Source organism: Zea mays, chromosome 10 (assembly GCF_902167145.1).
Source record: "Zea mays cultivar B73 chromosome 10, Zm-B73-REFERENCE-NAM-5.0, whole genome shotgun sequence".
In the NCBI taxonomy this organism is placed as follows: Eukaryota; Viridiplantae; Streptophyta; class Magnoliopsida; order Poales; family Poaceae; genus Zea; species Zea mays.
Window position 1 is genome coordinate 127,598,163 of NC_050105.1, and position 69,495 is coordinate 127,667,657.

At 47.2% G+C, this 69,495-nt stretch overlaps 5 protein-coding genes across 13 annotated transcripts; all 5 read left to right on the forward strand.

The window, feature by feature from the left end:
- The first annotated feature begins 520 nt into the window (after positions 1-520).
- Positions 521-5,849, forward strand: LOC111589230 (uncharacterized). Of its 3 annotated transcripts, none has more exons than XM_035963491.1 (10): positions 521-915; positions 1,217-1,389; positions 1,470-2,271; positions 2,438-2,560; positions 2,743-2,805; positions 2,878-2,957; positions 3,291-3,535; positions 3,615-3,932; positions 4,028-4,091; positions 5,697-5,849. In XM_035963491.1, the coding sequence occupies exons 2-10, from the start codon at positions 1,312-1,314 to the stop codon at positions 5,778-5,780; spliced, it is 1,857 nt and encodes a 618-aa protein (XP_035819384.1). In that variant the 5' UTR covers positions 521-915; positions 1,217-1,311; the 3' UTR covers positions 5,781-5,849. The 3 variants fall into 3 exon arrangements, with proteins under 3 accessions (XP_035819384.1, XP_008663312.1, XP_020400777.1); XM_008665090.4 differs by lacking the exon at positions 5,697-5,849 and adding an exon at positions 4,294-4,653; XM_020545188.3 differs by lacking the exons at positions 2,438-2,560; positions 5,697-5,849 and adding an exon at positions 4,294-4,653.
- LOC100383612 (uncharacterized) lies at positions 4,970-7,530 on the forward strand. The gene is made up of 3 exons (NM_001176260.1): positions 4,970-5,345; positions 5,697-6,474; positions 7,128-7,530. Exons 2-3 carry the CDS (start codon positions 6,286-6,288, stop codon positions 7,305-7,307), a joined length of 369 nt encoding a protein of 122 aa, NP_001169731.1. The 5' UTR covers positions 4,970-5,345; positions 5,697-6,285; the 3' UTR covers positions 7,308-7,530.
- Positions 7,531-8,781: 1,251 nt separating this feature from the next.
- LOC100193675 (uncharacterized) lies at positions 8,782-22,196 on the forward strand. 2 transcript variants are annotated; one of them, NM_001138768.1, is made up of 8 exons: positions 8,782-8,948; positions 9,255-9,377; positions 9,472-9,609; positions 9,708-9,806; positions 10,170-10,473; positions 21,120-21,340; positions 21,420-21,506; positions 21,729-22,195. In NM_001138768.1, exons 1-8 carry the CDS (start codon positions 8,865-8,867, stop codon positions 21,933-21,935), a joined length of 1,263 nt encoding a protein of 420 aa, NP_001132240.1. In that variant the 5' UTR covers positions 8,782-8,864; the 3' UTR covers positions 21,936-22,195. The 2 variants fall into 2 exon arrangements, with proteins under 2 accessions (NP_001132240.1, XP_008661429.1); XM_008663207.2 differs by lacking the exon at positions 8,782-8,948 and having other exon boundaries at positions 9,147-9,377; positions 21,729-22,196.
- Positions 22,197-23,127: 931 nt separating this feature from the next.
- On the forward strand, positions 23,128-26,366 carry LOC100283123 (uncharacterized). The gene is made up of 3 exons (NM_001156025.2): positions 23,128-24,021; positions 25,277-25,443; positions 25,515-26,366. Exons 1-3 carry the CDS (start codon positions 23,323-23,325, stop codon positions 26,155-26,157), a joined length of 1,509 nt encoding a protein of 502 aa, NP_001149497.2. The 5' UTR covers positions 23,128-23,322; the 3' UTR covers positions 26,158-26,366.
- A 3,698-nt stretch (positions 26,367-30,064) lies between these two features.
- On the forward strand, positions 30,065-32,508 carry LOC103641764 (serine/arginine-rich splicing factor RS2Z33). 6 transcript variants are annotated; one of them, XM_020545781.3, is made up of 7 exons: positions 30,065-30,168; positions 30,392-30,439; positions 30,530-30,580; positions 30,712-30,889; positions 31,237-31,427; positions 31,514-31,675; positions 32,088-32,508. In XM_020545781.3, exons 4-7 carry the CDS (start codon positions 30,788-30,790, stop codon positions 32,245-32,247), a joined length of 615 nt encoding a protein of 204 aa, XP_020401370.1. In that variant the 5' UTR covers positions 30,065-30,168; positions 30,392-30,439; positions 30,530-30,580; positions 30,712-30,787; the 3' UTR covers positions 32,248-32,508. The 6 variants fall into 6 exon arrangements, with proteins under 6 accessions (XP_020401370.1, XP_008663314.1, XP_020401371.1 ...); XM_008665092.4 differs by having other exon boundaries at positions 30,325-30,439; positions 30,546-30,580; positions 32,088-32,500; XM_020545782.2 differs by having other exon boundaries at positions 30,546-30,580; positions 32,088-32,463.
- Positions 32,509-69,495: the final 36,987 nt, after the last annotated feature.

Genomic DNA, 69,495 nt, shown 5'->3' on the forward strand with positions numbered 1-69,495 from the left:
TGCATATATGCTCCTGGGTGTGCATTATGAGCAATGGATGTAAACTGTAGCTCTCCCAACGGACTGCACATGTGGTCTCGCATTTTGGGAGAGGTGCCTACACAATGCGCAAAGCTATGACTTTTCTCTCCTCTTAGCATCGATGCGTCTCTCGACGTGCAAGCTGCTGGTACTGTCAAATTTACGATGCGCCCCATGATGCGTAAAAAGTCTCATTTCCGCATCCGCATCCGAATAATGCTGGACATAGCCTTAGATAGCTCTAGAACCTAAAGCTCTAACATGCTCAAAAGCTAGAGTGAATTTTGAACATAACTGGAATTTCAATCTTCTAACTACATAACTCGGGGAAATGAGAATGGGGACTTTTTCGATACTCTATCAGATTGCGAAACTACTCGATCATATCTAGAATTGTTTAACAACTGTAAGACTATTTTCAGCAACATTACTTATACAGATATACCTGCTCTAATTTCAAACTTCAACATTTAAAGAGTGTGCATTATACTATCTGGCCATATCCTAAAGCCCCTCTGCCTCTCTCTCTCTCACCTCCTGTCCCCTCTCCTCTCCGTGTCCGGTGGAGCTTCTCCACCTCCGGCCAAGATCTGGAACCAGCGAGGGTGCCCGGCGGTTCTCATCCCGGACCCCGACTCTTTCCTCATCTCTGCAACCTCTGGATCCTCCATCTGCCCCCCTGCAGGATCTGGAAGCTGCACCCGTCGGGGGGAGAAGCAAGCAGCACATCCAGCCCGCTCGAGCTCGCTCATCTGACCTCACCACTGAGCTTCCGCAGGATCTTCACATCCCCATTCCATTGACAACGTGAAAGAGAACATGTGACGGGGCTGCCAAGCTACATGACAACGACGCCGATTGCCGAATGCCGAGACACCGCGCACGCTCTTGCAGGCATGTAGTCCTATGCTATTCATCCTCCTCTCTCTCTCTCTCTCTCTCTCTCTCTCTCTCTCTCTCTCTCTCTCTCTGGTTTCTACGCCCGTCGTATAAGAGGCGCACACATACATGGATGAGGTAGGACAGGAAGGAATTTGGTGGTATTTTTGTAATCGCCAAAAAAATCATTTCCTGCAAGAAAACAATTTGGGTTATGTTCTTTGAGCGGAATTTCTAGTGACCCTAGACTCGTCCCCGGTTCTTGAACTATCTGTGATGAGTGAATGTTTACTAAATTCGAGTTAGTTTTGTACAGATAAAGATGATCGGTTGATCGACGTGGTATTTGTACCACTTTGCTGTCCGTGAAAGCCCGCTATATAGGTGGTGACATCAAGTGATCAAGATTTTATGGTGCGCAAGAGGTTGGGTTATAGTTCCCGTGGCCATCGAATTCCAACTATGCCACGTGTTCCAAACTCAGCTCGGGTACATGTTCTTTTGATTAGGTGTTTTTCTTTAATCACAATATGGCCATTGAATCCATGTAACAATCAACTGTAATGCAGGGGAAACGTTCTACCAGAAGAAAGAAAGATGAGAATGATGATATGTGTGCAATGGATTTGCTCGCAACTGTGGCAGGAAAGTTACTAGCAGATCAGGACAATTCATCTAGCGTTCCTAATACCAGTGCAGCGAAAGCTAAAAAAAGGAAATCAGTTAAGGAAGAACACTTTGATGAAATTCCGCCTCTAAAAAATGTGGCTATGGAGAAAGATGTGGGTTCTGGTAGCGTTAGTGCCTTCCCTAGGCAAGCTAAAAACTGCCTGGCAGAAAACTCATCGACAAGAAATGGAGCTGATACAGTATTAGAGTCACTAACAGTGAAATCAAATATGCTAGCAAAAATTCCTGAGTGTGGATCTTATGGAATACACCATGCAGGCTCCTCAAGTTCAGCAGAGCCTGAACAAGTGCATCAAGCTGAACCTAAAGTGAGCAGAAGACAAGCAGATGGACATCCTGTGGCTTATGGTATATTTAACTCCGTGGATGTGGATGGCAAACCTCCGGCTTTGGTTAGTTCTGACAGTAGCTCGTGTGTTCCTCTGAGCAGCCATGACAAGGAACATCAAACCTCTTCCTTGTATCGGGGTGTAGTGCAGTATACTGCAGATAGAGAAGATGATGAAAATTCTTCTGGGTGCACGCATCCAAGCACCATAGAAAGTAAGGGTTGCAAACCACAATATCTAGGTAACCATAGGATAAGGAAATTGCTTGCCTCGAAGGTAAGGAAGGCAGCACGTAATAAGATTTGTGGAGGGATTCCATCAAAAAAGATCTGTGGAGGGTTGTCAAAAAAAGGTATGACAATCCCCCAAATTTAATGTTTGTTTTATCTATACTACTAAATGATCCATTGTTGCCATAAAGACAGCCATGTTTCCATTTGCATCTCTCTAGTTTCATAGCAACTAGCCAATGCAGGAATTGTACTAATCAAGGGCTACTGATTGTCTTAATCAACTAGGTAGCAAGCTAAACTTATGTGGGAAAAAGATGTCCACCACACACCAAAAGGTGCAAAGAATGATTTTCAAAAAGAAAAAGCTAACGCACCGTACATCTTTTGCTAAGGAGATGCTAACTGAAGGTATTTTGTACTGTCAAATCACATTACCTGGTAATTTGAAGTCTTTAGTTTTTTTTTAAGATTATGCAGACACAAAGTTCTTTGCACTGAGTCAGTCAAACCCAATCTTCCACATGGCATTAATGGCCTCAGTCATTGTTTTAATTCTCTTACTAAAAGAAAACTGTTGCTTGCCATTTCAGCTAGTGGGACATCATTTGCTATGGAAGGTCAAAATAAATCATGTGAAGCTGAGAATTACCATGGTATTCGTGGATACTGTAGTGTTGTTTTTGTTGCTGTTGAATCCATTACTCATCATTTCCCCCTGTTTTCAGTTAAGCTAAGAATCAAGTCATTCAACATCCCAGAATTGTTCATTAAGGTCCCAGAAAATGCAACCATTGGATCACTGAAGGTAAACACTAGATGGGCATACAGAAGTTATTGCTAAGCAATTGTGCATTCCTTTGGCATCCCAATATTCTTTTTGGTGATGCTGTTATTAATTTACTATACAGTGTAATTGATGAAATCTGCAAGGTTGCAAGAGCGCACTTGAGTTCATAGATTTATCTTTTTCATTCCACAGTTGGTACGCTGGATTCAGTTGACTGTCATGTTAGATTTCTGCATTTGAGGTTTATTGCAATGTGGAATAATGAGTCTTCACAATAGTTTTACTGGTACCCTATACAGAGCAAATAAATAATTTGTTTAGTAACAGTTTGTAGTTCGTCTATGCCTACAGAGAGCTGTTATGGATGTTGTCAATAGTATAATGGAAGGTGGCCTACGCGTTGGTGTTCTTCTTCAAGGAAAAGATATCCAAGACGACAACAAGACACTTTGTCAGGCTGGGATATGCCACGATAAAAAGCTAAATAACATAGACTTCACGCTGGAGTGCGAGCGTGAGCGCGAGCCTCCCTCTGGAGTCATTATACAAGAACAGATGGATTTCCTCACCACAGATATGGTGGAGCCATTAGCTAGGTAGGTGACTTACACAGTACAGCTCTCTTAGGTGTAATGATTGGAGGATGCAGCAGCTTAAACTCTCCATGGTTTCCAGGATGAAGTGTGAGGAACCTTTTCCTGAAGCCGACGTCGGAGATGACAGCCAGCAGCCTAGAGCGCCTTATCGAAGCCGCTCTCTCTCTGACCTGTACTCTGTCCATTGTCCTGTTCAGATGGCTTCACAGGACACGACGGCGAGCTCCCAGGCCATCGTCCCTGTTTCGCCTGCGCCTTCAGACGTGGGCGCTCTAGCCATTGTGCCCCTTTGTAAGTCCAAGGGGTCTGAAGTCGGGCAGAGGCGCATGAGGAGGCCCTTCACTGTCGGCGAGGTTGAGGCGCTGGTGGGAGCGGTCGAGCAGCTTGGGACTGGAAGGTCTGTGTCCGGTGAATCTGTTTCGGTTGATGCGCAGGTTTATTTCGGATCACGCGTTGGGCTCATGTGTTCCTCCTGATGCTGTTTTGGTTCAGGTGGAGAGCTGTTAAAACGCTTGCATTCGACAGTATAGATCACCGGACCTACGTCGACCTCAAGGTGATTTTCTCTTAAAAATAAAGTCACATTTTTTTTAGATATTAGTTTTGAGTTTCCAGTTAAAAGACCTACAAAAGCAGCCAGTTCTGGTCGATTTCAATGCTGTGCTGGTGCTCTGCCATAGCCACCACCGGTACATTTCTCTGTTCGGTATCTTGTGGCGTTCGAACACGCTTTGAAATGCTGCTGATGGATGAACCAGGACAAGTGGAAGACCCTGGTTCACACTGCGAGCATATCCCCGCAGCAACGAAGAGGGCAGCCGGTTCCACAAGAACTTCTAGACCGTGTCCTCCTAGCGCAGGCCTACTGGTCCCAGCAGCAGCAGCAGGCGAGGCTCTAGGACAAGCCCCGCGGCAAGGCTCCTCTCCTCTTCCTGAGATCTGTTTTCCAAGGGAAAGCTTGTACTTGTCCTAGATTGGCAACCTATATTGTTTATTTTACCCTATATTGTTTATTTTACCAAACAAAGATGCTAACATATAGATTGGCAACCTACAACACCTATAGAAAATGGCTGCAGGCTGCTATGACAAATTAGTCACTGTCAGTGACTGACATCCGTATAAGTGGAAAAACAGTGACATGACATGCTCCGGTCCTGCGGCTTCCAGCCAAACAACAACGAACCCGCCTCCTCCCCTGGCCCGACGCGGGCTCTCCCGTCTCCTCTGATGGACGGGAACCAAACCTGGCCGCCCCCTACCCCCTCGCCGCCGCCCTTCTCCTCCCGGCCCCGCGCGTCGCCGTCCCCGGCGACGCACCGCCGGCGCCGCCGGCACTCCAAAAAACATAAGCCCCGGCCCGCGCCGGCGCCGACGCCGCAGGGCGCGGACTTCTCCGCGCTCCCGCCGGATCTCGTCCACCGGGCCCTCGCGGCCGCGTGCGCCTCCGACGTCGCGGCGGCCAGCCGAGCGTGCCGCGCGTGGTGGGACGCGCTGCGGCCGTTGCGCGAGGCCGCGGCGCTGCACGCGTATGGCCGACGCGTCAAGCACGACCCCGTGACAGGAGCCAGAGCCGTAGCCGCAGCCGCTGCCTCGCGCGGGGGAGGCGAACGTGTGGAGACGGAGAGGCAGCGCGCTCTGGGGCTGTTCCGGCGGGCGGCGAGGCTGGGCTCCGCGGCGGCGATGGTGGACGCCGGGCTGATGTGCTGGGAGGACGGGCGCCGGGAGGAAGCCGTCGGTTACTACCGGAGCGCTGCGGACCTGGGACATCCCATTGGGATGTGCAACCTTGGGGTCTCCTACCTCGAAGGTATGGTGGATTTGGGTTAACATTCGGGATTCAGGACGGATTAGACTTCTATCCGTTCATCATATATTCGATGCGCACTAATTTTATCTGCAGGACTTTTGAACCTTCCTAATATTTTTGGGGGAAAAAACTTTTGCTGTGCTCTGTCACTGTCTCTTGCGGTTGCGATTCGTGCAGTATACTTTGGGTTGTTTATGTCCAATCCTAAACTTTGCATAGTACTCTGTAATAAAGAATCCACTGATAATTGATCAGTGTAGTCAAGCATGTTATTTATTAGTTCGTTACTGATAAATTGTCTTGTTAATCTCAAGGCATTGCATCTGATATTGCTGCTAAATGTTTCCGCAGCTGATCCACCCAAGGCCGAGGAAGCTATTAGATGGTTTTATCCATCAGCATCTGCAGGCAATGCTCGTGCTCAATACAACCTAGGCCTTTGCTTGCAGAACGGGAAGGGTGTCAAGCGGAATCAGAAGGAAGCTGTAAGATGTGATACCTCTGCTATGTCGGTGTCACACACCACTTAAAATTTTCCTTACAGTAGAAGTATTTCTGTTTTCTATACGCATTCAGTGGTTGAAAAAAAACTAGGATAATTGGTACACTATCCTATTCATACAATCTATGCATTTACCACACCTCTTACTAGATATATTAGGAATAGACAACTGATGTTCAGTTGACGAACTACTCGTTACCCTCTGATCTGATGATGCTATTGAGTACCAGACTCTTTTGAAGCTCTTTAACTCAGCTAAGAGAAAGTAGCTTTTAATTTGAAAAAAAGTAATCTTGGTTGGGTTTCCTCTATCAATGTAATTATGATCATGTCACCTGGACCAATCAAAATACACTAACCAGCAGATACTGGACTACCAGCAAGTTCCCATACTCTTTTTAGTACTTGAGTTGTGCTGAATATGAAAGAGACTTATTAATGCAGGCAAAATGGTATTTGCGAGCTGCAGAGGGAGGGAATGTACGGGCCATGTATAACATTTCCCTGTGTTACAGCTACGGTGAAGGGCTTGCACAGGATCCAGTGCGTGCTAAGAGGTGGCTTCAACTAGCTGCTGATTGTGGTCACAAGAAAGCTCTTTATGAGTGTGGTATTAAGCTTTGTGCGGTATGTCTCATCTCTTTCTCATAGGAGTGCCAGATTTGCTTTTCTGGATTTGTTTTTTTTTTCAAAATGTTTGGCATAGCAGTGCACTTTTGTTTCGGAACTGTTTTTCAGGAGCTTGTCCTGTGTTGCATACCGTTATGCATTTCAGTTTGTAAATAATGCGCACATACGATTAGGACATAATGCTTGATTTCTTCGAGAAAATGGAAATCGTCCTAGGAGTAGTTCCCACATAATCAGATCTCCTACTAAACTATACAGTGTTGGCATTGACTTTCCATGTCTTCATTGCAAACGAGTGCTGTGCGCGGGTGAAACTTAAAGTAACATTGCAGCTGGTCTAATTCCTTTGTAAAAGTGGTTTGGATTAGAGTGGATGTGCGGGTAACATAGGCAAGGTAAATTTCTTAAACACAAGATTGGCAGTACCTACAGGTCAAATTGACATTTCAAGGTGATGATAATTTCCACGGCATGCTATTAACTAGACCAACCCTTAGTCCCTTGTATCGAAGTATTATAAGTTACTCATAACACGAACCCATGCCAGGTTCCCGTACTGTGATTGCTTCCTCAATTTTAAGAAATTCACGCGTTTACCTGTAACTCAGTTGGCGAGTGGCGTGACGTTGTCTCTCTCGTTTTATACACAGGCAGGAGACAAGGTCAAGTGTCTCATGTATCTAGAGCTGGCGACACGGCGTGGAGAAGCTGCTGCTGCTCACATGAGGGATGTAATACTTGAATCGCTCTCGGTTGTGAATGCGCAGCGTGCCATGTCGGATGCTGATAAATGGAAGCCTAGGACACTCCATCCTAGACCTAGAAGGTGAGGAAATGACGACGCCAAAGTGCAGAAGAACCATATCATCAAGATGTCCACACCCTAGTCATCTGTGGCCAGAATTGAAGCACAGAAGGTCGAAGCAAACATGTATGCTTCCTCGGCACCCACAGCCACAGGAATGTCAGTAGCCATCCTGTGGCTCTCTGTATAAAGCCATCCATTGGCAGATGTAATACCAGGAGAACTTGTAGTACAGAAAGTTCTGTAGCAAATACTACTTCCTCCCTTCCAAATTGCTACCTTAATTCTCGAATATTTGTCACCACTAGTTCATTTTTGAACTAAAATGTGACAAATAGAAATAACGGAGCGAGTATAAAATACTTTGGCTTTTCTAGATATGTATTTTTTATACACTTAAATACAAAGTAAAAGGAATGTATCTATAAATGCATTTACGAAGGCCTCCTTTGGTAAAATGTGGGAATATGAAAAACGTAGGAATAGAGTTGCATGACAACTACAATCTTAAAGGAATTAAAAATACAAGAAAACATCAAATAAAGTATTTGGATGAAGCATATAAAGAACACATGAATTAGAGGAGAGATAGACACAAAGGAAAGTTTTCAAGAGGTTGGACCTGTTGTTAGCAATTCTCCAGAATCTTGCTACAATGAACAATACTATAGGAAATTTATAGGAACTCAATCCTTTGCTCTAAAGGGATATATAGGAAAATTTCCTATATGATTTTAATCCTCCAAAAATTCCTCTATTTTTCCTTTGTTCCAAAGGGGGCCTACATTAGTGGGTTGCTGGTTTCATCAGTTTATATCCGAAGCCTGCAGGCCTGACATTTGTGTCCTTGTTATATCAGAAATGTTTGTCCATTGAAAGAAAAAGTAGAAATGTCTGGACATGGGCATAGAGCCATAGACATAGTGGCTAAAATGTCTATGGCTGTTGCAACCAAGACCAATGATGAACTCCGACGAGGTCTCGGTTGCCATGATTGATAGGATGTCTGAAGATGATGCCTAAACTAGCATGTAAACTGAAGATGACAACTCCATGCGCGCGCTGCTGTCAACGTCATGGCTAGGCCGGGCCACCGTGCTCGACCCCAAAGAAGCTCCAGCTTGGAGGGGACGAAGAAGCCAACGATGCTGTCTGCTCGGCTCCGGAGATGTTTGCCGTGCTCGCCGCTACGAAGGCCGCAGCACCGGGGAGGCCAGCCGCCGAGTGGCTGGACTCACCGTCTCACCCTCGATGATGACCTCGCCACCCTTTGGACTGCGATGACCTGTAAATTAACTTTTGAAGTGGTTGAATCTAAATGGAGTATGTATAAGTAAATAGATTTATGGTACATTAATTGTTAAAAACTACATTAGTTTTTTTTTTTGGCTGGAGCCAAAGTAGCAGGGGCTATATGCTTTAAAAAAAAAGGAGAGAGTGTCAGTATCAGTATATAGCTGTCGGCAAACCACTCGCTCTCACAGTGAGACGGCTGTACTGTACTGATCACTCCTGGCCTCTGCGAAGGAAAGAAGAGGTGGGGGAGGCTGGTTTGGTGGCCTGTACCGATTTGCAGCAGCTGATGGCGGCGCCTCTGCTCCCCTCTTCCGTCTCCGTGCTCCTCTCGCTCCACATCGCGCTGCTGCTGGTCCTCTGCTCCAGCCAGGTACCTGCCCCTCTTTTCCTCCGATCATAATTAGCCCGCTCGCGGTCCGGTTCTTGCTTGCTACGGTGTTCGACGCTTCCTGGATGTATACCTGAATTTTTGTCTGGATCCGGCATCAGTCCTTGCTACGGTTCTGTTGATTCTAAAGTTGCCTTCCGACTAGTTAATCTGGCTGCATAACTCGTGGTTTCGGAACCCGTGTTCGCTTCAACGATGGGTGTCAATGAACTAACTAATGGTTCGGTTGGTTATCGTCTGCTGGGTGTTAATCAACGAATGATTTGGTTGGTTATCCCCCGTTTGCAGGTAGGAGATTCCTGCTCCTCAGTGCGGGACTGCGGCACGGGCCTCTACTGCGGCAACTGCCCCGCCGCAGGCAGGACCAAGCTCTCCTGCATCAGGGACCTAGCCATCCAGCCCACCTCCATTGTAGTGCCACTGCCCTCTTGTATTTTTCCCCTTCTTTCTGTGTAACCACTTTGTCGTTGATCTATACTCTACGGGCGTTCGCTTCTTGCTCCAGGTGAAGGGGCTACCTTTCAACAGGTACTCATGGCTCGTCACCCACAATTCCTTTTCCATCCTCGGGGAGCCGTCGCGCACTGGGGTTGAGAGGGTCACGTTCTACAACCAGGAGGACTCCGTCACCAACCAATTGAGGGTAGGTTCTGGACTCATGACCAAATTATTCCTCGGGCCTCTGTTTATTTCAGATGTGTGTGTGTGTCATCAAGCAATTCGTAATGGTGTTGTTCGCAGAATGGTGTCAGGGGATTGATGCTTGATATGTATGACTTCAACGATGATGTATGGCTCTGCCACTCCCTGCAAGGGCAATGCTATAACTTCACTGCTTTCGTAAGTTTATTCTTTGCAGATACTTACCAGTTTATTGCCAATCCTAGAATTTGGTAGGCTATCTTGAATGCAATCTAGGTACATTATTCTGTAATTATATGTTCAAGTTTGAAGCTCCCAGTTTTCACCCCCTCCAGACCTCAACTGGTATGAATAAATGTAGTAAACCATAGTTTATTTCTTGGTTCCTAAATTTATCCGAAACTTCAAGACATGTTGCATTCAAGATAGCCTACCAAATTCTAGAATTGGAAGAAAAAAAAATATTATTCACATCAGTTTATCCGAAGCTTCCAAGACATGTTGCATTCAAGATATCCAAAACGCTCCAAACTAAGATGTTCAAGTTAAATACAATGTTAGGTACCAGCAGTTGACACACTAAAAGAGGTGGAAGCATTTCTCTCCGAGAATCCCACAGAGATCATAACAATATTTATTGAGGATTATGTTCATTCACCGATGGGACTGAGCAAGGTCTTTACTGCTGCTGACTTGATGAAGTATTGGTATCCAATCTCGGAAATGCCAACTAGTGGCAAGGACTGGCCAAGTGTCACAGATATGGTTGCAAAAAACCGCAGGTTGCTGGTGTTTACTTCTGATGCTTCAAAGGAGGCTAGTGAAGGAATAGCTTACCAATGGAGCTACTTGCTAGAGAATGAACGTAAGTACAACTGTCGTTGCTCTCTAATAACATCTAAAACCATTTCCCCCGAGATATTGGTACTCCCACCAGTCATAAAAACAAAAATGTCATTTAGGACAAGATTTTATTAAGCATCAATAACTTTGTTATTTAGTTTTGGAACATGTAAGATATATGTCTAGATCTGTATCAGAAAATAGTTGTAATATCTCATGAACTTAAAGGTTTTAAGAATATATTCTACAATATAGTATTGGTCAAATCTATGCATTGAAGAATTTGTAGTGTCAAAATGTTGAGTATTTTTTACCAATGGAGTAGGAAATAGTGATGACCAAACCTGAAATATTTCAGTTGCAATATGTACTAGTCCTTTAAAATTGTAAGTCGTTTTGTCTTTTCTAGGTATATAGCTTTTGTTATGTATCTACACATAGAATATGTCTACATGCATAGCAAACACTATGTACTAGAAAATCTAAAGCGAATCTAGAACATAGGGGGTACTATATTGTCAGGGCCCACTACAGTGACGTCGGTATTGTAGCAGCATGCCCCTCAGGTAGGTTAGATAAAGATAATGCTAGTTTGGGATAAGATTAGAATTAGAGATAATATTAGATCTAGTCCTTAGAGGTCAAGTAACCCTCTCTATATAAGGAGAAGGATTGTATCAATTGAAGGTACGCAAGAGATTAGAAGGAAATCTCTTCTCTCTTGTCGCCCGTGGGCAAAGCTCCGCGGCCGGCCTCCCCAACGCCCCTTACCCTAGTCGTCGCCCTCTAACCCTAGCCATCGCCCTCTAACCCTCGCATCCCCATCCAGCGAACAGTACTCGCGATCCTAGGAACCACATAACATCGGCCCCAAACCCTAACCTCTGACCATAACAATCTAGTATCGGAGATGTCCAACGATCCTCCATCTTCCACCCACCCGCCACATCCATCGGCCTCCACCAATCTTGTGCCACCCACCACCATGACGCTAACACCACCATCCTCTTCTACACCCCCTCACACTTGGAACCATAGCCGCCACAGTCCAGGACCTGGCCCGATCCATGGCGACCATGCAGGCCTTCCTGACGGCACCCAGATTCCCACAGCCACCACCGACCACAACCGTGCCACCACCGCCCTCTCCACCTCCGCCACTTTACAGCCTTCCATCCACCACCACGCCAGGCGTGCCCCTTCATCTCTTGCCAATGCCAGCGTCACCATCCCCAATCCCATTATATGTGTTGGCCCCAATAGGAACAACACAATATACAATAACGACATCACCATCGCCATTAGAATCAGCATCTACATCTCCGGAACATCACCCACCTCAGGGAGGCGGTACATGGCGGCCATGTTGCCTGAGCCCATGTCGACCCCACAGGGACTAGCTCCCCAGCCTTCTGTTCCTCCGGCGACGAGCTCCATCCCGGTGACCTCCGAGGCAGCAGCCGCCACCAGCACGTCGCCAACTGCGCCCTTGTCGCAGGACTCCTTCATGGCATTCCAGTGCAGGACTCCCAGACGTTGATCATCAACCACCTGTCAGTGTTGACCGCCTGATTAGGGGCGATCGATGCTATTAAATTTGCTCTCAAGTCATTTACCAAACCATTTTGAACCCATGCATATTTAAATTCGCTCTCATGGTGAATCGAATTCAACAAAGTGCTAATATGGCTCCTTTGACCACTAGGCTATAGACCTATTCGCGGACCATGAGATCCTTATATAATCATTGGTTTAATCTGGGCACATACAACTTCGAACGAAAACTGTGAGTGTTGAGTGACTTTATTGACTTATTGTTTCCCCTAAAGGCCATTTGCTTGACATTGGCAAAAAAATGATTTCTATAATAATGTTAAAAATTGGTTTTGGTACATGCATGTACAAGTTTTCCTGTTTTTAACTATATTTGACTAATTCTAATTTATTTATTAGGATGAGTTGAAGATGTGTGTGCTATAAGATAATACATCTAAAAAATGACATTGTCCATTGATGCCTAATCACCTAAAATTTGCCTTAGAACATGTGGTACTCCCAATGTTTTGAATTGCATGCTAATACATTTAGCGGTGGCCTCCTTTAAAAGCTATAAAAAGTTGTAGAATGATATAGTGGAACTATTAAGCATTTAACTTATTAAAATATGAACACAGATATCTATACTATACTTAAAGCACCAGTTTCAACGGTCGTCACGTGTCATTTTTTTACAAATAACCTCTCACAACTATTTCAAATTAATCCGTTGCACGCATATAGATGGCCAAACGGCGGTACGGTATGGGCCAGACATCCGCGGGCCACAACTCTGATCTAGGCACGTCATGCCGAATCCATGCCCTGATGGAAGAAGGGTGGGAGACACTGGGTGAAGCTGTCTAACCAATAGAACATCATGCTCAGATATTTTTAATATTAAATATGAATTATATATATATATATATATATATATATATGTATATACGTTTTTTTGTAAAATAAAAAATATAAACGTGTCGGGCCGGGCCAGCACTATGGCCCGAGGCTACAACCCAAGCACGGGACGACGTTATTGGCTCTTGCAAGCATTAGGTCGTTTCGGAGACCATATTGACGCAATGGACTCCATGGTGTTTGAGGTTGCTGAATTGGATGGAGCAACAATGATTGTCACATTAACAGTAAAATGAAAGTTATTTGTTGGTTTTAAACGTTAGTAATTGCTACGAAGTAGCATAATTTATATGCAGCGCATCTAGTTTTTATTGATGTCTGACTTTAGCAATCACTCCATATTTTGATGTATCTTTTTTATAAGTTTGACTTCATGTGACTTATTTTAGAAACTTGAGCTCAGAAACTTTCTCTTATTTAGTCTCTACATGGTGGAATTATGTCATTTTATAATCTCTATCCGTTCAGTCAGTCGTTGTTAACTCTCATCTAATCGCTCACTTCATTGACCGTATTGTACCAAGACATATTGCATGGAGTAAACAATAACATCAGTTAGCCAAATAAAAAAAAATATTATACAGAGAGCGGAGACAATTAATAAAAAATCTTGAAATTTTTTTGATGGATAGTTTACGTGGGTAGTGTTGTAAGCCGTCGCAACGCACGGGCAACCGACTAGTCAAAATTAATGTACAAGATCTGGGAGAACATGCCTCCACATCCATTGCTTGACATTTACCATGTGAATCAACTTACTGTTGCAATCAACATCCATAACGATTCAATATTCAATTATCAACAACCCAACAATTGTTTGTTGGTCTATTATATTATTTATTAAGTAAAGAACCTAATGAGAAGGGTAGCACTGGTGAGAGTTTTCTCATTGAGTCACCAGGTTGCGAGTTCCTGCATTTACGCTTGCTTCGGTTTATCCCTTTTCCAGACTTATTCATGTGGGAGCCTCTGGCACTGTGTCGGTCTTTTTTTAAGTAAAGAACCTAATGAAGAGGTATAGATTTTATAGTATTTTATAGCAAGGAATGAAAGTCCGCCTTGTACAGGATTAATGGTGCTAAATATATTTTGTGGCTATGATAAATAGTGGTGTTTTGATGACCTAAAGCAACATTAGTGGCAATAGTGGAACAATTGACAATATCATTGCGATATACTCTATGAAAAAGCTATAGCGTGGTATTTAAAACCCTGGTTACCCTATGGTTCGACTTTTGAACTTGTATTATCATTTTGTTCATAATTGTTAGACTACCCGTCTAGGGTTTGTGCTATTCCCTGTGTAATGACCATTATACCCCTGTGTAATGGGCCTTGGCCCAGTTACTCTCCCTATTTAATACCACTCCCAACCCCTGATTAGGGTATGGGTTCCTATTCTAACATGGTATCAGCTAGGTTTAGTCTTTTTTTCCTCTCCCCGAGCAGCCACAGCCGCCAGGGGACTTTCCCTCCACTGTAGCCGCCGCCGGCCTCCACACAGCCAGCGCCGCCGGCTCCAGCCGCCGCCCTCCCCTGACCCACCTCCGGCCGCCGGCCTCCCTCCCCTCTCCCCGGCGCGCCGCCCGCCGCCCCTGCGCGGCCGCCTCCCTCCCGGTGCGCGACCGCCGCTCACAGGGCCGCCGCCCCTGCGCGGCCGCCTCCCTCCCGGTGCCGCGCCTCCGAGGCCGCGCCTCCCTCTGCCGCGACCACCGCTCCAGGCCGCGCGCGGGCAGCCGCCCCGGCTCCGCGACCTCCTCTGTTTCTGGACGCAGCAGGGAGCAGCCGCTCACCTCCACTGCTCCCTCCGGTGTTGTTCTTCAGGCAGGCTTCCCTACCTCGCTCCCTCCCCGACCCGGCTTCGTTCCTTGCTGTGACTTCCTCCAGCCGTCGCTGCCATGGACGACACCACCTCTGCCGCCACCGTCCCCATCACCCCCGCTGCGATCAGCAGCGCGCCCACCCATGAAGGGGCCCCCTACATCACCGGCCTTGCGCCGCTTCCTGCCGTCTCCCCGCTGACCCTGCGCCGCGGATCTCCGCCGGGGTTTCCCACCCTCGCTTCACCCACCTGGAGCCACGCCGTCACGCCCTCCGCACTTCCCACCGTCGCCTCCCCGCTCGTCGACACCCTCGCGGAGATCCAGGCCGCTGTGACGGCCTCGCGGGAGCGCGAGCGCGCCGCCTCCCTCGCTCTGGAGCGAGAGCGTGCTCTGGGTGCCGCTCTGACCACCCAGATGGCCACTACGCAGCGCCTCCTCGGTCGCCCGCCGGTCGCCCCTGTGGAACCCCCGGAGGACCCCCGCGACTCCGACCTCGACGCCGACCTCATCGCTGCTCTTCACGCTCAGGCCGCTGGTCTGCACAACATCCGGGCCCTCGTGTCCGTGGTGTTGGATCCGGCGTCTTCCCACTACCCCCGCTGGCGAGGACAGGTCCTCCTCACGCTGCGGCGGTTCGTCCTCGACGATCACGTCCTCGTCGATCACGACGCCCCACCGCCTCGCTCCTGGTGCCTCATGGACAGCGTTGTCCTCTCGTGGCTCCACGGCACCATCACCGTTGAGCTGCAGGACATCATCCGCGATCAGGCGGACACTGCTCGCCAGGCGTGGCTCGCTCTCGAGGACCAGTTCCTCGGGAATCGGGATGCGCGGGCGCTCCACCTCGACGCCCAGTTCCACCTGTTCTCTCAGGGAGACCTCTCCGTGGGAGAATACTGCCGCCAGATGAAGGGTCTGGCTGACTCTCTCCGCGATCTCGGCGAGCCAGTTGCCGATCGTACCCTGGTGCTGAACCTCCTGCGTGGCCTCAGCCCCCGCTACGGCCACCTGAAGGCTCTCATCAAGAGGAGCGTGTCCTTCCCCACCTTCCACGCCGTGCGGAACGAGCTTCTCCTCGAGGAGCTCACCATGGCGAATGAGGCACCCACTCCTGCCTCGGCCCTCTACAGCGCTCCCACCAGTGGTCAGCCGCCTTCAGGGGGCCAGGCCACCCGTCCTCCGTCGACCGGGGCTCCCACCCGCCCCCCTCCTGCCGTCCCGGCGGCCCCTCGTCCGACTTCTACGACCGACGGGGGTCGTCGCTCCCGCAAGGGCGGCCGTGGGAGCGGCGGCTCCTCTCGTGGTGGTCCCTCCGACCGGGGTGGCGGCCACGCGTGGCCGTCCTTCTACAACCCCTGGACCGGGACCATCGCCATGTGGCCGGGCCAGGCACCGAGTGCACCCCGTCCTCCGGCGCCCGCCCTCCTGACTACACCTCACTACGGCGCACCTCCTTATGGTGTTCCCGTCGTGCCCCAGGCTCCGCCCGCGCTCCTGCCCCCGGGGACCCACACCTCGACGCCTTGGTCCCCGCCGGCTGGTGGTTGGGACAGCACCTCCCTCGCTGCTGCCTTCAGCACCATGGCGATGACCCCACCCCCCTCCGACTGGGTGATCGACTCCGGTGCCTCGTACCACACCACCCCCACGGCAGGCACGCTCTCTCGCTCCCATCCCCCACTCCCCTCTCACCCATCCTCGATCGTCGTTGGAAACGGTTCCACTCTGCCAGTCACCTCAGTAGGTGCCTCGGTTCTCCCTGGGCCGTTTTACCTCAACGATGTTCTCGTAGCTCCCCACATCACCCACAATCTTCTTTCTGTTCGTCGATTCACTACTGACAACTCCTGTTCCATTGAGTTTGACCCCTCTGGTTTTTCTGTGAAGGATCTGGCCACCAGGACCCTTCTCGCCCGCTGTGACAGCTCGGGGCCTCTCTACACGCTCCAGCCCTCCACCGCCGGCGTGTCTCCACCTCCTGCCTTGGTCTCCACCACCTCCTCCACCACATGGCATCGACGTCTCGGCCATCCTGGACCCGACGTCATGACCAAGATTACCAGTAGTCTCGATCTTTCATGTAGTAGGGGACATTTTGAGGGTCTCTGTCATGCTTGTCAGTTAGGCCGACATACTCGTCTCCCATTTACTACTTCTTCTTCTCGGGCTGAGCAGGCTTTTGATCTGGTTCATTGTGACCTTTGGACCTCCCCTGTACTCAGTCTTTCTGGTTATAAATATTACCTGGTGATTTTGGATGATTTTTCCCATTTTCTCTGGACCTTCCCGCTTCGGTTGAAGTCGGACACATTCACCACCCTCACACACTTCTTCACCTGGGTATCCACTCAGTTTCGTCGCCCGGTCCGTGCTCTGCAGTGTGACAATGGCCGCGAGTTCGATAACAACGCCTCTCGCTCCTTCTTCCTCACTCATGGCGTCCAGTTGCGTCTCTCGTGCCCCTACACTTCTGCCCAGAACGGCCGAGCCGAACGCATGATCCGCACCACCACTAACATGCTCCGCTGTCTCCTCTTCCAGGTGTCTCTCCCTGCCAGCTACTGGGCAGAGGCCCTGCATACTGCCACCCACCTCCTCAACCGTCTTCCCTCGAAGGCGGTACGCCACCCTACCCCCCACTTCGCCCTTTACGGCACAGCCCCTTCCTATGACCACCTTCGCGTGTTCGGCTGTGCCTGCTACCCTAACACTTCCGCTACCGCTCCACATAAGCTTTCTCCTCGCTCCACCCGCTGTCTATTCCTTGGCTACTCCCCTGACCACAAGGGGTACCGGTGTCTGGACCTCACCTCCCACCGCATCATCATCTCTCGTCATGTCGTCTTTGACGAAGATGTATTTCCCCTTGCTGGCTCCACCCCACCCACCGATCTTGACTCCCTCCTCGAGTCCGATCCGCTTCCTCCCCCACCTTCGGCTCCCCGTCTTGCGCCGTTACCTGCTCCTCGTGCGGCCCCCACGACCTCTTCCGCGCCACGCGCGGCCCCGTCGACCCCGCCTGCGCCACGCGCGGCCCCGTCGACCCCGCCTGCGCCACGCGCGGCCCCGTCGACCTCGCCTGCGCCACGCGCGGCCCCGTCGACCCCGCCTGCGCCACGCGCGGCCCCGTCGGTCCTGCCTGCACCACGCACGGCCCCGGCGATCCCGCCTGCGCCCACGCGCGGCCCCGTCGACCCCGCCTGCGCCACGCGCGGCCCCGTCGACTCCGGCTCGATTCGCCAACCCCGCCCTCGTCTACCATCGCCGCGGCCACGCCACTACCTCGGCACCCCCCGACGCGTCCCCATCGACGAGCGCGGCCCGCTTCGCCGACCCCGCCGTCGTCTATCACCGCCGTGAGCCGGCCCCTCCTGCCGCTCTCGACGTTCCGGTGGCTCACTCCGAGTCATCCGTATACCACCCGGTCGCCATCCATCGCGACCCTGGGCACGTCCACCCGATGGTGACTCGACGCGCTGCTGGCGTTCTCCGCCCCGTCGACCGGCTCATCCTGGCAGCCGCTACGACCAGCACTCCACCCGACGCTTCACCGGTACCCTCCTCCGTTCGCACTGCCCTCGCCGACCCACACTGGCGTCGCGCTATGGAGGAGGAGTACGCGGCCCTCTTGGCCAACCACACTTGGGACCTGGTGCCGCGTCCACCAGGCACCAACGTGGTCACCGGCAAGTGGCTATTTCGCCACAAGCTGACCTCAGACGGCTCCCTCGACCGCTACAAGGCCCGTTGGGTCCTTCGGGGCTTCACCCAGCGCCCCGGAGTGGACTACGACGAGACCTTCAGCCCTGTCGTCAAGTTCGCCACTGTTCGCGCCGTCCTCTCCCTCGCCCTCTCCCGCGACTGGGCGATCCATCAGCTCGATGTCAAGAATGCCTTCCTCCATGGCACTCTGACGGAGACTGTCTACTGCAGCCAGCCCACCGGCTTCGTCGACGCTGACCGTCCGGACCTGGTTTGCCGGCTGAACCGATCCCTGTACGGCCTCAAGCAGGCGCCACGGGCTTGGTACAGCCGCTTCGCCTCCTACCTGGCCTCTGTCGGCTTCGTCGAGGCCAAGTCGGACACGTCCCTGTTCATCTACAGGCGCGGCGACGACACCGTCTACCTCCTACTCTACGTCGACGACATTGTGCTCACGGCATCCACCGCCGACCTCCTTCAGCGCACGATCGTCGCCCTTCAGCGGGAGTTCGCGATGAAGGACCTGGGGCCCCTCCACCACTTCCTCGGCGTCACCGCCGAACGTCGGCCCCAGGGTCTCTTCCTCCATCAGCGCCAGTACGCCATCGACATCCTGGAGCGGGCTGGCATGTCTGACTGCAAGCCCTGCTCCACGCCTGTCGACACTCAGGCGAAGCTCTCTGAGGACGACGGGCCTCCGGTCGCCGACGCGACGTCCTACCGGAGCCTCACCGGCGCGCTCCAGTACCTCACGTTCTCCAGGCCCGACATCGCTTACGCCGTCCAGCAGGTGTGCCTGCATATGCACACTCCGCGGGAGCCCCATCTCACTGCGCTCAAGCGGATTCTACGCTACCTCCGCGGCTCCCTCGACTACGGTCTCCTACTCCGCCCATCCCCGACGTCGGAGCTCGTGGTCTACACCGACGCTGACTGGGCTGGCTGTCCCGACACGCGCCGGTCCACCTCCGGCTACGCCGTCTTCCTGGGCGCCAACCTCGTCTCTTGGGCCGCCAAGAGGCAGCCCGTCGTCTCTCGCTCCAGCGCTGAGGCCGAGTACCGTGCCGTGGCCAATGGCGTGGCCGAGGCTTCCTGGCTGCGCCAGCTCCTCCACGAGCTCCACAGTCCCCTCCAGCGCGCCACCCTCGTCTACTGCGACAACGTCAGCGCGGTCTACCTCTCCACCAACCCCGTGCAGCATCAGCGCACGAAGCATGTGGAGATCGACCTGCACTTCGTCCGCGAGCGTGTCGCTGCCGGTGACGTCCGCGTTCTCAGCGTCCCCACCACGCTTCAGTTCGCCGACATCTTCACCAAGGGGTTACCGTCGAGTGTCTTTTTAGACTTCCGATCCAGTCTCAACATCTGTACAGGATAGAGTTGTGACTGCGGGGGGGTGTTAGACTACCCGTCTAGGGTTTGTGCTATTCCCTGTGTAATGACCATTATACCCCTGTGTAATGGGCCTTGGCCCAGTTACTCTCCCTATTTAATACCACTCCCAACCCCTGATTAGGGTATGGGTTCCTATTCTAACAATAATCATTGCACTGCTTTAGTCAAAATATTAAAAAAAGCTATCTGTAGTTGAAGAAATGTTGTAATTCAGTATTGGTTACTGATTTGCAATTCACGGTTGATAATTTTCTTTTGAAGATCTTTTTTCTTCACCTGTTCTGGGGTAAGGAATGCAAGTTATGGTAACTGAGGCGGTATAGAATCAGCTTTGGCCGAAATATTTGGACTGGTGGTAAGCATGTTATGCGCACTAGTAACAGAAATATCTTATGGCTAAAGAAGAGAATAAATTGTGTACTAAGGGCCCGTTTGGCACAGCTCCAGCTCCTGATTCTAAGCGAGGATCTGGAGGAGCCGTGCCAAACGGGTATTTTTTAAAACTGATTCTCGTGTGGAGCCGAAAGATCGGGAGTCGTTTTTGTGAAGAAAGGTGAGATCTAAAAAAACCTGCTCCACCCTCCCTTAAAATAGCTCCTCAACCAACCAAATATGGACCTCCTCTTAAAGTTTGATCGAAATTACCCGCAATTACCATTGGACAAAAACATAACGAGTCAATTTATGGATTAAACATTTGAGACCATTTTATGCACTACTATGATGGAAATATTTTATATGTTATTGTTTCATATTTTTTTCCATATATGTATCCTATTTATTGGTTTGTAACAAAGTTGAACTGCAAAGGGTAAAACAGACAATCACCACAGACCATCAACTCTTAGAAGACAAGAATCAATTTACTTGCCAAACAGTTTTAAAAATGATTCTGATTTTCTAGGAGGATCAGCTCCTCACGAGGATCAGGATCTAGGGCTAAAGAAGCAGGAGCTGGAGCTTTGCCAAACGGGCCCTAAGTGTCCTTCCACAAACTTCGCATGATAAAATTTGACTAAAAATAGCTGTAAATGTGTCAACGTCAGGAGTTTGGTGCAAGACAAGCATCAAGGTTAGAATTCGTGTTCCTAACAAAGGGGCTAGATTATGCCTCAGATTGGCCTGTTGGCCATCTAAATTGCCATATGAAAAATGAAATGGCAATTACCCAGGTAACTATTACTCGACTATAATGCATCCACAATTGACTTTGCTTCCTACCTTACACCAAGGACAAACGCAAGAGTTTTCTTCTGTATCCGAATTAATACTTCATTTCTCATAATCATGGCAGCTGGAGATCCAGGGATTGTGCCTGGTTCTTGTCCAAACAGGAAGGAATCGCAGCCACTGAACTCAAGGCCGGCATCTCTATTTCTGCAAAATTACTTCCCCACGATCCCCGTGCAGAACGAAGCATGTAAAGAGAATTCTGGGCTACCACAAATGGCCCAGGCTTGTTATGCCGCAGCTGGGAATAGGATCCCGAACTTCATAGCTGTGAATTTCTACATGGTAATGTTCGGTTCCCACAGTTACAAGCAAGCTTCCCTTGTTGCATGGAACAGAAATTTGCTCACTGCGGCATGTGCAGCGAAGCGACGGTGGTGGTGTTTTCGATGTTCAAGACAGAATCAATGGCCGCACCTTATGTGGGTGTGACACCATTGCTGCTTGCCAGGTAATTGCGAAGCTGTAGCTTAACTTTTGATGCTGGGACACCTTTTTTTTTGTCCCTTTTGAGTTAGCATGCTATTTGTTTTCTATGATCATTAATTAGCACCAGGGCCGACTTGTCCAAGAATACCGTCGAACATTCTCTTTTAGAGCATAGAAGTTATAACGTCTTTTTTTCTTAATGTTGGTGGTTTTTGTTGATGTCCTCACCAATGAATATCTGCAGGCTGGAGCACCAATGGGTGCATGCAAGGACACGGGGGCACCAAATCAGACTACATCGCCCTCTGTAAATGGAAATGTCTATTCAGGAACTATAGAATTCAAGACGCATTCCACTAGTGCTGCTAGCAATAACAACATCCGGAGTAGATCTGTTTTTCTGCTAAGGCTGCAGTTGACTTTGCTGCTCTTTTTCTCTTTCAGGCTCTAGTTTTCATATATCTGGACCTTTTTCCCACCTACTGTATAGCTGAAAGTAACATCAGCTTTTGTTGTGAGCTTGCTTTCTCTATTGGGATGACGGTTAGTGCCTTGCTAGCTTTATAATCTATAGTTGGGAGGGGGTGTGGATCAATGTTAATGAAAGAATGGGTAGAGATCTTCCTCTGTTCTCCGAGGAGGAGTAATACGGCTACAACCTACAAAGAAACTGATGAGTGGAAGTTCATGCTGGTTATGTGATTACTAGATATATGCATGCGTGTTGCACCTAGACCGAAATTTTGTTCACATCAATGGAAACCGCGTCTTCTCTGTGCCCTCTACTGACGGGTGGGTCACCACGGTCAGCGACCATGGCGGTGCTACCAAGGCTGACGGGTGGGGTCACCACTTACCTTACTCAAATTAAATAGACTATTATTTAGATCATTTCTCATTCCTCTCCTACTGCGAGCTCGTCACCTTTAGCCTCCCTTTCTCCCTATTGGCTACCACTAACGTCAACGCCTTCTATGGTGTCGTCGATGTCGACCTTTTATCTCTTCTCTCTTTGGGATCCTAATGTTAACCCGTGCTATATGATAATACTTTGTATCCATAAGGTATTGTTCGGTTATTCATATCCATTTAGATTGGATGAGGTTGAAAAAATTATGAAAGATTTTGATTTATTTAGGATTTAAACCCAACCAATTCACATGAATTGAGAGCAAAATGAATAAGCCATAAACCATATTTGTTTCGTTGGAATTAAATTCTATTCTAATAATCATAATTTAGACACAAATTAATTAAGTTAATATATTTGTATGTTATCCTAACTAATTTGAGCGATATCTATACACTACATTTATAGCATAGAGAAGCAAGTAGAAGAGGGTGATATAAGTTGTACAATAGAAAAGTAGTATGTAAATATATAGAATCAATTTTTATCTCTCGTCCTATAAATCTATAAATTTAAGATAGATTTTTTTAAGTTATAAAATATCACATTCTTAAATATAGTCTACTTCATTAGTTACATTCTAATTATTCAAAATGAAGGGAACTAATCTGAAACTATCAGATCTGCCGGCAGAGGAGGGCCACGCTCATCCGGTCATCCCGTCATCGGACTCGGTCGGACACAGGGTCCCGGACTCGGTTGGACACAGGGTCCAGCACTCCAGCAGCCAGCCGTCCAGGCACCAGGCTCATCCAGTGTTCGAGTCCTCGTCGACTTCGCTTTCCCGATTCCTAACCCCGCAGGCCGCAGGCTCGCATCGCCAAGCATCTTCCGCGTCTCTTCGGAGACATCTAGTAAAAGCATCTTCCGCTACTCCGCCCTCCGCCTCCCCCGTCTGCTTCGCAATCCGATCCGGCGACCGGCGGCCATGGATCCTGCGCCGCAGACGCACCCGATCCTCTCTTACGTGCTCTCCCGCATCCCCAACCTCTCCATGACCAAGACCCCCACCGCCGAGTTCGACATCGAGCAGCCGCCTGTGCACACCCCGTCCCCGCGGACGCCGTCCTCCGCGGGAGAGTTCGAGCTCGTCGAGCGCATGCCGGGGCTGCGCCACCCGTCCGTGCTCCGCGCCATGACCCGCGCCGTCGCCGACGTCTCCGCCGCGCGCTCCGCGCTGCAGGTGCTCGGCCCGCGCCCCGACCACGAGCTCGTCGACTCCTCCCGCGCCATAGTGGCCGCCGCCGAGGCCGGGGATTCGCGGATCCCCGCGGGCGACGTCGAGGCGTGCCGCGCGGTGGTGCGCCTCGATGAGACCCACGACGCCTACGAGGCCCTGCTGCACGAGGCCGAGTCCAGGCTCGAGAGGGTGTACCGCTCCGCGATGGAGGGGACGGACCTGGATGACGAGGCGGCGGAGAGCGTCAAGGATCAAGGGCCGGTCGCGGGGCCTGAGGGCGGGGACGCGGCGGTGGGGGAGGAGGTGGTGGCGGTGCTCAAGCAGGCCGAGGAGGGCAAGCCGGTGGACAGCGTGCGCCTCGTGGATCGCCAGCTTCGCCATCTGCCCGAGGCGTTCGGGAGGATCCTGGGGCTCCGTGTGCTCGACGTCTCCCGCAACCAGCTTGAGGTAACAAACTGGGCATCTTCAAGTATGTTAAGACCGATCTACTACTATTATTTGTTTAGAGTGCCTTCTGTAATGCTATTTCGGTTAGATGTGGATGAACATTGTTATGCTATTGTTTGGACATATTCCACTGTTATGGTGTAAATGGATGAACCGAATCATGTGATTTTGCGTATGGTATGCCTGATTGCTACTGTTTTAAGTCCAGGTATGTAGGATAAGTGCCTACACTGCTACTCCCAATTTGATATTACCTTTGTGATCTATGTACACATGGAATAAACTGCTAGTTACATTTTGTTAATTGCAAAAAATGATCAAATGAGTTGATAAATTGTATGAAAATGGTAAATCCAGACATCCAGTGCTGGGGCTTCCACTGGCCCACATCAGTGGGCCTTCCCGTGCAGATATGTTTCGAACGCAGTCAACGCACAACCAGGTGACTCAATGGGACATCTTTCACCGCTATACCAGGCCTGCCCTTTTGAGTTGACAAATTCTTACAAAAAAACTGCTAATTACATTATGTTTACTGCAAAAAGAAGTGAATGGGTTGTTTTTATTTGATAATTTAAATACTAGATTGATATTATGTGTTTAAGTGATTTTTTTTCTTGGGGACAAGGAGCAGTTATATTTTGGGTGAAAATAATTAGGCTATGCTGGTTTTAGTACTGAGATTGAGATCATGTAATATTTGGGTGACAATAGCTGAATTTAAATGTCCTTGCAAAAAACAAAGTATCAAGTGGTATAAGGCTGAAACTGTATTATAGTTGACTGAAACTGCTACATTTTACTACAAATGTTTTGCTTATATGATTAACTAAAACATGTATATCTTTGTACATATAGTTTAATCTATCATAAAATCCATGCATTTCTTGCTCAGTTTAGAATTTGTATATCATATAGTTTGGAATAGAACTAACTTTTGTTCTTTCTTCTTTCTTCTACTTCGTGGTATTGCTTGCCTGTACGTGCATGTGATTTTTGTATATTGTGTAATTTGTTTTGACACATCATTAAAAAAAGATAGACAAATGTTGTCTACAAAATACTAACTATCTTTCTCAAGTACTAATTAACCAATAGACTCTGAAAGTTTTTGAGTTGTAATTCAACAACAGGATTTGTATACATTGTGTTAATTAGTTTTTTTCCCATGTTTGACTAATTTTTGTCTCATGCTTGACTAATTTTTGTTCCATGCTTGATTGGTTGGTAAAATTATGTTTCATTGTCATTATAGGTTATTCCAGATGCTATAGGAGGACTTGGTCATCTTGAAGAGCTTTTTCTTACTGCCAATGATTTGGTATCTCTACCTGATACCATTGGACTGCTATCCAATCTGAAGATTTTGAATGTATCAAGTAATAGGCTTAGGGCACTGCCAGATAGCATCTCCAAGTGCAGGTAAATAACACTATATATTTTTTCTTTGTTTGGTAAATTATATTACCCAACTGATTGATATCAAACTTCAGGTCGCTAGTTGAGCTTAATGTGAGCTATAATGGTCTTACTTATCTGCCAACCAACATTGGTTATGACTTGGTAAATCTGCGAAAACTCTGGATTCATATGAACAAATTGCGTTCTCTTCCATCATCTGTCTGTGAGATGAGATCGTTGTATCTCCTGGATGCCCATTTTAATGAACTATGCGGTCTACCATCTCTCTTCGGGAAACTTAGCGGCCTTGAAATTCTCAACCTTAGCAGCAACTTCAGTGATTTGAAAGAGCTTCCTCCCTCGTTTGGTGACTTGCTAAATCTGCGTGAGCTTGACCTAAGCAACAACCAGATTCATGCTCTCCCTGACACTTTTGGTCGGCTGGATAAACTGGAGAAGCTTAACCTAGAGCAGAACCCTCTAGTCATGCCACCAGAGGACATTGTGAACAAGGGCGTGGATGCAGTAAAAGAGTACATGTCAAAGAGGTGGCTGGACATATTGCTCGAGGAAGAACAAAGGCGCATTGCGGCAGAGACCCCAGAAATGTCATCGACTCCTAAAGCTTGGCTGACTCGCAGCGTCTCCTGGGTCACGGACGTTTCTGAGAGTTTGGCAGGGTACCTAGGTGGGAACAAGTCAGAGAAAGATGCATATCTGGACCAGCAGTTTTGATACTTTATGTTTCTTTTGCCTAATGTGCATTCGCCCCATGTATACACAAATAACGTTTACCAAAAATCTTCATTACAGATGTGTTCCTGGTGAGTATACCGTACGGTTTTGCTTAGGAAATGGATGTGTTCCTAATGGGTCTGTCGTACGGTTTTACCGTGGTCCATTGAATAATAGTATCTCACAGCACTTGAGAGTACACTCAAGATAAACATTGTTCAGAGATCGACCTGTCTTCTGGTATTTGGCTTTCGCCCTTCGCTGTGAATTTTTGTTCCATGTACTTCCATTTCATCTGGGGTTCTTTGATTGATTTGGGGTTCTCTGATGGTTTAATTTTAAGATTTGTTTTTAATTCAGAACTATTTTGCTCCATTAGTACCTACCAATTTTACATGACCGACAATACCACGATCATGTTACGTGCTAGTTTTACCATGAAATGTTTAAGAACAACCGAGCCAAGATTGACTTATATTTGATTCTACTGTAGTATCATGGACGTCATTAAAACCAACTTCTGTTTCCTAATGCAGTCGACAAACTTGTTTGAAAAACCGTTTCGATAACCAACCATCTCAGGAGAAAAAGGTGTAAGATGTCGGTACAGAATGAACGAGTGTGAGGACAGCATGAATAAGTCAAAGGCTTCAGCTCTGTGCTGTTGGCTTCTGGAAAAGAAATTTGAGAGAAAAACAGTGGACAATTCTCTACTACTATTAAGAAGACACCGTAGGCGTCCACACTGCCGTGGCGCACGGTTCTGCCCTGCCTCCGACATCCTACCCTTGCCTCGCTCTTGATCGCGCAATCTCAGGAACCCTCCATCGCCGCCCCGCCATCATCGGCCCGCGCCCGTGCGCATGCCCCTGCCCCCGACATCCTCCCCCCACGCCCTTCCATCGGCGAACGCTCCCACTCGTTGTGCATCGTGCCCTCGCCCCCGTCAACCATCCCGTGCGTCGTTGCCTGCCCCCGCCCCCGTCCCTGCGATGCCCGTGGCCACATCGCCCCTCCCCCCGACGCGCTATGCGGTCTCCAGATGCGAGTCGGCTCGCATCCGTGGAAGGCGAGGAGAGACGGCGCATCGGCTCTCGATCCGCGCTCTACATGGAAGGTGAGGCAGATCGGGGGAGTGGCTCGTGGTAGTCGCCTCGACGTCGTCCTCCACGCCGTCCGGCGAGGTGTCGTCGCCCCAGATCCGGATCCCGCCCCCGTCATCGGCGCCTCCTCCCTCGCCCGCCCGAGACCCGCGCGTCGATGTCGCCCAATCCGCATCCCTCGCTCCGCCCGCCCCGACGCACGCGGGTTCGCCTCTGACACCGACCTGACTCGCCCGCCTTCACCTCTGCCCATGGCGCCTTCAAGACCCCCCATGGTGGATGCGCGACGCAACACAGAGGTCTTGCAACAAGCCGGCGTGTTCGTTCAAGGACGAGAGGGAGAACAACAGATTCATCCCTGCCAGGCTTCAGGTCAGGTGCGTGCGCATACATCCATGGCGGCACCACAGCCGCCACCCTCTTCCACCACCACCCCGCCCCCAACCGCTACACCATAGGAGCCAGCCGCCACCGCTGTCACCGCTGTGCACTCTCCCCAACCCGTGCGTTTCGCATTCCTCGTCGTCGCCGCGCTCATGTCCGCGTCGGGGTTTGTCGAGCCGTTCAGTGCGGCGGCAGCGGCCGACCTCCGCGTGTTGTGGCCCGCTGTATCGTGCCTGTACTATTTCTGTTATCTGCATCCTGTGCTGCATTTTGCTCTTCGTGTAGTATACTACAATTATGCCACACATATATCTCTGTACAGCTGTTGGGCCTAACTATTTTTAGGGTTTAGGGTCATTGAAAATTAGGCAGGTTTTTATGGTGGAATCATTTAGTAGGGTACTTCACCATATTTGAGAAATTGTAATGTTGCTTTTATTTGGCACAATTATCAAATAGGAAAATGAATTTGAGATTGACACAATAAGGATCTGTTTAGTTTCCTATTTGTTGATTATCTTCATCTCCTCACTAACTACTGATCGTACTGATAATTTCATAACTAACTACATTTAGAGTAATGAGTTCTCAGCTAAAATGCAGTTAATATGCATGCCACTACTTTGTTAAAGCGAAGATGCATGCCACTTCTTCTAGAGCAAGTGAATGGGGTATGAGTTGGATGTTTTAAGTCTTTGTTTGATGTGATGACTCATGCTCAATGTTCTTTTTTAGAGAGCAATCAAGTGAAGAGTGGGTCGATGGATGCGGGCGGGTGGGGCACGTGGAGGGGGAGGCTGCTGGAGTAGCGGGGAGTTGTTCCTGCTTGGGGGAGCTCTTCCTGATTGGGTCAAAGGTTCTTATATATATCTTGTTACCCGAATCTTTTTTATTAGCAGAAGTTTCAATCAAATTTATCTATTTCTGTTAATGTGTGAAGGATATTTTAAAACACTATCTCAATGGTTGTTCTCTCTATGTCTTCTCTTATCTACATGCAGGAAAAAAATCTACATGTCGATGGCGTGGATCAGAAAAATGGTAAGTTTTGCTTCATAGATGTATTAATATTTGGAATCTCAATCAACCCCTCTTGTTTTCCGTCTGCTAACATAATCGTATGGAACCCAACACAAAACTCAACGAGAATAATGATGCAATGATACATACATGTCCACAGTTCATACTTTTTTTTGAAGAAATAACACTTTTCTAGATGAGATAATTAGCACATGTGCAATGAGCCAATTACTGTCTTGTGTTATGTGAGCCATTGGATTTGATTTTTATATCCTAGAAAGTGATTCATGTTACACTTGACCTGAGATTCATGGAACCAATTGGTTGAGCTGCACATTCAAATTTTATTTGTTTTAATCTAATGAATAGCAATTTGTTAGCAGTGGAAGGACAAGAGTTCATTTTCATCTGTTAGTTATTGGGTGTAATTTTTATAGGTCGATAATTATGCATGTCTTTTGAGTAGGATCATTCCCTTGTCGCCTTTAAGCTAGAGTAAAATAAAATGTTCCCTTTGATGAGTTCACCATGTGGATTATGGTTTTTTTACTTCGGTCTGCTGTACAACCAGGGGATCCATGTTGGGCCTAACTATTTTAGGGAACCGGATCATTGAAAATTAGGCAGGTTTTTATGGTGGAATCATTTAGGAGGGTACTTAACCATGTATGAGAAATTGTAATGTTGCTTTTATTTGGCACAATTATCAAATAGGAAAATGAATTTGAGATCCATCATATCCTCTTCCCTATGCCGCCATCAACACCGCTCTTGCATCCTATGCGGGGCTGATCTAGACGTCGTCCTCGCCCGTCCCGTCTCCCTCTCTCCGGGAGGACACCTCGTGGCCAGCACAAGCTGGCCTTCTTCGACTTCGGCGACGCCGCTAGCCCCCACCACCCATCCCCAAACTCATCTTCGTAGAGGGTACACTGGTGCAGACCTTAGGTCCTAAAAGGCACGTGCATGTCGTGGCCCTGGACGAGGCGTTGCAGATCCCGCAGGAGTTGGCGGCGTTTGTGACTTGCTATGGTCAAAGCCTCCATGTCCTGGTTGGGTACGTATGAGCTTCACTCATTCTCTTCCTGTTTAGATTGCGAACTTAGTTATCAGGTCTGTTTTGGTTGCACTTGGAGCACCCGATAAATGACAATGCAATAGCAACTAGAAAATTAAATTTGGGCAGCCTTCTATTTTGGTTGCAAGCATCAACACTTCTTGGGAATGGTGGGATCTAGCTTCTCTTCTGAAGGAAGCTATACATGTTGTCAGTTGCGGCTATGAAAACATGACTGATTGGGGAAAAGAGGCATATATACCATATAACCTGATTTAGAGACTTTTGATTACTCTAAAAAAGATGTGTTGTACTAAGTAGATCAATGTATCTTGCAGATTGGCTGGAATTATGGATCAGTTGTAGAGGATATCTTGACTGGATTTAAGATGCACTGCCATGGTTGGTGGTCTATTTACTGCATCTCGAAGCGGCTTGCATTCAAAGGTTCTACACCTCTAAATATTTATGGTCGTGAAGCTGTCTATGAAAGGAAGATGAAAATTCAGCAAGTTGGATTGATTTATCTTTCCCCCCTATGGCTGATTCAGCAACCTGTATTAAATAGTCTATTTGACATTTGATATTTCAATGTTGTTATAGGACTATATTGTACAGGACCTTGAAGGAGCTGACCATGTGACAGACCTTGATCATAACCATGTTGCAGAGTTGAAGATATTAGGACTATATTAAACATTGCTGCATATAGCATCAGGTACACAATTTTGCTCTCATTTTTATAAAATAAATATGTACCAAAGGTCTCAAACAACAATACTCAATTTGAATGGCACATACTTTGGAGGATATGATGACATCAGACTTAGAAGTCAAACAACATCAAACTTATCATCAGGTATGTTTTGAATTATCTTACGTTTTTTAGATTGAAAATAACTAATTCTGAAACCTTATTTTCACTCTGAGCCTGTGAGGACAGTTTATCATTAGTTAATCAGCACTTTATATCTGTTATTTGCCTATTAGAAGTTATATCCGTGATCCGAGCGACGAGCGAGACTAGAAGATACGCCTCTTCGACAGGTGAGCGCAGTGCTGTGAGATGCAGTTCGTTGCGATGAAGCGGAGAGATCTGTTGGAGCTCTGCCGGCAGCACGGCTTCGCCACCCGCGGCTCCAAATTTGTCCTCACAGGCGCGCTCTTGGTATGGCCCCCAAAACCATTGCTTTTCTGGCAATCTTGCCCATTGCAGGAAACTTCAGATTTCCTTACTTTATCTGTTTTGTTATATGAAAAAAATTAAAAAAGGTAATATTTTTTTAAAAAAAAACAAAACCCAAGCCATTTTCATCTTTTCGTAAATGAAGTCGTGAGTAACCGTGTGTGGATTGTAGTCTCTGTCTGCAACACACAGTCCAATTGTTTGAGTGAACGAGCCAGACTAAGTCCCTCAAGATTGGTCTCATATATCATCTATGCAGTCATGCTAATCCTGATTTACATCATTTGTGACCAAAATGCAAGTAACATGTTTGTTTTGATTTCCCTTAGGCCCAACGTGGTCCAGGAGGTGTTCCTCTAGATGGCAAAGGACCATCTTTTCCTAGCCGCTGTTATAACTATGGAATGGATGGGCACTGGGTTCGTGATTGCAAATCTGGTGACTGGCGAGATAGGTGCTTTCGGTGTGGAGAACTGGGCCATATAGAAAGAAACTGCAAGAACAGTTCTAAGGATCTGAAGTATTTCCTGGAATTTCCTAGCTACCTTGCATGTTCCTTTCTCTTTAAGTATCTACACGTTTTCACTGTAAGGTTCACCAATACAGGCGTGGGAGGAGCTACTTGAGGTCTGCATCTCCTCACCATGGGAAGGTTCGAAGGAGAAGCTACTCAAGGTCTCTATCTCCTTACCTTGGAAGGGGCCGAGGGAGAAGCTACTCAAGGTCTCCATCTCATTATCATCGGAGGGGCAGAAGCTGGAGTTACAGGTATCACATTAAACCTTGGTTGGTTATCGTGTGATGCATAGTTTCTTGTGTGCTTGTTATGGGTGCAATTGAAGTGTGGGATGTAATGCTACTGTGAGGCCTGCCAAGAGGGAAATTGCAGTTGTTGTGTTCCACTTGTGCTATATGTTGATGTGTTGGAAGTACTTCGATTTGATTAATCTTTGCAATTTTCTAATTGGTATCTGATGTTGTTAAGTAATGCCAAAGTTAACTGATTATAATTATTGCATGTTAAACACAGCTGCATTATATGCAAAGAAAAAGTTTCCAAACAAAAACCTGTCCTCCAAGGGGAAAAAATGGCTCTGCTGAATTACTTTATACAATGCAAAGTATAGGAAAAGACGTGTCCTCGGATTCCTAAATATTCCTATTTTTTTCCAATTAACAGTTGGTCGCAGTCGCCAAGGAACAACTCTAAGGCTTATGGTGAAGAATTGCCATCAATTAGATCTGGTTACAGCCGCGGTCCCAGGAGGAGCTCCCCACCGATGGAGCGAGCTGAATGCAATGGTGGTAGCCCCATGAGAGGTGAAGCTCGGGGGAAGTGACAGCGACCTGTAAAATCACTCTGGGATTGTGAAGTGTCAAACATTTGTTCTAAACTTTTTGGTGACTATGTGCTGAGACATGAACTTCGACACCAGAAGAATGTTTAGCGGTGGGTTGTAAATTCTCAGTAAAGCTCTCCTGAATGTTGTTGGTTATATGCCGAGGCATGTGACCTGATGCCTGAAGAGTTTAGCGGATTGGTGTTTGTGTAGAATATTGCCTCTGCTTACAATAAGAGTCAACTATGAATTTAAGTTGAATTTGTAGAAGTATAATGTCGTGTTCAACATGGTAGGAGGCTCTGGACGAGCTGATTTAACATCACGCCATCACATATGAGTGGTACGCCATATGCCGTGGGGGTCCTATGTCCGTAGCCTAGGTGGCTTGTCTGTAGTCAAGCCCACTCGTGCGTGTGCATGGCGCCCTTCTATGGGAACATAACAAAAAATGAGGGTTAAGTGATACTAAAGGATGCAATATAGGACAAACAATTTGAATATTGAGACAGTGAGCATGAAGGGTAAATAAGAAAGAGATGCAATGCTTTAGGGACGGCTGAGCCGTGTCAAAATCTGAAGTGAAAGGAAATTTTGGATTGTGTCAAAATCTGAAGTGAAAGGACATTTTGGATTGAATCAAAGAAGTTTGTAGATTTTTAGGCTAACTCCAACAGTGTTACATCTCTTTTGGATTTTGTCAAGAAATTTTGGATTGTCAGTTAAATTTTGGATTTTGTAAACTAAATTGTTCAATACCCATTTTAGAATTTGCATGATTGATATAACTGGCACAATCAGATAAGGACATCATAGAAAGTTTCCCAGTTATATTTATCCACCCCAAGAATTTAAAAACAACAAAGCTGCCATACATAGGAAGCAAAAAACAAGAATCTACCAATATACTCACTCGCAAGAAAAAATCGTAGAAACCAGTAAGCATTGCTTGTGTCGCAGTCACAGAGAAATCCAAATCCTATTAACACGCGGGCACCTTACTATATATTTTAAGGTATGTAAACATCCAATTTTATTAATGTTAACAAAAGTATAGGATAATAATTATCATTTTTGCATATCAATGTATTTTATCATATTGATTCCGTAGCAATGCACGTGTATATTCCTATTTGTATAGCAATGCACGTGCATATACCTATTCACATATCAATGTATCTCACAAAGAAACTGGCACATCAAAAGAAGACCTCCTATTCTGCGTTTATGAACCTGTTTGTATTTTTTTGTGAACTTGTTTTGTGAACCTCTATTTTGTAAACTTGTAAAATCTAAAGTTGTGAATATGTGAACTTGTTTTTGTGAAATCTAAATCTGGTTTTGTGAACTTGTTTTGTGAACCTGACAAATGATAAACCTGAGGCTAAAATATATGGGTATGAACTTGTGAGCCTGAAATCTAAACTGAGCTTGGCAAATGCTGAAGATGGCAAATGATGAACCTGTGAGCCTGGAATCAGTGAGTGTGAACCTGTGATTCAGTCTGAAAACTGAGATTGACAACCCTTTGCAAATGATGTAGCTGTTAATCTGAACCTTAATATGAACCTGTGAACCTGTTTCCCTGAATCTGTGAAATTGAGTTCAACAACAGTTTGCCGATCACCACCGCTAGCTGCTAGCTTAGTGTTACGGTGATATCTTGCCTCGTGGATTTTGTATATCATAGTAATGTTTGTCGTATTATATCTATGTTTTATACTAATTTTTAATTTTTGTGGCAACGCACGGACACTCACCTAGTTAAACATTAAGGGCCAGTTTGGAAACCTCAATTTTTTAAGGGATTTCTATTTTCCTATGAGAAAATAAACTAATTTTTCTTGGGAAAATAGAAATCCTTTGTAGGCATGGCAATTTAACCCATGGGTTCGGGTACCCATTGGGTACCCGATCCGATGGGTGCTGGCGCGGGTGCGTATTTTCACCCGCGGGTGTGACCCGAACCCGACCCGCACCTTTTCGGGTTCGGGTCCGGGTTTCTCACTTCACTCAGGGTCACGGGTACCTGAACATGAATGCCAACCTATTAGTCTCCCCAGTCTCAAACTGCTGGCCTAAGCCCAATTGGCCAATTCACACAATCACACTCCTGGTCCCGGCCTACAGGAACTGGCCAACACCACCGAGACCTAAACCTAATCCCCTCCCAGCAGCCAGCATCCCCACTCGGCCACTCTCTTGCTCGCAGCCGCCGCCCACCGTAAGTCACACCGAGTGACCGCGCCACCGCAGTCAGCCGTTGTTGACCCACCGTCCAGGCGTCCACGCCTATTGAAAGTCGCCTAGAGGAGGGTGAATAGGCGAAATCTGAAAATTATAAACTTAAGCACACACTACAAGCCAGGGTTAGCGTTAGAAATAAACTCGAGTCCGAAAGAGAGGGCGAAATCAAATCACAAGCAAATGAAGAGTGTGACGCGGTGATTTGTTTTACCGAGGTTCGGTTCTTATAAACCTACTCCCCGTTGAGGTGATCACAAAGACCGGGTCTCTTTCAACCCTTTCCCTCTCTCAAACGGTCACCTAGACCGAGTGAGCTTTTCTCCTTAATCAACGGGTCACTTAGACCCCTCACAAGGATCACCACAACTTGGTGTCTCTTGCGTTGATTACAAGTTGCTTGAGAACAAGAAAGAAGGAAGAAGAAAAGCGATCCAAGCGCAAGAACTCAAATGAACACAAATATCTCTCTCTCACTAGTCACTATTTGATTGGAATGATCTTTGGACTTGGGAGAGGATTTGATCTCTTGTTTGTGTCTTGAGTGAAGTCTAGAGCTCTTGTATTGAATGCAATGGCTGAAAACTTAGATGCCTTGAAGTGTGGTGGTTGGGGGGTATTTATAACCTCACCCACCAAAATGGTCGTTGGGGAACTCTACTATCGACGGGCGCACCAGACAGTCCGATGCGCCACCGGACACTGTCCAGTGCGCCAGCCACGTCACCCAACCGTTGGAGCTTCTGACAGCTGGGCCACCGGACAGTCTGGTGGTGCACCGGACAGGTCCTGTTCACTGTCCGGTGCGCCTTCTGGCGCCTGCTCTAACTCTGCGCGCGCAGTTCGCACTATTCACTGTTCACTGTTCACTTTTGCAGTCGACCGTTGGTGCGCTAGCCGTTGCTCCCGTTGGCACACCGGACACTGTCCGGTGAATTATAGTGGAGAGCAATTTCCAGAAACCCGAAGCCGAGGAGTTCGGAGTGATTCTCCTTGGCACACCGGACACTGTCCGATGGCACACCGGACACTGTCCGGCGGCACACCGGACAGTCCGGTGCGCCAGACCAGGGCAGCCTTCAGTTTTCTTTGCTCCTTTGTTTTGAACCCTTTCTTTTAACTTTGTATTCGTTTGTTGTGAACCTTTGGCACCTGTAGAACATATATTCTAGAGCAAACTAGTTACTTCAATTGTTTGTGTTGGGCAATTCAACCACCAAAATCATATAGGAAAAGGTTTGACCCTATTTCCCTTTCAATCTCCCCCTTTTTGGTGATTGATGCCAACCCAAACCAAAGCAAATATATAAGTGCAGAATTGAACTAGTTTGCATAAGGTAAGTGCAAAGGTTGCTTGGAATTAAACCAATATAATTATTTCGAAAGATATGCATGGATTGTTTTCTTCTTATTTAAAATTTTGGACCACACTTGCACCACTAGTTTTGTTTTTGCAAATTCTTTGTGAAATTCTTTTCAAAAACCTTTTGCAAATAGTCAAAGGTATATGAATAAGATTGAAAGAAGCATTTTCAAGATTTTGAAATTTTCTCCCTCCGTCTCAAATACTTTTCCTTTGACTAAAACAAAACTCCCCCTCAATGAAATTCTCCTCTTAGTGTTCAAGATGGTTTTACAAATTTTGAAGATCTCCCCTTTTTGAAAACATATTAAGATACTAATTTAAAAACTTCATTTTTTTAAAATTCGTTGGTGGTGCGGTCCTTTTGCTTTGGGCTAATATTTTCTCCCCCTTTGGCATGAATCGCCAAAAACAGATACTTCGAGTGAAATACGAGCCCTTTTACTTTCTCCCCCTTGGTAAACAAATAGATATGAGTGAAGATTAGACAAATGTGGAGAGATGGCGGAATACCGGCAAAGAGTAGATAATACCAATGGAGTTGAGTGGAAGCGTCGTCTTTGCCAAATACTCCATTTCCCTTTCAATTCTATGACTAAGCATGAGAATACACTTGAAAACACATTAGTCATAGACATAAAAGAGATATGATCAAAGGTATATAAATGAGTTATGTGTGCAAAGTATCAATCAAAATTCCGAGAATCAAGAATGTTTACCTCATTCCTAAATTTGGTAAAGGTTTTCTCATCTAGTGGCTTGGTAAAGATATCGTCTAATTGTTCTTTGGTGTTAATATAGGCTATCTCGATATCCCCCCTTTGTTGGTGATCTCTCAAAAAGTGATACCTAATGGCTATGTGCTTAGTGCGGCTGTGTTCAATGGGATTATCCAACATGCGGATTGCACTCTCATTATCACATAGGAGAGGGACCTTGCTAAATTTATAGCCATAGTCCCTAAGGGTTTGCCTCATCCAAAGCAATTGCGTGAAACAATGGCCTGCGGCAATATACTCGGCTTCGGCGGTAGAAAGAGCTACTGAGTTTTGTTTCTTTGAAGCCCAAGACACCAGGGGTCTCCCCAGAAACTGACAAGTCCCTGATGTGCTCTTCCTATCAATTTTACACCCTGCCCAATCAGCATCAGAATATCCTAATAAATCAAAAGAGGATCTCTTGGGGTACCAAAGGCCAAACTTAGGTGTATGAACTAAATATCTCAAGATTCTCTTCACGACCCTAAGGTGAACTTCCTTAGGATCGGCTTGGAACCTTGCACACATGCATACAGAAAGCATAATATCCGGTCGAGATGCACATAAATAGAGTAAAGATCCTATCATCGACCGGTATACTTTTTGATCTACGGATTTACCTCCCGTGTCGAGGTCGAGATACCCATTGGTTCCCATGGGTGTCTTGATGGGCTTGGCATCCTTCATTCCAAACTTTGTGAGTATGTCTTGAATGTACTTTGTTTGGCTGATGAAGGTGCCCTCTTGGAGTTGCTTAACTTGAAATCCTAGAAAATACTTCAACTCCCCCATCATAGACATCTCAAATTTTTGTACCATGATCCTACTAAACTCTTCGCAAGTAGATTTGTTAGTAGACCCAAATATAATATCATCAACATAAATTTGACATACAAACAAATCTTTTGCAATAGTTTTAGTAAAGAGAGTAGGATCGGCCTTTTCGACTTTGAAGCCATTAGCGATAAGAAAATCTCTTAGGCATTCGTACCATGCTCTTGGGGCTTGCTTGAGCCCATAAAGCGCCTTAGAGAGTTTATAGACATGGTTAGGGTACTCACTATCTCCAAGGACAAGAAGTTGCTCAACATAGACCTCTTCCTTGATTGGTCCATTGAGGAAGGCACTCTTCACGTCCATTTGATAGAGCTTAAAGCCATGGTAAGTAGCATAGGCAAGTAATATACGAATTGACTCAAGCCTAGCTACAAGTGCATAGGTTTCACCAAAATCCAAACCTTCGACTTGTGAATAACCCTTGGCCACAAGTCGTGCTTTGTTCCTTGTCACCACACCATGCTCATCTTGCTTGTTGCGGAAGACCCATTTGGTTCCTACAACATTTTGGTTAGTACGTGGAACTAAATGCCATACCTCATTTCTCGTGAAGTTGTTGAGCTCCTCTTGCATCGCCAGCACCCAATCCGAATCTTTAAGTACATCCTCTACCCTGTGTGGCTCAATAGAGGAAACAAAAGAGTAATGTTCACAAAAATGAGCGACTCGAGATTGAGTTGTTACCCCCTTATGAATATCGCCGAGGATGGTGTTCATGGGGTGATCTCTTTGAATCGCCTGGTGGACTCTTGGGTGTGGCGGTCTTTGATCTTGTTCATCTTCCTTGTCTTGATCATTGGCATCTCCCCCTTGATCATTGTCCTCCTCTTGAGGTGGCTCATCTTCTTGATCTTCATTTTCATCATCTTGAGCTTGATCCTCATCTTGGGTTGGTGGAGATGCTTGCATGGAGGAAGATGGTTGATCTTGTGCTTGTGGAGGCTCTTCGGATTCCTTAGGACACACATCCCCAATGGACATGTTCCTTAGGGTGACGCACGTAGCCTCTTCATCATCTATCTCATCAAGATCAACTTGCTCTACTTGAGAGCCGTTAGTCTCATCAAACACAATGTCACAATAAACTTCAACTAGTCCAGTGGACTTGTTAAAGACCCTATATGCCCTTGTGTTTGAGTCATAACCAAGTAAAAAGCCTTCTACAGCCTTAGGAGCAAATTTGGATTTTCCACCTCTTTTAACAAGAATAAAACATTTGCTACCAAAGACTCTAAAATATGAAACATTGGGCTTTTTACCGGTGAGGAGTTCATATGATGTCTTCTTGAGGATTTGGTGAAGGTAGAGACGGTTGATGGCGTAGCAAGCGGTGTTGATTGCTTCCGCCCAAAACCGGTCCGAAGTCTTGTACTCATCAAGCATGGTCCTTGCCATGTCAAGTAGAGTTCTATTCTTCCTCTCCACTACACCATTTTGTTGTGGCGTGTAGGGAGAAGAGAACTCATGCTTGATGCCCTCGTCCTCAAGAAAGCCTTCTATTTAAGAGTTCTTGAACTCCGTTCCATTGTCGCTTCTAATCTTTTTTATCCTTAAGCCAAACTCATTTTGAGCCCGTCTCAAGAATCCCTTTAGGGTCTCTTGGGTTTGAGATTTTTCCTGCAAAAAGAACACCCAAGTGAAGCGAGAATAATCATCTACAATAACTAGACAGTACTTACTCCCGCCGATGCTTATGTAAGCTATCGGCCCGAATAGGTCCATGTGGAGTAGCTCAAGTGGCCTGTCGGTCGTCATGATGTTCTTGTGTGGATGATGAACACCAACTTGCTTCCCTGCTTGGCATGCACTACAAATCCTGTCTTTCTCAAAATGAATATTGGTTAGTCCCAAAATGTGTTCCCCCTTTAGAAGCTTATGAAGATTCTTCATCCCAACATGGGCTAGTCGGCGATGCCAGAGCCAACCCATATTAGTCTTAGCAATTAAGCAAGTGTCGAGTTCAGCTCTATTGAAATCAACTAGGTATAGCTGACCCTCTAACACTCCCTTAAATGCTACTAAATCATCACTTCTTCTAAAGACAGTAACACCTATATCCGTAAAAAAACAGTTGTAACCCTTTTACATAATTGAGAAACTGAAAGCAAGTTATAATCTAAAGAATCTACAAGAAAAACTTTGGAAATAGAATGGTCAGGTGATATAGCAATTTTACCAAGTCCTTTGACCAAACCTTGATTTCCATCCTCGAACGTGATAGCTCTTTGGGGATCTTGGTTTTTCTCATAGGAGGAGAACATCCTTTTCTCCCCAGTCATGTGGTTTGTGCACCTGCTATCAATGATCCAGCTTGAGCCCCTGGATGCATAAACCTACAAAACAAGTTTAGGTCTTGTTCTTAGGTACCCAAACGGTCTTAGGTCCTTTGACATTAGAAACAAGCTCCTTGGGTACCCAAACACAAGTCTTTGACCCCTTGTGTTTGCCCCCAACATATTTGGCAACTACTTTGCCTGATTTGTTAGTGAGCACATAAGATGCATCAAAAGTCTTAAATGAAATGTTATGATCATTTTATGCAATAGGAGATTTATTTTTAGGCATTTTAACATGAGTAGAACGCCTAGAGCTAGAAGCCTCATTCTTATAAATAAAAGCATGGTGAGAAACAGAATGAGTCTTCTTTGCATGAATTTTCCTAATCTTATCCTCAGGATAACCAGCAGGATATAAAATATAGCCCTCATTATCCTGAGGCATGGGAGCTTTGCCCTTAACAAAATTAGACAATCTTTTAGGGGCATTAAGCTTGACATTGCCTCCCTGTTGGAAGCCAATGCCATCCTTAATACCAGGGCGTCTCCCACTATAGAGCATACTTCTAGCAAATTTAAAATTTTCATTTTCTAAGTCATGCTCATTAATTTTAGCACTAAGTTGAGCTATGTGATCATTTTGTTGTTTAATTAAAGCTAGGTGATCATGAATAGCATTAACGTTAATGTCTCTACATCTAGTACAAATAGAAACATGATCAACACTAGAAGTAGAGGGTTTGCACACATTTAGTTCATCAATCTTAGCATGTAACTTGGCATTTTCATTTCTAAGATTGGAAATAGAATCATTGCAAACATTTAATTCCTTAGCCTTAACAATTAATTTTTCATTCTCAATCTTAAGGCTAGCAAGTGATTCATTCAACATATCAATCTTAGCAATTAAACTAGCATTATCATTTCTAAGATTAACAATTGAATCATCACAAACATTTGATTTCACAACCTTAGCAATTAATTTGGCATTTTCATTTCTAAGGTTAGAAATAGTGTCATGGCAAGTGCTAAGCTCACTAGTCAATTTTTCACATTTTTCTATCTCCTGAGCATAAGCATTTTTAACCTTAACATGCTTTTTGTTTTCCTTAATAAGGAAGTCCTCTTGGCTATCCAAGAGTTCATCCTTCTCATGAATATCACTAATCAATTCATTCAATTTTTCTTTTTGTTGCATGTTTAGGTTGGCAAAAAGAGTGAGCAAGTTATCCTCATCATCACTAGAATTATCCTCATCACTAGAGGTTGCATACTTAGTGGAGGATCTAGATTTTACCTTCTTCTTCTTGTCGTCCTTTGCCATGAGGCACTTGTGGCCGACGTTGGGGAAGAGAAGACCCTTGTTGACGGCGATGTTTGTGGCGTCCTTGTCGGAGGAGGAGTCGGTGGAGCTCTCGTCGGAGTCCCACTCCCGGCAAACATGGGCATTGCCACCCTTCTTCTTGTAGTATCTCTTCTTCTCCTTCTTTCCCCTCTTGTCGTCGCCCCTGTCACTGTCACTAGAAATAGGACATTTTGCTATAAAGTGACCGGGCTTACCACACTTGTAGCAAACTTTCTTGGAGCGGGGCTTGTAGTCTTTCCCCCTCCTTTGCTTGAGGATTTGGCGGAAGCCCTTGATGATGAGCGCCATTTCTTCGTTGTCGAGCTTGGAGGCGTTGATGGGGAGTCTACTTGATGTAGACTCTTCTTTCTTCTCCTCCGTCGCCTTGAATGCGACGGGTTGTACCTCCGGTACGGAGGAGGCGCCTTGCTCGATGATCTTCTTGGAGCCTTTGATCATCAACTCAAAGCTCACAAACTTTCCTATCACTTCTTTGGGAGACATTAGCTTATATCTAAGATCACCACGAATTAATTGGACTTGAGTAGGATTAAGAAAAATGAGTGATCTAAGAATAACCTTGACCATTTCATGGTCATCTCATTTTGTGCTCCCGAGGTTGCGCACTTGATTTACCAAGGTCTTGAGCCGATTGTACATGGCTTGTGGCTCCTCTCATTGGTTGAGCATAAAAAGACCGAGCTCCCCCTCGATCGTCTCCCTCTTGGTGATCTTGGTCACCTCATCTCCCTCGTGCGCGGTCTTGAGCACGTCCCAAATTTCCTTGGCACTCTTCAACCCTTGCACCTTATTATACTCCTCTCGACTTAGAGAGGCGAGGAGTATAGTAGTGGCTTGGGAGTTGAAGTGCCGGATTTGGGCAACTTCGTCCGAATCATAATCTTCATCCCCCGGCGATGGTACGTGCACTCCAAACTCAACAATGTCCCAAATACTAGCATGGAGTGAGGTTAGGTGATGCCTCATTTTATCACTCCACATGTTATAATCTTCACCCTCAAAAACGGGTGGTTTGCCTAGTGGGACGGAAAGTAAAGGAGTGTGTTTTGAAATGTGAGGATAGCGTAGGGGGATCTTACTAAACTTCTTGCGCTCATGGCGCTTAGAAGTGACGGACGACGCGTCGGAGCCGGAGGTGGATGGCGACGAAGAACCGGTCTCGTAGTAGACCACCTTCTTCATCTTCTTTTTCTTGTCACCACTCCGATGCGACTTGTTGTGGGAGGGTGATTCTCCCTTTCCTTTAGAGCCGGACTCCCTTGATGGAGCCTTCCCGTGGCTTATGGCGGGCTTCTCGCTGGTCACGACCTCCTTCTTGGCGTGATCTCCCGACATCACTTCGAGCGGTTAAGCTCTAATGAAGTACCGGGCTCCGATACCAATTGAAAGTCGCCTAGAGGGGGTGAATAGGCAGAATCTAAAAATTATAAACTTAAGCACACACTACAAGCTGGGGTTAGCGTTAGAAATAAACTCGAGTCCGAAAGAGAGGGCAAAAACAAATCACAAGCAAATGAAGAGTGTGACGCGGTGATTTGTTTTATCGAGGTTCGGTTCTTGCAAACCTACTCCCTGTTGAGGTGGTCACAAAGACCGGGTATCTTTCAACCCTTTCCCTCTCTCAAACGGTCACTTAGACCGAGTGAGCTTTTCTCCTTAATCAACGGGTCACTTAGACCCCTCACAAGGACCACCACAACTTGGTGTCTCTTGCGTTGATTACAAGTTGCTTGAGAACAAGAAAGAAGGAAGAAGAAAAGCGATCCAAGCGCAAGAACTCAAATGAACACAAATATCTCTCTCTCACTAGTCACTATTTGATTGGAATGATCTTTGGACTTGGGAAAGGATTTGATCTCTTGTTTGTGTCTTGGAGTGAAGTATAGAGCTCTTGTATTGAATGCAATGGCTGAAAACTTGGATGTCTTGAAGTGTGGTGGTTGGGGGGTATTTATAGCCCCACCCACCAAAATGGCCATTGGGGAACTCTGCTGTCGACGGGCGCACCGGACAGTCCGGTGCGCCACCGGACAGTCCGGTGCGCCAGCCACGTCACCCAACCATTAGGGTTCGATCGTTGGAGCTTCTGACAACTGGACCACCAGACAGTCCGGTGGTGCACCGGACAGGTCCTGTTCACTGTCCGGTGCGCCTTCTGGCACCTGCTCTGACTCTGCGCGCGCAGTTCGCACTGTTCACTGTTCACTTTTGCAGTTGACCGTTGGCGTGCTAGCCGTTGCTCCCGCTGGCACACTGGACAGTCCGGTGCTACACCGGACAGTCCGTTGAATTATAGCGGAGAGCAATTTCCAGAAACCCGAAGCCAAGGAGTTCGGAGTGATTCTCCCTAGTGCACCAGACAGTCCGATGCGGCAGACCAAGGCAGCCTTCGGTTTTCTTTGCTCCTTTGTTTTAAACCCTTTCTTTTAACTTTGTATTGGTTTGTTGTGAACCTTTGGCACCTGTAGAACATATATTCTAGAGAAAACTAGTTAGTCCAATTGTTTGTGTTGGGCAATTCAACCACCAAAATCATATAGGAAAAGGTTTGACCCTATTTCCCTTTCACCTACGCCGGAGGCCCACCGTCCATGCCAGCGCCGGAGGTCGTCCAGCCGCACATCGGAGTCAGAGGTCGCCCACTCGCTTGTTGCCGGTTGGCCGCTGACCTCGCCGACGGCTGATCTGCTGCCCAGCCGCGCGCTGGAGGTCGCCCGCGCCGTAGGTCTCTCGCCAGCCTGCGCCGGAGGTCACTCGTCAACCCGCACCGGAGTTTGCCCGTCAGCCGCTCGCCAGGTGCTGGTGTTGTCATATTGGAGATTGGCAAACACCAGTCCCTCATGGCGAACACCGGTGGTTCTCATTCACAAGCACCACGGAACCCTCCTCCAACACTGCAAGTTTCAAGATCACGAAGGCCCTCCTCAAACAGGTCAAGTGCTACACCAACCAATGTTGTAGCTTCTTCAAATGTTGTTGCAGCTGCTACACCTACACCGAATGCCCATTCGTCAAGTGCTGCTAATGCTACTCCATGCACAAGCTCAACCTCCAACAGAAGAAGGTAATGAAGATGATGATGATAATCTTCAAGTTGGGGTCAAAAGAAAGCTCAAGTCAGATGTATGGTTAGAATTTAAACAAGTTACAGTGGCTGGCAAATTGAAAGCTGATTGTAATTGGTGTGAGAAGGTACTAGTCGGAGATAGTAGAGCTGGTACAAATCATCTGCGTGGTCATCTAAGAACTTGTCAATCTAGGCAGGTTAGAAAAGGACTAAAGCAATCAACTTTGAAGTTGGGCAAAAATATGGATGGGTCAGTAGTAGTGGAAAAATATGTGTTTGATCAGGAAATTGCTAGGAAAGAGCTTGCTTTAATGATATGTTTACATGAGTATCCAAAATCCTATGATGAGGAGGGGCCTAAGCGTTTTGCTTGTTACGGAATTGGGGGATGAACACACAAGAACACGCAAGAGTTTAGAGTGGTTCGGGCCGCTGGAGCGTAATGCCCTACTCCACTGTGTGTTGTATTGCTCGTGAGCTTGAGTTGTGTCTAGGATGGCTTGAGTCTGTCCTCTGTAACGCAGTGTGTCCTCCCTTTTATAGTCTAAAGGGGGCACGTACAAGGGTGCTGAGCCCCGACATGTGGGCCCAGGGACATAATGGATGCAATACTTGGAGCGACTAATGCTCGTCCCCAGCGCAATCTTCCTTGCGCCCTGATATCCGTGATCTGCATACCATTGGCGTGCAGGGGAAGCTTCCTTGGCAACGTACGAGTGGTGGTGGACGGGCACAGTGCACCTTGCAGCGCGGGCGTACTGTTTGGCAATGGGATGGTGTCGGAGAGGAAATTCTCCGGCCGGGTGGCGGAGTGCACCCGCCCTAAGTCCTAAGATGTGGAGGGGGCTTAAGCGTTTGGCTTGTTGCGAAATGTAGGAATGAACACAAGAACATGCAAGAGTTTAGAGTGGTTCGGGCCGCCGGAGTGTAATACCCTACTCCACTATGTGTTGTATTGCTTGAGAGCTTGAGTCGTGTGTAAGCCTGAGGGAGTCTAAGTGTGAAAGGGAAATGTGCCCTTGGGCCATTTCTAAAGTGTTTTGGTGATTAAGTGCCCAACATATTTTCTCTAAGTGCTAATTTGTGCCAAAGAGTGAAGAAGTGCAAATCATATTACAAGGTACGTTTCTAGACTTAGTACATTGATTTGAGTACTAATGTATTGTGTCTAAGTGCTAGAAACAGGAGAAATTTGTTTGGAAAAGAGTTGGCTGTGTACAGGCAACCGCAGCTCGGTCTGGGTGCACCAGACTGTCCGGTGCGCCAGACCAGTCTCGGTGAACAGGCCACTCTCGGGACTCGATGGCGGCGTACGGCTATAATTCACCGGACTGTCCGGTGGTGCATCGGACTGTCCGGTGAGTTATCTCCGGCGAAGTCGTCGCTCTCGAGAAATGTTCAACGGCGTATGGCTATAATTCACCGGACTGTCCGGTGGGTCACCGGACTGTCCGGTGAGCCAACGGTCGACTGCGCCAACAGTCGGCCGCGCAATCTTCACGCGACGCGTGGGCGCGCCAACGGTCGGCAGGGGGCACCGGACAGTGTCCGGTGCACCAACTACCACAAATCTGCAACGGTCGGATGCGCCAGAAAAGGAAGGAGATCGCGCATCGGACAGCTACAGGGACTATCCGGTAGCGCACCGGACTGTCCGGTGCGCCACCCGACAGAAGGCAAGATTAGCCTTCCAAGATTGCCTCCAACGGCTCCTAGCTGCCTTGGGGCTATAAAAGGGACCCCTAGGCGCATGGAGGAGTCATCCAAGCATTCTTTGATCATTCCTAAGCATCCAGACTCCACTCCCACGCATTTGATTCTCTGTGCTAGCAATTTGAGCTCCTCTTGAGTGAGAACTCCGTGTGTTGAACTTAGAGCTCAAGTTGTGACTTGTGTGCGTGATTGTGCTCTCGTTTTGAGTCTTGTGTGTGTTGCTCTCCCATCCCTTACTTCTGTGCTTCTTTGTGATCATCAATTGTAAGGGCGAGTGTCACACCCGGTTTCAGAAGGCAAACCAAATGCGAACTATGTACGTGCCAGGATCAGAATTCACGTACACAGCGATTACATAAATGAACATCATCGCACAGTGCTCGAATAATAACATAAAAGAGTATTAACTTATTACATCACAGAGTCATAGACATCCACATAGTCATCAACTTAACAGTTAAATCAAAGTGCTAGCGAAACGCAGTAAAGGTAAGGCCTTCACAGGCAGCTGACTGGGGGTTGCCGCCAACCCACACCTAGAATTCGTCGTAGTCTTGGAACTCCTGGAAGTCTCCTTCCACGACTTCGTCTCCTCCTGAGAAGTGGTTGCAATGTGGACAACCTGGTGTTTGGTGGTAAAGCAAGGATGAGTACACATCAACGTACTCAGCAAATGCCCCGTTTGGCTGAAGTGGACTAGCTTTATGTGGGGTTAGGCTCAAGCAGTTGCTTTTAGTTGGTCAGGTATTTATTATTAGTGAAGCCAGGTTTTAGCAATAACTAACCCGTGAATCATTTCCTCATCGAGGAACATCATTATCATCATCGAACCAAAATCATATACGGAACCATTGTGTCTCGAACCATTTATATCTCTAATCAAAGAGGATCCCAAGGCTGCTCTTAACCGTGAGCACGGCTGATATACCAGTTTCACTACCCTCTGCAGAGGTCGCACACTTTACCCATGAGCCGTGATTCCCTCTCTAGCCCGGGCTTGCAAGACCCTTATTCACTCCCAAGGTGAATGGCCAGGGATTCACTACGAAGCCTTTACAAAGATTCCCTAGAGGTCATAGCTGCCCGTTAGGTTTCTCCAGTTTGATAAACACAGTACCCCTCCCCGCAGGAGGGCGACTAAAAAGCAAAACGAAAGAACCTCGGCACCCAGCCTCGGCAGAGAAAGCACTGTGCCTGGACCCCATTGACGGCATGACGGCGAAGCAACTACACTTCTAGTTCCTCTAATTAATTAGCTAAGGGCACCCCATTCCACCCTCATGGTTGCACTGTTATCCCGGGTGGTCTCTCAACGAACAGGTCCTTACGGAGAGGTACTCAGGAAACAGCCTGAGCCCCCTAGAGTATCACAAGATCAACAATATAATCATGATAACAGTATCATAAATAGTCTCATCATGTTCATTGATTAAGTTAAGGCAATAGCAGAATGCTAACCATAACAGCCCATAAGGTCAGCAAGGATAAAGTAAAGTGTAAAGCTAGTCAATCCTTAGGTTTCAAGTAAGTAATGCGGGATGGTAAGTTATAAGTAGATAGGACATAATGGGTCAGAGGACACTTGCCTTCACCAAACAGATGCTCAGAATCTTCAGCCTTGTAGAACTCGAAGAGCTGGGTCATTTGGTCGTCGAAGCTTGACCGTCGATTCCTCGAAGCTCGGAAATGGATCGCAGTCTATTCGCAATGCGCAAAGAATACAAATAGGCACAAGCAAACATATACTTGCATAAGAACATTACACCATACAAGATAAAATATTATAAAACGAGCAATATAAAATAGAGAGTGCTTCTACGGTCACGCGGGGATAAGGAGCGCGACGATCGAAGCTACGATCGAGAAATTATAACGTTTACGCTACGCAAGTAATAGCCAGGACATTTAATTCTACATTATACAATATAAATTATAACTGCTATGTAGTTTTAATTAAATATGCTACACTAATAGCTGTCAAATAAATAAGTAATTTAATTAACACAAGAGATTCTAAGCGGGCGAAATTAACGACACGCGACAAGATGCGCGAGGTGCAAAAATAATGCGCGAACGATGCACAGCCACACACGACTTAGTGCGCAGACGACGCGCGGCGATGCGCATGATCCGTAGGCGCGGCACGCGCACACAATGTGTGACGACGCGTGCGAAACAGCACGCGCGACAGCGGAGTGGAACAAAACGAGCGTAGGCGAGACAAACTAAATAGGGGACGCGTTTATACTAAAGAAATATTAAACAAATAAAAAGTAGTTAAGCTAATATTAGCCATGTTAAATACTAATTACAACTTTAAAAGCAATCAGATTATATTTATAAACATTGTATAGGATTTGCTACATTTAAGCAGTAAATCTTTAAAAGGCATGACACGCAAGGATCGCTAATGGTATCACATTTATGCTAAGTGGGTATTAACTATAATACTTATTTTCAGCATGATCATATTAGAAGGCATTTATAAAATATGAATTAACGCAACTGTTTAGTTTCAATTATTTTGATATTCTAACAGTTAACTGCTACACAAGTGATTAATTAATATGAATGATCATAAGCGAAAACAATTTAATAACGCGCGCGACAACGCGCGAAATACGCGTGACGACACGCGACACTATGTGAAACAGCGCGTGGACGGCACGCGGAACAACGCACATGACAGCGCATGTCACGCGCGAGTCAACGCGACTACACGCGCGAACAACACGATGCCGCATAAGACTCACGAGTCGCTAACAGACATCGTGCTTATACTAAACACTTATTAATTAAAACATTTGAATAGGCACTAATCACATTAACTTGTATTTATAAAAGCACAAATAAACTATAAATTAGTTTTTTTTAAATTGTTATTCTAATAAATATCGGATGAACAAATAATTAACTAATTAATTAAAACTTGTGTCGTGACAAAATAATGTTACTAATATATTGACGACATTATTATTAAGCTAACGATATGCAATGAATCGAAACTGAATCGTAACACAGAATATATTGAATAACTAATAGCTCATAGATTATTTACGAAGTGGCGCACGTGATCGGTCGGAGCTAAATCACATGAAGGGCTATGGAGTTTGCAACCATAGAAGATCGTCATGAGGGAGTTTTGTTTTGGATGTCGACACATGCAGGGAATTGTGCGTGCAGAAGGGGTGCATGCACATGCATGTGTGGGGCCCAAGTGGTTTTCCTCAAATGCACGTCAAGGGAGTGAAGGAAAAAAGCCATGCATGAGGGTCCCACAGGTGGCAGTTTCTTCTCTGCCTTCTTCAAGCTTTGACGCACGCAAACAACAGAGAGAAAGAAAGGGAGGGAGATCACGCGCGTGGGGGCTGGGAAGCCTGCTGGTCGGCTGGCCAGGCCGCTACCTGCGTGACAGTGCAGGCTCGCAGACTCGGCTGGCCATGGCCAGGGAGCAGAGCACGCACGCCGGCAAGGAGGCGAGCAGCGCGCGCCATGTGAGAGGTCGGCCGCCGCTGCAGGACGGCAAGGGTACAGGGGTGGGGCGACATCGGCGGGAGGAGGGCCAGCAGGCTGGCCGCGCTAGGCCTCTGACCGCGCTTGTTGGCCGCGCAGGGGGCACGAAGGGGCTAGGGACGAGCAGTGGCAGGGGGCCATGGCTACTCGGCCGGCGAGCAGCAGCGATCGCTAGGCGCGGGGTCAGGGACGACCAGACTTGGAGCGACTGGGCGCAACGAGGACTCGACCACGGCCTTGCTGGGCGCTCGCGGGAGGGGCTGGACGCAGCTCGCACCGAAGCTTGGCGCGGCGGCTCGTCAACGGTCGCGCAGCAGTGCGCGCGAGCTGGACGGCTGGCGAGCGCACGCCAGGGGCAGGCATGGCTAGCGCGCGGGCGTTGAGGAAAGCAGGGCAAGGAGCCCCGATACTCCGAGGACGAGATCGGATCGAAGAATTTTATGAGCACGGGCAACAAAGAGGAAAGGGATGCACCTGGTGATTCGACTACTGTGGCGTTGTTTTGGTGTAGGAGATGAACGCCGCCTCAGGTGATATCGTCGACCTCGAGCCTCGGCTGCTTGGATGGGCGCTCCTCCGGCGACGACGCAACACAGGGGAGGAAGGACGCAGGGGCGCGGGGTGCTGCTGCGTGGGAAGAAGAGAGAGCGGGTCGCGGCGGTTTCAGCGAGGGAAGAGGCGACGTGGGCGGCGGCTGGGCTTAGGACGTGCGGGAGCGGCAGTTGGGGGAAGATGAACAGGGCCGCGTGGGCCCCACTGGTCAGCTATAGCGCGCGACCATGCCCTAGGCCGGCTGCAACGACTGGGCCGCGGACACACAGGCGGGCCACGCGGGGAGCAGCGCGGCGTGGGTTGGGAGCTGGGCCGTGCTGGAAGCTGGGCCGCAGGGAGGATTGGGAAGTGCTGGTTTTATTTTCTTTATTTCTTGCTCTTGTTTTCTATCTTCTATTTATGCTATTTTCTTTTGAATTCAACTTCAAAACACAAATTTGCGGATTACGTGAATGCACAACTAGAATAAATCAACATACAAAAAAAAGATGATCCAGCATGTCGTGCAACAATCATGACCCTTTTAGGTTTTATTTTACTCGGCTTACAATTATATAAAACAAAATAACTCTTCACTATTTAGGAAAAAGAAAAGAAAAGCAAGGAAAAGATAGGGTAACACCTAAATTTGGTGGATATTAGAAAAGAAATTTTATACCCCTAAATTCAGGGTGTTACAAATCTAACCCCCTTAACAAAATCTCGCCCTCGAGATTCAAGGCGAGGTTAGCAAGAGAATGAGATTGGTTCATTGGGTTTTTTTTCATAACTTCTTTGACTCTGGCAACTTTAACTTGTGGACTAGTTTATTTGACCTTCAGACGCTTGAGACCGATCAATGCCATTCTTGAGGATCTCTTGGACCTGTGGGTTAGGACCCACACATGCTTTCATTGCGCCACTCTGATCTTGTTGGTTGATGTTGATCACATTGTCTTCATTGGGGTTAGCAGCTAACCCCCTTAACAGGAGCGTTGATATGCATTTGGCGAAGATGTTATCGACTCTGATCTTAATTGGTTAAAAGGAGCTGGAGGTTGCAAACTGCATAGGTGCGAGAGGAAAGAATATAGGTAGAAAAGGTAAGCATAGATGGGTTAAAGAGAGAAAAGGGAGAGCACCCAACTACCTAACTCTATTGCATTCAGCTAGTAAACTTATGTCATTGCGGACCAAGGGCCACAACACATCAACACTCATCACAAGGAAGCAAACCAGTCATCACACAAGGACAAACAACACAAGCATACAACAACAAACATCCCGTTGCTATACGTTAATGTTAACTAGATGGTGGTTTTTCCTTACAAAGGGGAAACTACTCTAAGGCCAACAAAAGGCAAGGGGAATAATAAGACATGGATGGTAGGGGCATGAGCACAATAAAGGATGGAGCTAAAGCAAGAGTAGTAATCGATAAGGGAGAGAATGCAACCAAGGGCAGGGTAGGTAAACACCATTCTCAAATCGAGATGGGGAAGATGATATTTCAAAAGGTAGGCATAGGATAAGCATCATGGAAAGATCCAGATATTAGGAAGGTAAGGGTGATATCGAGCAAAAGCTAGGATTGGCAACGAGGCAGAGGAAAATGGAACGAACAGGATCGGGATGGGTAAGACAACACTCTTGAACTGAAATGGGAAAGGTGGCTTTAAAATGAAGGTGCAGGATAAGCATCAAGGTAAAAGATCAAGGGATGACAAGGGTTAAGGTGATAGCAGACAAACACACAATAAAGAATATATTTTAGACAAGACTTGCAAGGTGTCAAAGAAGGGGAAGCAGTCAATGATGAAATAGATGAGGCATTATCCTCAAACAGGGATGGAAAAGAGAAAGCTTTTAAAGGGAGGTTCAAAGTAAGCATGAAGGTAAGGGTATGAATATTACAAGGGCTAAAGGTGATACCGAACAAGAATGTAAGAGAGGAAGTAAATGTGCATAAGAACCAAGGATATAAGTACCACAAAGGATGAAGTTTAGACAAGATCTGCAAGTGGAAAAGAAGAGGATACGTCCAAGGGCCCGATAGGTAAACTGTCACTCTCAAATTGAGGTGGAAGAGAGGGGATTTTTTTTAAAGAGTAGGAATAAAGATGAGTATCAAGGCAAGGTCGATGGACGACAAGGTGAAGGTGATAGTAAATAAAAAAACAGCAACGGATGGAATTAACACAAAACTTGTAAGGCGACAAGAAGTGAAAAGAAATCAAGGGAGAGGTAGGTAACCCACAGCTCTCAAACTAGGTTGAAAGAAAGGGAGGCTTTTAAAGGATAAGTTCAAGGTAAGCATTTAGGTAGAAGACATAAATATCGCTAGGGTCGAAGGCGATAACATACAAGGGTATAAGAGAAAAGATGAAGGTATTGGAGAGCCAGTGATATGAGTACAACAGAGAATGGAATTGCGCCCAAGCTTACACGCGGTAAAGAAGAGGATATAGCCAAGAGTGAGGTAAGTAAAACATCGCTCTCATATTGAGATTGGAGATTGGAGATTTTAGAGAACGGACATAGTGTAATCACCAAGGCAAGATCAAGAGATGAGAAAGGTAAAATTAATACCCAATCGGAGCACAACAAAGGATGGAGTTAAAAACTCGCATGCGACAAGGAAAGGGATACGACCAAGGGAAAATAGGTAACCTTCAACTTTTAAAATTGAGACGAAAGAGAGAAGATTTTGGAGCACAGGTATAATATAGGCATCAAGGTAAGATATAGAGGTGTCAAAGGCGAAGGTGATAATAACGAAAGGCATAACAAAGGATAGAGTTAAGGCAAGACTAGCGAAATGACGAAGTGGAGAAAACAATCAAAGGTAAAATAGGTAAGGGTCCAACAAAACGGTTGAAGTAATAGAAATTATTACCGAGGGAAGTTATAAGGGAACGATGAGATCATCAAGGATGTGCGAAATAGAATGGTCACTCATGGATCATCAGGAAATAAGGGTGGTCAAAAGCATGTTAACCGAAATGTCTTAAACAAACATGGGGATATAAAGGTAAGCGTATATAAAAATAAGGGTGTGCAAGATTCCAAGGATATGAGCGTACCAAGACAAGGGAACAGAAAAAGGCAGAGGGTAACGACTTAACAACGGAATAGGGAGGGATCTTAGAAGACCAGAAGTTCATGGATATAAAAACTAGAGTGTTTAAGTAGGCAGGATAAATTCAGATGTAAGTATTTGAAACAAGAGTATTGAAGAATCTAGGAGTATGAGCATGTCAATACTAAGGGAATAAAGATAGTCAAAGGGTAGCAATTTAATGACGGAAGAGGGAAGAATCCCAACAGACAAAAAGGTTATGGTCAGGGGCATCTACAAAGATGTCGCAAGCACAAGACTGAGATCAGATCTAATGGATTGAGAGAAGTATAGATCATACTAGAATAAAATACTTTTGACAAGGGGGTATATAGGAGCACAACATAGAATTAGTCGAGGTGACTAATATTTTGAAGCAGAATCAAGGATGAGATGAAGTAATAATCAATAAGTCCTTAAAATGGCCAATGCTACTCTAGGTCAGCGGTCCTACAGTCAGCACAGCTTTGATACCACTTATGTCACACCCGGTTTCAGAAGGCAAACCGAATGCGAACTATGTACGTGCCAGGATCAGAATTCACGTACACAGCGATTACATAAATGAACATCATCGCACAGTGTCGAATAATAACATAAAAGAGTATTAACTTATTACATCACAGAGTCATAGACATCCACATAGTCATCAACTTAACAGTTAAATCAAAGTGCTAGCGAAACGCAGTAAAGGTAAGGCCTTCACAGGCAGCTGACTGGGGGTTGCCGCCAACCCACACCTAGAATTCGTCGTAGTCTTGGAACTCCTGGAAGTCTCCTTCCACGACTTCGTCTCCTCCTGAGCAGTGGTTGCAATGTGGACAACCTGGTGTTTGGTGGTAAAGCAAGGATGAGTACACATCAACGTACTCAGCAAATGCCCCGTTTGGCTGAAGTGGACTAGCTTTATGTGGGGTTAGGCTCAAGCAGTTGCTTTTAGTTGGTTAGGTATTTATTATTAGTGAAGCCAGGTTTTAGCAATAACTAACCCGTGAATCATTTCCTCATCGAGGAACATCATTATCATCATCGAACCAAAATCATATACGGAACCATTGTATCTCGAACCATTTATATCTCTAATCAAAGAGAATCCCAAGGCTGCTCTTAACCGTGAGCACGACTGATATACCAGTTTCACTACCCTCTGCAGAGGTCGCACACTTTACCCATGAGCCGTGATTCCCTCTCTAGCCCGGGCTTGCAAGACCCTTATTCACTCCCAAGGTGAATGGCCAGGGATTCACTACGAAGCCTTTACAAAGATTCCCTAGAGGTCATAGCTGCCCGTTAGGTTTCTCCAGTTTGATAAACACAGTACCCCTCCCCGCAGGAGGGCGACTAAAAAGCAAAACGAAAGAACCTCGGCACCCAGCCTCGGCAGAGAAAGCACTGTGCCTGGACCCCATTGACGGCATGACGGCGAAGCAACTACACTTCTAGTTCCTCTAATTAATTAGCTAAGGGCACCCCATTCCACCCTCATGGTTGCACTGTTATCCCGGGTGGTCTCTCAACGAACAGGTCCTTACGGAGAGGTACTCAGGAAACAGCCTGAGCCCCCTAGAGTATCACAAGATCAACAATATAATCAGGATAACAGTATCATAAATAGTCTCATCATGTTCATTGATTAAGTTAAGGCAATAGCAGAATGCTAACCATAACAGCCCATAAGGTCAGCAAGGATAAAGTAAAGTGTAAAGCTAGTCAATCCTTAGGTTTCAAGTAAGTAATGCGGGATGGTAAGTAATAAGTAGATAGGACATAATGGGTCAGAGGACACTTGCCTTCACCAAACAGATGCTCAGAATCTTCAGCCTTGTAGAACTCGAAGAGCTGGGTCATTTGGTCGTCGAAGCTTGACCGTCGATTCCTCGAAGCTCGGAAATGGATCGCAGTCTATTCGCAACGCGCAAAGAATACAAACAGGCACAAGCAAACATATACTTGCATAAGAACATTACACCATACAAGATAAAATATTATAAAACGAGCAATATAAAATAGAGAGTGCTTCTACGGTCACGCGGGGATAAGGAGCGCGACGATCGAAGCTACGATCGAGAAATTATAACATTTACGCTACGCAAGTAATAGCCAGGACATTTAATTCTACATTATACAATATAAATTATAACTGCTATGTAGTTTTAAATAAATATGCTACACTAATAGCTGTCAAATAAATAAGTAATTTAATTAACACAAGAGATTCTAAGCGGGCGAAATTAACGACACGCGACAAGATGCGCGAGGTGCAAAAATAATGCGCGAACGATGCACAGCCACACACGACTTAGTGCGCAGACGACGCGCGGCGATGCGCATGATCCGTAGGCGCGGCACGCGCACACAATGTGTGACGACGCGTGCGAAACAGCACGCGCGACAGCGGAGTGGAACAAAACGAGCGTAGGCGAGACAAACTAAATAGGGGACGCGTTTATACTAAAGAAATATTAAACAAATAAAAAGTAGTTAAGCTAATATTAGCCATGTTAAATACTAATTACAACTTTAAAAGCAATCAGATTATATTTATAAACATTGTATAGGATTTGCTACATTTAAGCAGTAAATCTTTAAAAGGCATGACACGCAAGGATCGCTAATGGTATCACATTTATGCTAAGTGGGTATTAACTATAATACTTATTTTCAGCATGATCATATTAGAAGTCATTTATAAAATATGAATTAACGCAACTGTTTAGTTTCAATTATTTTGATATTCTAACAGTTAACTGCTACACAAGTGATTAATTAATATGAATGATCATAAGCGAAAACAATTTAATAACGCACGCGAAATACGCGTGACGACACGCGACACTATGTGAAACAGCGCGTGGACGGCACGCGGAACAACGCACATGACAGCGCATGTCACGCGCGAGTCAACGCGACTACACGCGCGAACAACACGATGCCGCACAAGACTCACGAGTCGCTAGCAGACATCGTGCTTATACTAAACACTTATTAATTAAAACATTTGAATAGGCACTAATCACATTAACTTGTATTTATAAAAGCACAAATAAACTATAAATTAGTTTTATTTAAATTGTTATTCTAATAAATATCGGATGAACAAATAATTAACTAATTAATTAAAACTTGTGTCGTGACAAAATAATGTTACTAATATATTGACGACATTATTATTAAGCTAACGATATGCAATGAATCGAAACTGAATCGTAACACAGAATATATTGAATAACTAATAGCTCATAGATTATTTACGAAGTGGCGCACGTGATCGGTCGGAGCTAAATCACATGAAGGGCTACGGAGTTTGCAACCATAGAAGATCGTCATGAGGGAGTTTTGTTTTGGATGTCGACACATGCAGGGAATTGTGCGTGCAGAAGGGGTGCATGCACATGCATGTGTGGGGCCCAAGTGGTTTTCCTCAAATGCACGTCAAGGGAGTGAAGGAAAAAAAGCCATGCATGAGGGTCCCACAGGTGGCAGTTTCTTCTCTGCCTTCTTCAAGCTTTGACGCACGCAAACAACAGAGAGAAAGAAAGGGAGGGAGATCACGCGCGTGGGGGTTGGGAAGCCTGCTGGTCGGCTGGCCAGGCCGCTACCTGCGTGACAGTGCAGGCTCGCAGACTCGGCTGGCCATGGCCAGGGAGCAGAGCACGCACGCCGGCAAGGAGGCGAGCAGCGCGCGCCATGTGAGAGGTCGGCCGCCGCTGCAGGACGGCAAGGGTACAGGGGTGGGGCGACATCGGCGGGAGGAGGGCCAGCAGGCTGGCCGCGCTAGGCCTCTGACCGCGCCTGTTGGCCGCGCAGGGGGCACGAAGGGGCTAGGGACGAGCAGTGGCAGGGGGCCATGGCTACTCGGCCGGCGAGCAGCAGCGATCGCTAGGCGCGGGGTCAGGGACGACCGGACTTGGAGCGACTGGGTGCAACGAGGACTCGACCACGGCCTTGCTGGGCGCTCGCGGGAGGGGCTGGACGCAGCTCGCACCGAAGCTTGGCGCGGCGGCTTGTCAACGGTCGCGCAGCAGTGCGCGCGAGCTGGACGGCTGGCGAGCGCACGCCAGGGGCAGGCATGGCTAGCGCGCGAGCGTTGAGGAAAGCAGGGCAAGGAGCCCCGATACTCCGAGGACGAGATCGGATCGAAGAATTTTATGAGCACGGGCAACAAAGAGGAAAGGGATGCACCTGGTGATTCGACTACTGTGGCGTTGTTTTGGTGTAGGAGATGAACACCGCCTCAGGTGATATCGTCGACCTTGAGCCTCGGCTGCTTGGATGGGCGCTCCTCCGGCGACGACGCAACACAGGGGAGGAAGGACGCAGGGGCGCGGGGTGCTGCTGCGTGGGAAGAAGAGAGAGCGGGTCGCGGCGGTTTCAGCGAGGGAAGAGGCGACGTGGGCGGCAGAAGGACGCAGGGGCGCGGGGTGCTGCTGCGTGGGAAGAAGAGAGAGCGGGTCGCGGCGGTTTCAGCGAGGGAAGAGGCGACGTGGGCGGCGGCTGGGCTTAGGACATGCGGGAGCGGCAGTTGGGGGAAGATGAACAGGGCCGCGTGGGCCCCACTGATCAGCTATAGCGCGCGACCATGCCCTAGGCCGGCTGCAACGTCTGGGCCGCGGACACACAGGCGGGCCACGCGGGGAGCGGCGCGGCGTGGGTTGGGAGCTGGGCCGTGCTGGAAGCTGGGCCGCAGGGAGGATTGGGAAGTGCTGGTTTTATTTTCTTTATTTCTTGCTCTTGTTTTCTATCTTCTATTTATGCTATTTTCTTTTGAATTCAACTTCAAAACACAAATTTGCGGATTACGTGAATGCACAACTAGAATAAATCAACATACAAAAAAAAGATGATCCAGCATGTCGTGCAACAATCATGACCCTTTTAGGTTTTATTTTACTCGGCTTACAATTATATAAAACAAAATAACTCTTCACTATTTAGGAAAAAGAAAAGAAAAGCAAGGAAAAGATAGGGTAACACCTGAATTTGGTGGATATTAGAAAAGAAATTTTATACCCCTAAATTCAGGGTGTTACAGCGAGAGGCTCCAAGTTATGGAGATTCCTCACAAACAGGAGAAAGTATAAGAAAGAAGAACATCATGATATTCAAGTTGATCATTGGATCACTTGAAAGGGTTTGAGTGCAACCCTCGTCCATTGGGACGCCACAACGTGGAAGTAGGCAAGTATTACTTGGCCGAACCACGGGATAACTCGCGTGTCTCTTGTGATTGCTTTTCTGTGTGATTATTGTGATTCGTAAGAGCTCGCTCTATAGCCACTTGGTTTTATCATTCTAACAATTAACCAAGTTTTGTGGCTATTAGTTGTTGAATTTTACAGGATCACCTATTCACCCCCCCTCTAGGTGCTCTCAATTGGTATCAGAGTCGTTCTCTTCACGAAAGGGACTAATCGCCCGAAGAGATGGATCCTAAGGGAAAGGGGATGGTGGTCAATGATAAGGAGAAGGAGTCCATCTTCAACGAGCTGAGGGACGACAAGCCCACTGACTCTGGCTCGAGTCATAAGAAGAAGGACGGGAAGAAGAAGAGGTGCATCAAGAAGATCGTCTACTACGACAGTGACGAGTCTTCTTCTTCCCCAAGAGACGACGACTACGATGAGAAAAAGAAACCAGTTAACTCAAATTTTTCATTTGATTATTCTCATATTCCGTATAATTCCAATGTCCATTTGCTTTCTATTCCTCTTGGTAAACCTCCACACTTTGATGGAGAGGACTACGCTTTTTGGAGTCACAAAATGTGTAGTCACCTTTTCTCTCTCCATCCTAGTATTTGGGAGATAGTTGAGAATGGAATGCAATTTGATAGTACGGATAACCCTGTATTCATTAACGAACAAATTCATAAGAATGCACAAGCTACCACTATTTTGTTAGCATCGTTGTGCAGGGATGAATATAATAAGGTGAGCGGCTTGGACAACGCCAAGCAAATATGGGACACCCTCAAGATATCGCATGAGGGGAACGACGCCACCATGATCACCAAAATGGAGTTGGTGGAAGGCGAGCTAGGAAGGTTTGCCATGATCAGGGGAGAGGAGCCAACTCAAACATACAACAGGCTCAAAACCCTGGTCAACAAGATCAGGAGCTATGGAAGCAGGAGATGGACGGACCACGACGTCGTCCGACTTATGCTCAGGTCTTTCACTGTTATTGACCCTCATCTTGTGAACCTCATACGTGAAAATCCCAGGTACACAAAGATGACACCCGAGGAGATACTCGGAAAGTTTGTTAGCGGGCGTATGATGGTCAAAGAAGCAAGATATGTTGATGATGCATTGAACGGTCCAATGCCCATCTATGAGCCACAGCCCGTTGCACTCAAGGCAACAAGCAGCAGCAGGGAGGCGCTACCTAGTAAGGTGGCACAAGTTGAAGCTGCCGGGCTGAACGAAGATGATATGGCCCTCATCATCAAGCGATTCAAGACAGCGCTAAAAGGACGCAAGGAGCATCCCAACAAGAGCAAAGCAAAGGGAAAGCGCTCCTGTTTTAAATGCGGTAAGACTGGTCATTTCATAGCAAATTATCCCGATAATGCTAATGACCAGGAACAAGAAAAGAGCGGAAAGAGGGAGAAGGAGAAGGCCTACAAGAAGGCAAAGGGCGAGGCGCACCTCGGCAAAGAATGGGATTCAGATTGCTCTTTCCGACTCCGACGACGAAGGACTCGCCGCCTCCGCCTTCAACAAGTCGTCTCTCTTCCCCAATGAGCGTCATACTTGCCTCATGGCAAAGGAGAAAAAGGTAAGCGCTCGAGATACCCCTAAGTATACTACTTCAAGTGATGATGACTCTAGTGATGATGAAGTAGATTACTCAAACTTGTTCAAAGGTTTAGATAGAACTAAAATAGATAAAATCAATGAATTGATTGATGCTTTAAATGAAAAGAATAGACTCTTAGAAAAGCAAGAGGATATTTTGTATGAAGAGCATGATAAGTTTGTTAGTGTACAAAAATCTCTTGCTTTAGAGATTAAAAGAAATGAAATGATGTCGTCTGAATTATCTGCTTGTCATGAAACGGTTTCAAGCTTAAAGAGTATTAATGATGATTTAAATGCTAAGCTAGAAGTAGTTAATAAATCTAGTTCTTGTGTAGAGCATGTTGTCATTCGTAATAGGTGTAAGAATTTTGATGTTGATGCATGTGTTGAACACCTTACTTCTATTACAAAATTAAATAGTGAAGTGGCAAGTCTTAATGCCCAACTTAAGACTTGCAAAAATGACTTTGATAATTTAAAATTTGCTTTCGAAAGGAAGCCAAGAACTTAACAAGTCAAAGGGCTCCCATTTCCAACAAGGAGAAAGGGAAGGCCCCTATGGCTAGTAGTAGTCAAAAGAATCATGCTTTCATGTACCATGATAGAAAATTTTCTAGAAATTCTCATTATAATAGGAGTTATAATGCTTTTGACTCACATGCCATGATTGCTTCAAGTTCCAATTTTAATGGTAGGCCTAGGAGAAATTTTGTGTCTCATACTCCTAGGAAAATGTGTAATAAACCTACCACTGTCTTTCATGCCCGCAACACTAAGTATGTTCTTTCATGTAAAAATGAAAAAGTGGTTGCTAGAAAGTTGGGGGTCAAATGCAAGGGAGACAAGACTTGCATTTGGGTCCCAAAGGCTATTGTAACTAACCTTGTAGGACCCAACAAGAGTTGGGTACCTAAAACCCAAGCCTAATTTGTCTTGCAGGTTTATGCATCCGGGGGCTCAAGCTGGATTATCGACAGCGGATGCACAAACCACATGACGGGGGAGAAGAAGATGTTCACCTCCTACGTCAAGAACAAAGATTCCCAAGATTCGATCATCTTTGGAGACGGGAATCAAGGCAAGGTTAAAGGACTAGGGAAGATAGCTATTTCATCCGAGCATTCCATTTCTAGTGTGTTCTTAGTTGAATCGCTCGGGTATAACTTGTTGTCCGTTAGTCAACTGTGTAATATGGGTTACAATTGCTTATTTACCAATGTAGATGTGTCTGTCTTTAGAAGGAGTGATGGTTCATTAGCTTTTAAGGGTGTACTAGACGGTAAACTCTATTTAGTTGATTTTTCGAAGGAGGAGGCCGGTCTAGATGCATGCTTAATTGCTAAGACTAGCATGGGCTGGCTGTGGCATCGCCGTCTAGCACATGTTGGGATGAAGAACCTTCACAAACTTCTAAAGGGAGAACATGTGTTAGGTCTAACAAATGTGTTTTTCGAGAAAGATAGACCTTGTGTAGCTTGTCAAGTAGGCAAACAGGTGGGAAATCCTCATCACAGCAAGAATGTGATGACCACATCAAGACCTCTGGAGCTACTGCATATGGACCTCTTTGGACCCATCGCCTATCTCAGTATCGGGGGAAGTAGTGTTGTTGATGATTTTTCCTGCTTCACTTGGGTATTCTTTTTGCAGGATAAAGCAGAAACCCAAGGGACCCTTAAGCGCTTTCTAAGGTGAGCTCAAAACGAATTTGAGCTCAAGGTGAAAAAGATTAGAAGTGACAACGGGTCCGAGTTCAAGAACCTTCAAGTGGAGGAGTACCTTGAGGAGGAAGGAATCAAGCACGAGTTCTCCGCTCCCTACACACCACAGCAAAATGGTGTGGTAGAGAGGAAGAACAGGACGCTCATAGACATGGCGAGGATGATGCTTGGAGAATTCAAGACGCCCGAGCGGTTTTGCATTGGTCGGAAGCTGTGAACACAGCTTGCCACGCCATAAACCGGGTCTACCTTCATCGCCTCCTCAAGAAGACGTCGTATGAACTTCTAACCGGTAACAAACCCAATGTTTCATATTTTCGAGTTTTTGGGAGTAAATGCTACATTCTAGTGAAGAAAGGTAGGAATTCAAAATTCGCTCCCAAAGCTGTAGAAGGGTTTTTGTTAGGTTATGACTCAAATACAAAGGCGTATAGAGTCTTCAACAAATCATCAGGTTTGGTTGAAGTCTCTAGCGACGTTGTATTTGATGAAACTAATGGTTCTCCAAGAGAGCAAGTTGATCTTGATGATGTAGATGAGGATGATGTTCCAACGGACGCAATTCGCACCATGGCGATTGGAGATGTGCGACCACAGGAACACAAGGAGCAAGATCAACCTTCTTCCTCAACATTGGTGCACCCCCCAACTCAAGATGATGAACAGGTTTCTCAAAATGAGGTGTGTGATCAAGGGGGAGCACAAGAAGATCAAGTTGTGGAGGAATAAGCACCACGGGCCCCTCCAACTCAAGTTTGAGCGACGATTCAAAGGAATCATCCTGTCGACCAAATATTGGGTGATATAAGCAAGGGGGTAACCACTCGCTCTAGATTATCTAATTTTTGTGAGCATTACTCTTTTGTCTCTTCTATTGAGCCTTTCAGGGTAGAAGAGGCCTTGCTAGATCCGGACTGGGTGTTGGCCATGCAGGAAGAGCTCAACAACTTCAAGCGAAATGAAGTTTGGACACTGGTGCCACGTCCCAAGCAAAACGTTGTGGGAACCAAGTGGGTGTTCCGCAACAAACAGGACGAGCATGGGGTGGTGACAAGGAACAAGGCTCGACTTGTGGCAAAAGGTTATGCCCAAGTCGCAGGTTTGGACTTTGAGGAGACTTTTGCTCCTGTGGCTAGGCTAGAGTCTATTCGCATTTTGTTAGCCTATGCCGCTCACCATTCTTTTAGGTTGTTCCAAATGGACATGAAGAGCGCTTTCCTCAATGGGCCAATCAAGGAGAAGGTGTACGTGGAGCAACCCCCTAGCTTTGAGGATGAACGGTACCCCGAACACGTGTGTAAGCTCTCTAAGGTGCTCTATGGACTTAAGCAAGCCCCAAGAGCATGGTATGAATGCCTTAGAGACTTTCTAATTGCTAATGCTTTCAAGGTTGGGAAAGCCGATCCAACTCTTTTCACTAAGACATGTGATGGTGACCTATTTGTGTGCCAAATTTATGTCGATGACATAATATTTGGTTCTACTAACCAAAAGTCTTGTGAAGAGTTTAGCAGGGTGATGACACAGAAATTCGAGATGTCGATGATGGGCGAGTTGAACTACTTCCTTGGGTTCCAAGTGAAGCAACTCAAGGAAGGCACCTTCATCTCTCAAACGAAGTACACGCAAGACTTGCTCAAGCGGTTTGGGATGAAGGACGCCAAGCCTGCAAAGACTCCAATGGGAACCGACGTACATGTCGACCTCAACAAAGGAGGTAAGTCCGTTGATCAAAAGGCATACCGGTCTATGATAGGATCTTTACTTTATTTATGTGCTAGTAGACCGGATATTATGCTTAGCGTATGCATGTGTGCTAGATTTCAATCCGACCCAAGGGAGTGTCACCTTGTGGCCGTTAAGCGAATTCTTAGATATTTAGTTGCTATGCCTTGTTTCGGGATCTGGTATCCAAAGGGGTCTACCTTTGACTTGATTGGATACTCAGACTCCGACTATGCTGGATGTAAGGTTGATAGGAAGAGTACATTAGGGACGTGCCAATTCCTAGGAAGGTCCCTGGTGTCTTGGAGTTCTAAGAAACAAACTTCCGTTGCCCTATCCACCGCTGAGGCCGAGTATGTTGCCGCAGGACAGTGTTGCACGCAACTACTTTGGATGAGGCAAACCCTCAGGGACTTTGGCTACAATCTGAGCAAAGTCCCACTCCTATGTGACAATGAGAGTGCAATCCGCATGGCGGACAATCCTGTTGAACACAGCCGCACAAAGCACATAGACATCCGACATCACTTTTTGAGAGACCACCAGCAAAAGAGAGATATCGAAGTGTTTTATGTTAGCACCGAGAACCAGCTAGCCGATATCTTTACCAAGCCTTTAGATGAGAAGACCTTTTGTAGGCTGTGTAGTGAGCTAAATGTCTTAGATTCGCGTAACTTGGATTGATCTAGAGCATACATGTGTTTTATGCCTTTGATCATGTTCTTTTATGCATTTTATTGCTTATTTATGGTGCTCAAGTTGTGCAAGGGATCCCCGGACCTCACAAGTTCATGTGTGAATGATGCACATATTTAGGGGGAGAAATGCTACAACTTGACCCTTTGAGACTAACTATGTGCTTGAGTTTTCTTAATTTAGTCTCAAAGGAGGATTGAAAGGGAAAAGGTGAACTTAGACCATGCAAGACTTCCACTGCACTCCGATGAGAGGGTAATTTACTCCAAGTTCATCTCCGTGCTCTTATTGCCTTTTTACTCTTAATTGAAGATTTTGGTGAGGCAATGGGGTTTGAGGGCCGATAATGATCCCGTTTTGGTGCTTAATGCCAAAGGGGGAGAAATTAAGGCCAAAGCAAATGGATCAGCTACCACTTGAGAATTTTGAAAATAGTAGAGTTAGAACTTTGTTTTGGCAAAATACTCTTATTGTGCAAAATTTGGCCTCTTGTGGGGAGAATGTAGGATTATGGGAAAAGGGGGAGTTTTTGGCTCTTGATCAATTTTTCTCATGGAGTACCTCTCTTTATGCCTAAACAAGTGTGTTTGACTTAGAGATAGGAAAATGAGTTTGATTTCAAAAACAAACCAAGTGGTGGCAAAGAATGATCCAAATATGACAAATTTGAATCAAAAACAATTCTTGTTCTCAATTGCTTTGATGTTGCACTTCTTTTAGTTGCTTTTTGATGTGTTGGCATAAATCACCAAAAAGGGGGAGATTGAAAGGGAAATGTGCCCTTGGGCCATTTCTAGTATAGTTTTGGTGATTAAGTGCCCAACACGTATTGAGTGAATAATCTTGTGCCAAATGATTGATGAAGTGCAAATCAAAAAGAAGGTATGATTCTAGACTTAGTACATTGGTTTTTGTGTACTAATATATTTGTCTAAGTGCTAGAATCAGAGAAAAGAGAAGAAGAAATGATCTTGGCTGAAACAGCCAAGACTCAGCGCAGTCTGGCACACCGGACAGTGTCCGGTGCGCCAGGCCCGGCTCCGGTGAATAGGCCACTCTCAGGAACTGACGACGGTGTACGGCTATAATTCACCGGACTGTCCGGTGAGCCAATGGTCGACTGCGCCAACGGTCGGCCGCGCAATCCGCGCACGACGCGTGGCCGCGCCAACGGTCGGCAGGGGGCACCGGACTGTCCGGTGTGCACCGGACAGTGTCCGGTGCGCCAACGGCTCCATTTCTGCAACGGTTGACTAAGCTATTTTTGGAAGGCAATCTGCACCGGACACTGAACAGTGCTTGTCCGGTGGTGCACCGGACTGTCCGGTGCGCCACCTGACAGAAGGCAAGAATTGCCTTCCCAGATTGCTTCCAACGGCTCCTAGCTGCCTTGGGGCTATAAAAGGGACCCCTAGGCGCATGGAGGAGAACACTAAGCATACTTTGAACATTCTAAGACTCTCACACTTCGTCTCGGCACACTCGATTGATTTTCTTAGTGATTTGAGCTCCGTTCTAGTGGTGAACTTGTTGCATTTCATTTGAGCTCAAGTCTTGGCCTATGTGTGTGTGTATTGCTATGAATTTGTGTGTGTTGCTTCCCTCCCTTACTCTAGTGATTTTACATTGATATTTGTTGTAAGGGCGAGAGACTCCAACTTGTGGAGATTCCTCGCAAACAGGAAAAGTGATAAGAAAAAGGAACACCGTGGTATTCAAGTTGATCGTTGGATCACTTGAGAGGGGTTGAGTGCAACCCTCGTCCATTGGGACGCCACAACGTGGAGTAGGCAAATTTTGTACTTGGCCGAACCACGGGATAAACCACTGTGTCTACTGTGTTGTTTCTCTCTGTGGTTTCTGTGTTTCACAAGTACTCCTCTCCAGCTACTTGATTCTATTGCACTAACACTTAACTTAGTTTTTGTGGCAATAAGTCTTAAGTTTTTATAGGATCACCTATTCACCCCCCCCCCCCTCTAGGTGCTCTCAAGGGTCACCATGTAGCCAGAGAAAGCGATACACTCCAAGATGCCAACATTGGGTTCGGACCCCCATGGGAAAGTGTCGGACCCCTATGCGTGTAGACCGGACCTCCGGAGAAAGGTCCAGGACCCCCGCAGGTGCAACCCAGACCTCCGGGTCGGGTCCCGGACCCCTCTGCGTGGGGTCCAGACCGCCCACAGCCGGGTCTCGAGACTCTGGGACAGTAAAAACCCAGGTCTTGCTCAGGCTGGGGTCCGGTGCCAACACATGTCCAGGCCTAGCCTGGTGCGGACCTATCCGCATAACGCTACTACTCCCCGCTCAAGCGGAGACCCGATGCTACCACATGGCCTACCATGCGTGACGTAAGCCCACGGGCGGAGCCTGACGTAAGACCTCTGGGCTGCGCTGTCTCTGCATTTATTGCGAAGAAGACGCGCCGCCTGACTACCCCACTGACAAACGATGTGCCCCTTCAGCATTTAATGTGTCCTGTCCACTCAGCTGGCAGGCGGCGCCCGGGCCATCCTGCAGGCGGCGTGCCTATCCATCTGTCGGTACCCTGCATCAGGGGTACCCCTTACTACGGTATGAAGACACGATGCCTGTGCAGCTATCCCTAACCGCGTGGAGAACAGCCCCAAGGATATCTCGTGAGCAGTTGAGGTGGTGTTCTCGGAGACAACGTCATCAGGCCCAGACCTCCTCAAGAAGGCGTAGGACCCCTGTGCGCACAACCCGGACCCCCGAAGTAAAGCAGCCCGGAGCCATTGGATGGAGTTCGGACCCCACCAAGTAAGCTCCAGACCACCCATAACAAGGTCCCGGGGGAGGAAGTGTCGTGGCCTAGGCATGGGTCCGGTGTTGACGCGTGTCCGGACTCTATCTGGTGCGCCTCCGCTCCCCGCTCGGCCGAGGGCCCAATGCTGCCACATGGCTTATTGCCTGTGACATAGGCCAGCGGGCGGAGCATGACGTAGGGACTCTGGCCACGCGGCCTCCTCATTTATTGTGGAGAGGATGTGCCGCCTGTCCACACTGCTGTCAGGTGATGTGCCCCTTCGGCATTTAATGTGTCCTGTCCACTCCGCTGGTAGACGGCACCCAGGCCATACAGCAGTCGGCGTGCCCGTCTAATCCAAACAATATGCCCATGTTGTAGGATACGCTAAGTCCACCAGCACTTGTGCATTACTAGGGATGCTTCCCCAGCACACCAACACTACGCGGACCACGGGTGTCAGAGCGCAGGAAGATTGCTCCAGCAGCCAACTATTGCTGCCCCAAGTCTTGCATCCATTATGCTCCTGGGCCCACATGTCGGGGCTCAGCACTCTTGTGCACGCCCCCCTTGAGCTATAAAAGGGGGAGCATGCAACGTTACAAGGGGAGGCCGGAACACACTTAGACTCTCTTAGGCTTACACACGACTCAAGCTCTCAAGCAATACAACACACAGTGGAGTAGGGTATTACGCTCCGGCGGCCCGAACCACTCTGCACTCTTGCGTGTTCTTATGTTCATTCCTACATTTCGCAACGGGCAAAATGCTTAAGCCCCCTCCACATCTTAGGACTTAGGGCAGGTGCACTCCTCCACCCGGCCGGAGAATTTCCTCTCTGACATTTGGCGCGCCAGGTAGGGGGCTTAGGCTTGAAAATTTTGCTTGTTTTCCTGCTCGACGCCATGGTTCATATCGTCGAGCACCAAGATTTCATGCCCGAGGACTATATGCTAGTGGAGGAAGCTACCTCTTCTGCTCCGCGGGCCACCAACCTCCCGGCGCCTGGTGCGGCAGTAGCTGTGCACTCTGCATGACAACACACTCCCACGTAGGCATCTAGGGCGTCTAGGGCTGCGGGTGGGGCGCTGTCAGCAGCAAGGGAATTGCTGCGCCACCCTCCAAGCTCCACGGCCTCTCCAAGTGCCATGAAGCAGTGGTGCAACGACGTGGATCGCCTTCTTGGCATGGCGCACTCTGCCTCAACTAGGCCCAAGCCTCGGTCATCCCGGCGCCAGCATGAGGCGTCGGCGTCTGTGCGCTCACCCTCGGTGAGGGCAGCGCCAACTGAGGACCTGAGGGCGGAGCTCAACCGCCGACGCACGGTGGAGGATGCTCCGGTCTCTCTGGAGAAGTCTAATGACCTGCGAGTAGAACTCAACCACAGACGTGCGGGCGAGGACGCCCGCGTCTCTCTAGAGAGGGCGCGAGAGCACTGATAAAACATCGAGGGTCGTAACCTCAATCAAGACTTTGCAGCGTAACACCGCAAACGCCGGTGAGTGCCCGGACCCAGGTCGGTGTCCCATTGGCTGGCGTAGGCTGCGTCGCTCTCGTGGATCATCTCCACACGGCATCTTGGCCATCCAAGTTCCGATCGCACTTGCCGAAAAAGTACGACGGTACATCAAACCCGTCGGAATTTCTGCAGGTGTACGTCACCGCTATCACAGCGGCAGGTGGAAACACCGCTGTGATGGCAACATATTTTCATGTCGCCTTGTCTGGGCCCGCCCAGACTTGGCTCATGAACCTTGCCCCAGGGTCAATCTACTCCTGGGAAGAGCTCTGCGCATGGTTCACAGCGAACTTCGCCAGTGCTTACCAGCAACACGGCGTGGAGGCCCACCTCCACGCAGTGAGGCAAGAGCCCAGAGAAACTCTCTGGACATGTATCTCCCGCTTCACCAAGGTGCAAGGTACTATACCTCGCATCTCCGATGCTTCTATCATCACGGCCTTCCGCCAGGGGGTACGTGATGAAAAGATGTTGGAGAAGTTGGCCACGCATGACGTGGAAACGGTCCCCACTCTCTTTGCTCTGGCTAACAAGTGCGACAGGGCTGCTGAGGGCCGTGCGTGGCACTCAGTGCCACAGACCGGGGCTGCCCAAACAGGCGGCTCAGGTGTCGTCACTCAGGACGGCAAGAAAAAGAAGAAAAAGAACCGCGGCAACGAGAAGCCGCACTCCGCCGCTCTGGTCGTGGCAGCTATGACTGGGGGCCGGGGCGACCACAGCAAACGCCCACGGCCACCGAGGTGTAACGGTGGCACATGCCCCGTGCACCCCAACGGTCACCACAGCACCGCAGAATGTCGCGAGATCATCGACCTCGCGAAACGTGTCAGCGCGCGGTGCGAGCAGTCTTCTAGGGATGGCTCCCCACCTCGTTGCCGACCCGGCAAGGAAAGGGCCAACGACGAAGAGGTGGCCGCGAACGAATTGGACCTCAGGTATCAGTCACCCGAAGGGGTCCTGAAGGATGTCTTCACTGGAGGCTCCAATTCCATTGAAGACAACTAGACGGACCACCAGGGGGCTCCGTGCTACCTGGCCTACGGGGCCGAAGCCTGCCTTCCCCCGGAAACCCTTCTGGACTCCCCACGGGTCCAACCTTTCGATGGGTTTGTGTAGGGGCCACTACAGTGCGAGGACGTGGACTCAAGCGACGGACTCAGATGTCAAGTTGCAACCCAAAATGCACATCGTAACCAGGCGCTCAAGTACTATGGCTGACGGTTCGTGCATA

What these genes read in the sequence shown, in the direction of transcription:
- LOC111589230 (XM_008665090.4), top strand. Translation starts at nt 1,312, where the DNA reads ATGGTGCGCAAGAGGTTGGGTTATAGTTCCCGTGGCCATCGAATTCCA. An exon ending in TGGAGGGTTGTCAAAAAAAG is followed by an intron (nt 2,272 to 2,437) that starts GTATGACAATCC and finishes TTAATCAACTAG; the next exon opens with GTAGCAAGCTAAACTTATGT. An exon ending in TAAGGAGATGCTAACTGAAG is followed by an intron (nt 2,561 to 2,742) that starts GTATTTTGTACT and finishes TTGCCATTTCAG; the next exon opens with CTAGTGGGACATCATTTGCT.
- LOC100383612 (NM_001176260.1), top strand. Translation starts at nt 6,286, where the DNA reads ATGCAGGCAAAATGGTATTTGCGAGCTGCAGAGGGAGGGAATGTACGG. An exon ending in GTGGTATTAAGCTTTGTGCG is followed by an intron (nt 6,475 to 7,127) that starts GTATGTCTCATC and finishes TTTTATACACAG; the next exon opens with GCAGGAGACAAGGTCAAGTG.
- LOC100193675 (XM_008663207.2), top strand. Translation starts at nt 9,162, where the DNA reads ATGGGTGTCAATGAACTAACTAATGGTTCGGTTGGTTATCGTCTGCTG. An exon ending in TAGCTGTGAATTTCTACATG is followed by an intron (nt 21,341 to 21,419) that starts GTAATGTTCGGT and finishes CGGCATGTGCAG; the next exon opens with CGAAGCGACGGTGGTGGTGT. An exon ending in ACACCATTGCTGCTTGCCAG is followed by an intron (nt 21,507 to 21,728) that starts GTAATTGCGAAG and finishes GAATATCTGCAG; the next exon opens with GCTGGAGCACCAATGGGTGC.
- LOC100283123 (NM_001156025.2), top strand. Translation starts at nt 23,323, where the DNA reads ATGGATCCTGCGCCGCAGACGCACCCGATCCTCTCTTACGTGCTCTCC. An exon ending in TCTCCCGCAACCAGCTTGAG is followed by an intron (nt 24,022 to 25,276) that starts GTAACAAACTGG and finishes TTGTCATTATAG; the next exon opens with GTTATTCCAGATGCTATAGG. An exon ending in GATAGCATCTCCAAGTGCAG is followed by an intron (nt 25,444 to 25,514) that starts GTAAATAACACT and finishes ATCAAACTTCAG; the next exon opens with GTCGCTAGTTGAGCTTAATG.
- LOC103641764 (XM_020545781.3), top strand. Translation starts at nt 30,788, where the DNA reads ATGCAGTTCGTTGCGATGAAGCGGAGAGATCTGTTGGAGCTCTGCCGG. An exon ending in TCCTCACAGGCGCGCTCTTG is followed by an intron (nt 30,890 to 31,236) that starts GTATGGCCCCCA and finishes GATTTCCCTTAG; the next exon opens with GCCCAACGTGGTCCAGGAGG. An exon ending in GGCAGAAGCTGGAGTTACAG is followed by an intron (nt 31,676 to 32,087) that starts GTATCACATTAA and finishes TCCAATTAACAG; the next exon opens with TTGGTCGCAGTCGCCAAGGA.